This window comes from Salmo trutta, unplaced genomic scaffold, assembly GCF_901001165.1.
Source record: "Salmo trutta unplaced genomic scaffold, fSalTru1.1, whole genome shotgun sequence".
NCBI lineage: Eukaryota > Metazoa > Chordata > Actinopteri > Salmoniformes > Salmonidae > Salmo > Salmo trutta.
The window spans coordinates 1-53,639 of record NW_021823174.1 but is presented as its reverse complement, the minus strand read 5'-3'; the positions used below and the strand labels follow the sequence as shown (position 1 = coordinate 53,639).

General features: G+C 46.1%; 2 protein-coding genes across 2 annotated transcripts; both read right to left on the bottom strand.

Moving 5' to 3' along the window:
• Positions 1-1,574: 1,574 nt before the first annotated feature.
• On the bottom strand, positions 1,575-32,104 carry LOC115189516 (huntingtin-like; the record flags this gene model as incomplete). The annotated part of the gene is made up of 14 exons (XM_029748128.1): positions 31,694-32,104; positions 29,927-30,010; positions 26,335-26,455; positions 25,642-25,701; positions 25,329-25,408; positions 22,293-22,431; positions 21,577-21,718; positions 18,375-18,553; positions 17,902-18,106; positions 14,901-14,951; positions 12,825-12,902; positions 9,616-10,034; positions 1,807-1,924; positions 1,575-1,693 (listed from the first exon to the last, which is right to left on the bottom strand). Coding segments are annotated over exons 1-14 (1,893 nt in total), but the record flags the coding sequence as incomplete, so codon positions are not given.
• A 6,944-nt stretch (positions 32,105-39,048) lies between these two features.
• LOC115189515 (G protein-coupled receptor kinase 5-like) lies at positions 39,049-52,511 on the bottom strand. The gene is made up of 7 exons (XM_029748127.1): positions 52,398-52,511; positions 50,129-50,218; positions 49,364-49,572; positions 45,234-45,371; positions 43,430-43,567; positions 42,634-42,765; positions 39,049-39,354 (listed from the first exon to the last, which is right to left on the bottom strand). Exons 2-7 carry the CDS (start codon positions 50,130-50,132, stop codon positions 39,298-39,300), a joined length of 678 nt encoding a protein of 225 aa, XP_029603987.1. The 5' UTR covers positions 50,133-50,218; positions 52,398-52,511; the 3' UTR covers positions 39,049-39,297.
• Between the last annotated feature and the right edge of the window lie 1,128 nt (positions 52,512-53,639).

Sequence of the window (53,639 nt, the reverse complement as noted above, 5' to 3'; positions counted from 1 at the left end):
GTTTAATCTGACGTCGTTGGCAGACTATATAAGATATTATAAATTAGTGGGGGTTTAATCTAACGTCATTGGCAGACTATATAAGATATTATAAATTAGTGGCGGTTTAATCTAACGTCATTGGCAGATTATATAAAATATTATAAATTAGTGGGGGTTTAATCTAACGTCATTGGCAGACTATATAAAATATTATAAATTAGTGGGGCTTTAATCTAACGTCATTGGCAGACTATATAAGATATTATAAATTAGTGGGGGTTTAATCTAACGTCATTGGCAGACTATATAAGATATTATAAATTAGTGGGGGTTTAATCTAACGTCATTGGCAGACTATATAAAATATTATAAATTAGTGGGGGTTTAACCTGACGTCATTGGCAGACTATATAAAATATTATAAATTAGTGGGGGTTTAACCTGACGTCATTGGCAGACTATTTAAGATATTATAAACTTTAAACTTGAATTCTCTTAAGTTTATAAATAACATACTGTCACCCAAAGACTGATCCATGTGTGTCTGTAAAGGTGTCAAGGTGTAACGGTTGTAATGGTGTCAACCATGGTAACGGTGGTAACGGTGTATCGTGGTAGCGGTGTAAAGGTGGTAACGGTGTATCGTAGTAGCGGTGTAAAGGTGGTAACGGTGGTAACGGTGTATCGTGGTAACGGTGTAAAGGTGGTAACGGTGTATCGTGGTAGCGGTGTATAGGTGGTAGTGGTGGTAACGGTGTATCGTGGTAACGGTGTAAAGGTGGTAACGGTGGTAACGGTGTATCGTGGTAGCGGTGTATAGGTGGTAGTTGTGGTAACGGTGTAAAGGTGTGCATGTGCAGTACGGTGTGCGTCCGTGTCTCTCTCTGTGTGTGTACCTTGTTCTCCAGCTCGGTGTCTCTCCCTCTCTCCGTGTGTGTCTCTCTGTGTGTGTGTGTGTGTGTGTGTGTGTGTGTGTGTGTGTGTGTGTGTGTGTGTGTGTGTGTCTCTCTGTGTGTGTGTGTGTGTGTGTGTGTGTGTGTGTGTGTGTGTCTCTCTGTGTGTGTGTGTGTGTGTGTGTGTTTGTGTGTGTGTCTCTGTGTGTGTGTGTGTCTCTCTCCGTGTGTGTCTCGTGTGTGTGTGTCTCTGTGTGTCTCTGTGTGTGTGTGTGTCTCTCTGTGTGTGTGTGTGTGTGTCTCGTGTGTGTGTGTCTCTCTCTGTGTGTGTGTGTGTGTGTGTGTGTGTGTGTGTCTCTCTCCGTGTGTTTGTGTGTGTGTGTGTGTGTGCGTGTGTGCGTCTCTCTCCGTGTGTGTGTGTGTGTGTGTGTGTGTGTGTTTGTGTGTCTCTGTGTGTGTGTGTGTGTGTGTGTGTGTATGTGTGTGTGTGTGTGTGTCTCTCTCTCCGTGTGTTTGTGTGTGTGTGTGTGTGCGTCTCTCTCCGTGTGTGTGTGTGTGTGTTTGTGTGTCTCTGTGTGTGTGTGTGTGTGTGTGTGTCTCTCTGTGTGTGTGTGTGTGTGTGTGTGTATGTGTGTGTATGTGTGTGTATGTGTGTGTATGTGTGTGTGTGTGTGTGTGTGTGTGTGTGTGTGTGTGTACCTTGTTCTCCAGCTCTGTGATCTCTGCTGGTTCCTCCTTTGGTATGAAGTGATCCACACTGCTGTCTGAGGCCTGTCTGTTGTGACCTCTGCCCTCTAGGAGGTGGGGTCTACTCAGAGCTACAACAATAACAACCACCATGTCAGGGTGTGTGTACTGTGTGACTGTATGTAACATGTGTGTGTGTGTTTAGCACGTGTGTACTGTGTGTGTGTAGTGTAGTGTGTAGTACCCAGTGCGGACTGGGAGAAGGGTTCAGGGTGTGATGAAGGTACAGCTCCCTCTTCTTCCTCATCCTGTAAAGTTCCAATCTGCATCCCTGAATACAGGCTCTCACTGGTGTCCAACACCTACACTCACACAGAGACAGAAACAGAGACACAGAGACAGACACACACAGAGACAGAGAGACACACACAGAGACAGACACACACAGAGACAGACACAGAGAGACAGAGACAGACACACAGAGAGACAGAGACAGACACACAGAGAGACAGACACACAGAGAGACAGACACACAGAGAGACAGAGACACACAGAGAGACAGACACACAGAGAGACAGACACACAGAGAGACAGAGACAGACACACAGAGAGACAGAGACAGACACACAGAGAGACAGAGACACACAGAGAGACAGACACACAGAGAGACAGACACACAGAGAGACAGAGACAGACACACAGAGAGACAGAGACAGACACACAGAGAGACAGACACACAGAGAGACAGACACACACAGAGAGAGACAGACATCAGTGACTGAGGTTCATTAATCAACACTTAACCAGTCCAGTATGTTGGTTCAGCAGACAAGAACACTTCTACTGTCTTCATCGTTACTGGCAACAATCAGCTGGTTGGGTAACAACCGTCTACCGGGTATAAACAACCGTCTACCGGGTATAACCACACTCTACCGGGTATAACAACCGTCTACCGGGTATAAACAACCGTCTACCGGGTATAAACAACCGTCTACCGGGTATAACCACAGTCTACCGGGTATAACCACACTCTACCGGGTATAACCACAGTCTACCGGGTATAACCACAGTCTACCGGGTATAACCACACTCTACCGGGTATAACCACAGTCTACCGGGTATAACCACAGTCTACCGGGTATAACCACAGTCTACCGGGTATAACCACACTCTACCGGGTATAACCACAGTCTACCGGGTATAACCACACTCTACCGGGTATAACCACAGTCTACCGGGTATAAACCACAGTCTACCGGGTATAAACAACCGTCTACCGGGTATAACCGCAGTCTACCGGGTATAACCACACTCTACCGGGTATAACCACAGTCTACCGGGTATAACCGCACTCTACCGGGTATAACCACAGTCTACCGGGTATAACCACACTCTACCGGGTATAACCACAGTCTACCGGGTATAAACCACAGTCTACCGGGTATAAACAACCGTCTACCGGGTATAACCGCAGTCTACCGGGTATAACCACACTCTACCGGGTATAACCACAGTCTACCGGGTATAACCACACTCTACCGGGTATAACCACAGTCTACCGGGTATAAACAACCGTCTACCGGGTATAACCACAGTCTACCGGGTATAAACCACAGTCTACCGGGTATAACCACACTCTACCGGGTATAACAACCGTCTACCGGGTATAACCAGTCTACCGGGTATAAACCACACTCTACCGGGTATAAACAACCGTCTACCGGGTATAACCACACTCTACCGGGTATAACCACAGTCTACCGGGTATAACCACAGTCTACCGGGTATAACCACACTCTACCGGGTATAACCGCAGTCTACCGGGTATAACCACAGTCTACCGGGTATAACCACAGTCTACCGGGTATAACCACAGTCTACCGGGTATAACCACACTCTACCGGGTATAACCGCAGTCTACCGGGTATAACCACAGTCTACCGGGTATAACCACACTCTACCGGGTATAACCGCAGTCTACCGGGTATAACCACACTCTACCGGGTATAACCACACTCTACCGGGTATAACCACAGTCTACCGGGTATAAACCACAGTCTACCGGGTATAACCACACTCTACCGGGTATAACAACCGTCTACCGGGTATAACCAGTCTACCGGGTATAAACCACACTCTACCGGGTATAACCACACTCTACCGGGTATAACCACACTCTACCGGGTATAACCACACTCTACCGGGTATAACCACACTCTACCGGGTATAACCACACTCTACCGGGTATAAACCACACTCTACCGGGTATAACCACAGTCTACCGGGTATAACCGCAGTCTACCGGGTATAACCGCAGTCTACCGGGTATAACCACAGTCTACCGGGTATAACCACAGTCTACCGGGTATAACCACACTCTACCGGGTATAACCACACTCTACCGGGTATAAACCACACTCTACCGGGTATAACCGCAGTCTACCGGGTATAACCACAGTCTACCGGGTATAAACCACACTCTACCGGGTATAACCACAGTCTACCGGGTATAACCACACTCTACCGGGTATAAACCACACTCTACCGGGTATAACCACACTCTACCGGGTATAACCACAGTCTACCGGGTATAACCGCAGTCTACCGGTTATTAACCGCAGTCTACCGGGTATAACCACAGTCTACCGGGTATAACCACACTCTACCGGGTATAACCACACTCTACCGGGTATAACCACAGTCTACCGGGTATAACCACACTCTACCGGGTATAACCACACTCTACCGGGTATAACCGCAGTCTACCGGTTATTAACCGCAGTCTACCGGGTATAACCACACTCTACCGGGTATAACCACACTCTACCGGGTATAACCACACTCTACCGGGTATAACCACGACAGTCGACCAGGTATAACCGCAGCCTACCGGGTATAACCGGGTATAACCAGTCTACCGGGTATAACCAGTCTACCGGGTATAACCAGTCTACCGGGTATAACCGCAGTCTACCGGGTATAACCGGGTATAACCAGTCTACCGGGTATAACCACGACAGTCGACCAGGTATAACCACAGTCTACCGGGTATAACCAGTCTACCGGGTATAACCAGTCTACCGGGTATAACCGCAGTCTACCGGGTATAACCGGGTATAACCAGTCTACCGGGTATAACCACGACAGTCGACCAGGTATAACCAGTCTACCGGGTATAACCACACTCTACCGGGTATAACCGGGTATAACCAGTCTACCGGGTATAGCCACAGTCTACCGGGTATAACCAGTCTACCGGGTATAACCAGTCTACCGGGTATAACCGGGTATAACCAGTCTACCGGGTATAGCCACAGTCTACCGGGTATAACCACACTCTACCGGGTATAACCGCAGTCTACCGGTTATTAACCGCAGCCTACCGGGTATAACCGCGACAGTCGACCGGGTATAACCGCGACAGTCGACCGGGTATAACCACGACAGTCTACCGGGTATAACCGCAGTCTACCGGGTATAACCGGGTATAACCAGTCTACCGGGTATAACCACACTCTACCGGGTATAACCACAGTCTACCGGGTATAACCACACTCTACCGGTTATTAACCGCAGTCTACCGGGTATAACCACAGTCTACCGGGTATAACCACACTCTACCGGGTATAACCACACTCTACCGGGTATAACCACACTCTACCGGGTATAACCACACTCTACCGGGTATAACCACACTCTACCGGGTATAACCACACTCTACCGGGTATAACCACAGTCTACCGGGTATAACCACACTCTACCGGGTATAACCACAGTCTACCGGGTATAACCACACTCTACCGGGTATAACCACAGTCTACCGGGTATAACCACAGTCTACCGGGTATAACCACACTCTACCGGGTATAACCACACTCTACCGGGTATAACCACACTCTACCGGGTATAACCACAGTCTACCGGTTATTAACCGCAGTCTACCGGGTATAAACCACACTCTACCGGGTATAACCACACTCTACTGGGTATAACCACAGTCTACCGGGTATAACCACAGTCTACCGGGTATAACCACAGTCTACCGGGTATAACCGCAGCCTACCGGTTATTAACCGCAGTCTACCGGGTATAAACCACAGTCTACCGGGTATAACCGCAGTCTACCGGGTATAACCACAGTCTACCGGGTATAACCGCAGTCTACCGGGTATAAACCACACTCTACCGGGTATAACCACACTCTACCGGGTATAACCACAGTCTACCGGGTATAACCACAGTCTACCGGGTATAACCACGACAGTCGACCAGGTATAACCGCAGCCTACCGGGTATAACCGGGTATAACCAGTCTACCGGGTATAACCGGGTATAACCAGTCTACCGGGTATAACCGCAGTCTACCGGGTATAACCGGGTATAACCAGTCTACCGGGTATAACCACGACAGTCGACCAGGTATAACCACAGTCTACCGGGTATAACCAGTCTACCGGGTATAACCGCAGTCTACCGGGTATAACCGGGTATAACCAGTCTACCGGGTATAACCACGACAGTCGACCAGGTATAACCAGTCTACCGGGTATAACCACACTCTACCGGGTATAACCGGGTATAACCAGTCTACCGGGTATAGCCACAGTCTACCGGGTATAACCAGTCTACCGGGTATAACCAGTCTACCGGGTATAACCGGGTATAACCAGTCTACCGGGTATAGCCACAGTCTACCGGGTATAACCACACTCTACCGGGTATAACCGCAGTCTACCGGTTATTAACCGCAGCCTACCGGGTATAACCGCGACAGTCGACCGGGTATAACCGCGACAGTCGACCGGGTATAACCACGACAGTCTACCGGGTATAACCGCAGTCTACCGGGTATAACCGGGTATAACCAGTCTACCGGGTATAACCACACTCTACCGGGTATAACCACACTCTACCGGGTATAACCACAGTCTACCGGGTATAACCACACTCTACCGGGTATAACCGCAGTCTACCGGGTATAACCACAGTCTACCGGGTATAACCGCAGTCTACCGGGTATAACCACAGTCTACCGGGTATAACCACGACAGTCGACCAGGTATAACCACAGTCTACCGGGTATAACCACAGTCTACCGGGTATAGCCACAGTCTACCGGGTATAACCGCACTCTACCGGGTATAACCGCAGTCGACCAGGTATAACCACAGTCTACCGGGTATAACCACACTCTACCGGGTATAGCCACAGTCTACCGGGTATAACCACACTCTACCGGGTATAACCACAGTCTACCGGGTATAACCACACTCTACCGGGTATAACCACACTCTACCGGGTATAACCACACTCTACCGGGTATAACCACAGCCTACCGGGTATAACCACAGTCTACCGGGTATAACCACAGTCTACCGGGTATAACCACACTCTACCGGGTATAACCACACTCTACCGGGTATAACCACACTCTACCGGGTATAACCACACTCTACCGGGTATAACCACACTCTACCGGGTATAACCACAGTCTACCGGGTATAACCAGTCTACCGGGTATAACCACAGTCTACCGGGTATAACAGCAGCCTACCGGGTATAACCACACTCTACCGGGTATAACCACACTCTACCGGGTATAACCAGTCTACCGGGTATAACCACACTCTACCGGGTATAACCGCAGTCTACCGGGTATAACAGCAGCCTACCGGGTATAACCACAGTCTACCGGGTATAACAGCAGCCTACCGGGTATAACCAGTCTACCGGGTATAACCAGTCTACCGGGTATAACCGCAGTCTACTGCTTAACATCCTTTGGGATTGAGAAGCATTCAGGGGACATTTGTAGATCTCTAAATTGGGATGCAAAATTATGGCAACTTTTCCTAAATTCCCAGGTTTTCCCAAAATCCCAGTTGGAAGATTCCCGGAATCAGAGGGGAATAAGCAGGAAATCTTCCCATCCAGGATTTCAGGAAAAGTCTGCAGATTTTTGCAACCCTATAACTAAAACACTGAACTGGGTTTGTCAACCTGCACAAAGGAGGAACCATGATGTGGGTTAACAGATCCTACAGAACTCACTCCAGAATCCAACAAGACAAAAGCAAAGCAGAGAGATAATTAGATCAGGAGAGGGGGAGCAAGGGGGAGGGAAGAGGGGGAAGGAGGGGAGGAGAGGGGGAAGGAGGGGAGGAGAGGGGGAAGGAGGGGAGGGGGAAGGAGGGGAGAGGGGGAAGGAGGGGAGAGGGGAGGAGAGGGGGAAGGAGGGGAGAGGGGAGGAGAGGGGGAAGGAGGGGAGGAGAGGGGGAAGGAGGGGAGAGGGGGAAGGAGGGGAGGAGAGGGGGAAGGAGGGGAGAGGGGGAAGGAGGGGAGAGGAGAGGAGAGGGGGAAGGAGGGGAGGAGAGGGGGAAGGAGGGGAGAGGGGAGGAGAGGGGGAAGGAGGGGAGGAGAGGGGGAAGGAGGGGAGGAGAGGGGGAAGGAGGGGAGGAGAGGGGGGAGGAGGGGAGGAGAGGGGGAAGGAGGGGAGAGGGGAGGAGAGGGGGGAGGGGGGAGGGGAGGAAGGAGGGGAGGAGAGGGGGAAGGAGGGGAGAGGGGAGGAGAGGGGGGAGGGGAGGAGAGGGGGAAGGAGGGGAGGAGAGGGGGAAGGAGGGGAGAGGGGGAAGGAGGGGAGGAGAGGGGGAAGGAGGGGAGAGGAGAGGAGAGGGGGAGCGAGGGGAGGAGAGGGGGAAGGAGGGGAGAGGGGAGGAGAGGGGGAAGGAGGGGAGAGGGGAGGAGAGGAGAGGGGGAAGGAGGGAGGAGAGGGGGAAGGAGGGGAGAGGGGAGGAGAGGGGAAGGAGGGGAGAGGGGAGGAGAGGGGGAAGGAGAGGGGGAGGGGGGGAGGAGAGGGGGGAGGGGGAGGGGGGAGGGGAGAGGGGAGGAGAGGGGGAAGGAGGGGAGGAGAGGGGGAGGGGAGGGGGAGCGAGGGGATTCGTTTTAGATTTCTGAAGAGTTTCATCTTTCTAACAAAACTAATAATCACCAAGCAAGAAGGATGGGGAAAGCAACCAATCAGGAGGGGTTAAATCCCTGACTCCAGATTGCCATGGAAACGAGAGAGGGGGGAGTAGAGTGCACGTACCGGTGTTAAGGAAAGGGGGGCGGGTTCGGACGGACGAGAGTGACAAGAACAAAACTACAGCCAGGTATTCCCTTCCCCCTCCCCTCTGACATCATCAACCAATCAGCCAATCACCTTGCTACTACCGCTAGAGGAAGCGTCGGCGCCAGAAGAGAGGGAGGAAGAAGAAGCAGCAGCAGCAGCGGAGGAGGAGGAGGAGGTAGAGGAGGAAGAGGAGGAGTAGACGGAAGAGTCGCTGTCGGAAGCGTCTGGACCCTCGGTGGAGGTCGGAGAGGGAGGGGCCTCAAACGGCGGCTCCACCATCACCCGTGGCGACCGCGTGCGCGACTGCGTGTCACGGGGTGGGGGGTGGGGGAGGGCAGACCATAGAATTAGAATTAGAAGAACGGACATTCCCATTCAAAGCAATGTTACGCCAACAATTGTGAGCCTCAGTGTTTAACACATGCAACAACGGCATTTAGTGGGTTCCAACCAGAAACCTGAACACTGATGGGTTCGCTTCATTCTACTGAGTCTAATTCTATGTTTAGCTCCATGGTCTGGGAAACCTTGTCCATTCTACTGAGTCTAATTCTATGTTCAGCTCCATGGTCTGGGAGACCTTGTCCATTCTACTGGGTCTAATTCTATGGTCTGGGAGACCTTATCCAATCTACTGGGTCTAATTCTATGGTTAGCTCCATGGACTGGGAAACCTTGTCCATTCTACTGGGTCTAATTCTATGTTCAGCTCCATGGTCTGGGAAACCTCGTCCATTCTACTGAGTCTAATTCTATGTTTAGCTCCATGGTAGAGGAAACCTCGTCCATTCTACTGAGTCTAATTCTATGGTTAGCTCCAATCTCTAATCCCCCAGATCAGCAACATCGGAGGACAATCGAGTGTTCGCTTCTAGTAAATCAATCAAAATACTTCTCTATTAATAATAAATCTAACTCCTACATGGCAGACAGACTTACGAGTTCGGCGACGTCTGAAGGCGTGACGGCCGAGTCCGGCCCCTCTGTGGTGGTCTGTGATGAGTCGGCGCTCGGGGGCAGCGAGGGGTCTCCTAGGGGACCCAGCAAGGGCCCGTCGGGCATCTCCGCGTTCTCCGGTGTGGCGTAGTCGGCCGTTTCCGGGGTAACGTTAGCCCCGCTGGAGCTGTGGCTGAGCATGTCCTCATCCACTGCGTTGTCATTGGGCGACTCAGGAGTCCCCGCCCCTCCGTCGCCGCCGGAGATGGTTCCGGAGGTCCCGAGGGCAGTCGTTCCTTGTTCCGAGGCGGCACCACTGAGGTCCACGGACTCGCCGGGCTGCAGAGCATGCTGTGAGGAACGGGGCTGCTGGGTAATGATGTCGACCACCTGGGCGGCGGCGTCGGCGCCCACGACAGAGGCTGAGTCAAGGTGGGAGACACATTAAACCATCATCCTCTCTCAACCTCATCTTTCAATAAAACAAAACAGGGGTTAGTATCCCATACCCTGCTTAAGCCTATTGTATGATCAAATAGTACTCCAGGGTCAGATGAAAAGAGGTGCCCTAATGAATACAACCCTGGTTTGAGTATTTCTAGTTTTCAGTTAGTAAGGGTTAGATCCAGTATTATATTTGGGGGATTAAATGTTTTTTCCCTTGTCATTTATATTGACAGAGGAGTACAAAGAAAACACTAATGAGTCACATTAACCCTCTGACCCCCCCCCAACCCGCGTCACTCCACTGATGGAAGGATATAGGACGTCACCCCCCCCCCAACCCTCGTCACTCCACTGATGGAAGGATATAGGACGTCACCCCCCCCCCAACCCTCGTCACTCCACTGATGGAAGGATATAGGACGTCCCCCCCCCCCAACCCTCGTCACTCCACTGATGGAAGGATATAGGACGTCACCCCCCCCCCAACCCTCGTCACTCCACTGATGGAAGGATATAGGACGTCACCCCCCCCAACCCTCGTCACTCCACTGATGGAAGGATATAGGACGTCCCCCCCCCAACCCTCGTCACTCCACTGATGGAAGGATATAGGACGTCACCCCCCCAAACCTCGTCACTCCACTGATGGAAGGATATAGGACGTCACCCCCCCCCCAAAACATAGATCCTAATCGTGGAACAAAGGAGTAGGATTGTGAGCGAATTGATTTCGGTTTTAGATAACTTTTTGGAAGGTGCGCCAGACAGAGATGGCCTATGTGTTATTAAGACACCAAATGTTGTTGATGGAGTATCTCTAGGAAATGTCAGAGTGGTCCAGATCCTGCAACCTCTGTAGGTTCTCCTCTATGGAACGCCAAGGCACCTGGACATCTAGATCCTGCAACCTGTGTACGTTCTCCTCTATGGAACACCAAGGCACCTGGACATCTAGATCCTGCAATCTGTGTAGGTTCTCCTCTATGGAACGCCAAGGCACCTGGACATCTAGATCCTGCAACCTGTGTAGGTTCTCCTCTATGGATGCCATGGCACCTGGACATCTAGATCCTGCAACCTGTGTAGGTTCTCCACTATGGAACACCAAGGCACCTGGACATCTAGATCCTGCAACCTGTGTAGGTTCTCCTCTATGGATGCCATGGCACCTGGACATCTAGATCCTGCAACCTGTGTAGGTTCTCCACTATGGAACACCAAGGCACCTGGACATCTAGATCCTGCAACCTGTGTAGGTTCTCCTCTATGGATGCCATGGCACCTGGACATCTAGATCCTGCAACCTGTGTAGGTTCTCCACTATGGAACACCAAGGCACCTGGACATCTAGATCCTGCAACCTGTGTAGGTTCTCCTCTATGGATGCCATGGCACCTGGACATCTAGATCCTGCAACCTGTGTAGGTTCTCCACTATGGAATGCCAAGGCACCTGGACATCTGGATCAAATCACGTGGAGAGAGGGCAAAGAACAAATGACTAGAAATACTTCCAAATTTTGGAAGGCCTTGGCCACCTACGCTCTTTTGCCTTATTCAGGGTCAGTTGTTTAAACGCAAAGAGGTTTACTTTGCCAGACACATTTAGAGACTGAAGTGTAATTTCTTCCAATATCCAGTCGGTGGTGACAGAGGGAGCACAGAGCTCAAAAAGTTGAAAAGGCGTTGAAGGATGTTCATCTTCATAATAGAGATTCGTGACTGGAATTAATTTGGAAATTTTGTCCATCTTCAGAGATCTGACACCACGTGAGAATATTGTTGTAATTATGGGTTTGATTGTGGGGTAGATATCAACTCTCAGGTATGTAAACTGTTTTACTACAGGGGTACCGAGTGTTGGATAATCTCCCATGTTAATTAGAGGTAAAAGAGCAGACTTGACCCAGTTGATTTTATAGCCTGAAAATTGAGCTAAATTCACTAAAGATGTCAAGACTATGAGGTAGAGATTGTTCTGTATTTTGGAGGACTGGCTAAATCTAAAATGCATATAGGGAGATGTAATGCTTAGCGTCATGTGTAATGACCGGTGCGTGAATAGTGGATCGGTGGACAGTCTGGACAACAGCTTCTAAAGATGAGGCAAATAACAGAGGAGAGAGCGGACAGCCCTGCCATGTGCCACGGGATAGAGCCAAAATGGAAGGAGCAAATTGTTGCCAGTCACAAGCATAGCAGTAAGAATTTGGCATATAGAAGTTAAATCACATCTATGACCCATATGGTGTAATACTGTCCACAAGTATTACTACTCAACACGATCAAAAGCATTTTCTACGTCCAGAGAAAGTATGGTAGTGTCAAACATTGGCACAGACACATGCATACACACACACACACACACACACACACACACACACACACACACACACAACATATGCACTATACATACACATGGATTTAGTACTGTAGATGTGTGGTAGTGGTGGAGTAGGGGCCTGAGGGCACACAGTGTGTTGTGAAATCTGTGAATGTATTGTAATGTTTTTAAAATTGTATAAACTGCCTTAATTTTACTGGCCCCCTGGAAATAACAATACATAATTAATAACAATACATAATTAAATAACAATACATAATTCAAAATAATAATAATAATAATAATAATAATAATTAATAATAATACAGAATGAATAATAATAAATAATAATACATACTTAATAATAATAATAATAACAACAATAATAATAAGGAGCTTGAGTGATATGAATGGTGATGTTCCTGTATTCTGTTGTGTCTCACCTGTAAAGGCCCCGGTGGTGACCTCTGCCCTCTCAGGGTCGTCCTCCAACCCCTCCTCCTCCCCCGACAGCATTTTGCCTGGGACACACAGACAGGATAAAGACAGCTACTGTAACGTGACCAGTCAGCAGCGTTAGAGAAAGCTGTTTTAAAGAGGACTACTGTAACATGACCAGTCAGCAGCGTTAGAGAAAGCTGTGTTAAAGAGGACTACTGTAACAGTCTCAACATGACCAGTCAGCAGCGTTAGAGAAAGCAGTGTTAAAGAGGACTACTGTAACAGTCTCAACATGACCAGTCAGCAGCGTTAGAGAAAGCTGTGGTAGACCAATAGTTCTCCAACCTCTCCTCTGGGACCCCAAGTCCTTCCATGTATTTCAACTATTCTAAGGCTAAAACAACCTGATTCAACTGATGCCCAAATTCTTCTTTAGTGTCATCAGACGTGCTAGTCCAGGAATACATCAAACTAGTCCAGGAATACATCAAACTAGTCCAGGAATACATCAAAACTAGTCCAGGTATACATGAAAACTAGTCCAGGAATACATGAAAACTAGTCCAGGAATACATGAAAACTAGTCCAGGAATACATGAAAACTAGTCCAGGAATACATGAAACTAGTCCAGGAATACATGAAAACTAGTCCAGGAATACATGAAAACTAGTCCAAGAATACATCAAAACTAGTCTAAGAATACATCAAAACTAGTCCAAGAATACATCAAAACTAGTCCAAGAATACATCAAAACTAGTCCAGGAATACATCAAAACTAGTCCAGGAATACATCAAAACTAGTCCAGGAATACCTGAAAACTAGTCCAGGAATACATGAAAACTAGTCCAAGAATACATGAAACTAGTCCAGGAATACATGAAAACTAGTCCAGGAATACATGAAAACTAGTCCAGGAATACATGAAAACTAGTCCAGGAATACATGAAAACTAGTCCAGGAATACACCAAAACTAGTCCAGGAATACACCAAAACTAGTCCAGGAATACACCAAAACTAGTCCAGGAATACACGAAAACTAGTCCAGCAATACACCAAAACTAGTCCAGGAATACACCAAAGCTAGTCCAAGAATACATGAAACTAGTCCAGGTATACATGAAAACTAGTCCAGGAATACATGAAAACTAGTCCAGGAATACATGAAAACTAGTCCAGGAATACATGAAACTAGTCCAGGAATACATGAAAACTAGTCCAGGAATACATGAAAACTAGTCCAAGAATACATCAAAACTAGTCTAAGAATACATCAAAACTAGTCCAAGAATACATCAAAACTAGTCCAAGAATACATCAAAACTAGTCCAGGAATACATCAAAACTAGTCCAGGAATACATCAAAACTAGTCCAGGAATACCTGAAAACTAGTCCAGGAATACATGAAAACTAGTCCAAGAATACATGAAACTAGTCCAGGAATACATGAAAACTAGTCCAGGAATACATGAAAACTAGTCCAGGAATACATGAAAACTAGTCCAGGAATACATGAAAACTAGTCCAGGAATACACCAAAACTAGTCCAGGAATACACCAAAACTAGTCCAGGAATACACCAAAACTAGTCCAGGAATACACGAAAACTAGTCCAGCAATACACCAAAACTAGTCCAGGAATACACCAAAGCTAGTCCAAGAATACATGAAACTAGTCCAGGAATACATGAAAACTAGTCCAGGAATACATGAAAACTAGTCCAGGAATACATGAAAACTAGTCCAGGAATACATGAAAACTAGTCCAGGAATACACCAAAACTAGTCCAGGAATACACCAAAACTAGTCCAGGAATACACCAAAACTAGTCCAGGAATACACGAAAACTAGTCCAGCAATACACCAAAACTAGTCCAGGAATACACCAAAGCTAGTCCAGGAATACACCAAAACTAGTCCAGGAATACACCAAAACTAGTCCAGGAATACATCAAAACTAGTCCAGGAATACATGAAAACATGTTGAATGGCTGGGGATGCTGGAGGAGAGGTTTGGGAAACACTGTGTTAGATAGAGGGAGCAGTACACAGGAGAGAGAGAGTTATTAAATCACCTTTCTGTTTTCTGAGGAGGAGTGGACTATTACAGGAAGACCCGCCCCCGGCTGCAGGCAGGAAACAGGAAGAACACACACAGGAACAGGAAGTGAAGGAGAGAAGAGAAGAAAAGCCCCATGGGAAATAGCCATTATACCCCAGACAGACAGAGGAAGAGACGTGAGTTAGTTAGTGAGGCTATGCATCCAAAATGGCACCCTATTCCCTATATAGTGAACTACTAGTGACCAGAGCCCTATTCCCTATATAGTGAACTACTAGTGACCAGGGCCCTATTCCCTATATAGTGAACTACTTTAGACCAGAGCCCTATTCCCTATATAGTGAACTACTTTAGACCAGAGCCCTATTCCCTATATAGTGCACTTACCCTACAGGGCTCTGGTTACTAGTAGTTCACTATATAGGGAATAGGGCTCTGGTCACTAGTAGTTCACTATATAGGGAATAGGGCTCTGGTCTAAAGTAGTTCACTATATAGGGAATAGGGCTCTGGTCTAAAGTAGTTCACTATATAGGGAATAGGGCTCTGGTCTATAGTAGTGCACTATATAGGGAATAGGACTCTGGTCACTAGTAGTTCACTATATAGGGAATAGGGCTCTGGTCTCTAGTAGTTCACTATATAGGGAATAGGGCCCTGGTCTCTAGTAGTTCACTATATAGGGAATAGGGCCCTGGTCTAAAGTAGTTCACTATATAGGGAATAGGGCCCTGGTCACTAGTTGTTCACTATATAGGGAATAGGGCTCTGGTCTAAAGTAGTTCACTATATAGGGAATAGGGCCCTGGTTACTAGTACTTCACTATATAGGGAATAGGGCTCTGGTCTAAAGTAGTTCACTATATAGGGAATAGGGCTCTGATCTCTAGTAGTTCACTATATAGGGAATAGGGCTCTGATCTCTAGTAGTTCACTATATAGGGAATAGGGCTCTGGTCACTAGTAGTTCACTATATAGGGAATAGGGCTCTGGTCACTAGTAGTGCACTATATAGGGAATAGGGCTCTGGTCACTAGTAGTTCACTATATAGGGAATAGGGCCCTGGTCTAAAGTAGTTCACTATATAGGGAATAGGGCTCTGGTCTAAAGTAGTTCACTATATAGGGAATAGGGCCCTGGTCACTAGTAGTTCACTATATAGGGAATAGGGCCCTGGTCACTAGTAGTTCACTATATAGGGAATAGGGCTCTGGTCTCTAGTAGTTCACTATATAGGGAATAGGGCTCTGGTCTCTAGTAGTTCACTATATAGGGAATAGGGCCCTGGTCTAAAGTAGTTCACTATATAGGGAATAGGGCCCTGGTCACTAGTTGTTCACTATATAGGGAATAGGGCTCTGGTCTAAAGTAGTTCACTATATAGGGAATAGGGCTCTGGTCACTAGTTGTTCACTATATAGGGAATAGGGCTCTGGTCTAAAGTAGTTCACTATATAGGGAATAGGGCCCTGGTTACTAGTACTTCACTATATAGGGAATAGGGCTCTGATCTCTAGTAGTTCACTATATAGGGAATAGGGCTCTGGTCACTAGTAGTTCACTATATAGGGAATAGGGCTCTGGTCACTAGTAGTTCACTATATAGGGAATAGGGTTCTGGTCTAAAGTAGTTCACTATATAGGGAATAGGGTCCTGGTCACTAGTAGTTCACTATATAGGGAATAGGGCTCTGGTCTAAAGTAGTTCACTATATAGGGAATAGGGCTCTGGTCTAAAGTAGTTCACTATATAGGGAATAGGGCTCTGGTCACTAGTAGTTCACTATATAGGGAATAGGGCTCTGGTCTAAAGTAGTTCACTATATAGGGAATAGGGCTCTGGTCTCTAGTAGTTCACTATATAGGGAATAGGGCTCTGGTCACTAGTAGCTCACTATATAGGGAATAGGGCTCTGGTCACTAGTAGTTCACTATATAGGGAATAGGGCTCTGGTCTAAAGTAGTGCACTATATAGGGAATAAGGCTCTGGTCACTAGTAGTTCACTATATAGGGAATAGGGCCCTGGTCACTAGTAGTTCACTATATAGGGAATAGGGCCCTGGTCACTAGTAGTTCACTATATAGGGAATAGGGCTCTGGTCACTAGTAGTTCACTATATAGGGAATAGGGCCCTGGTCACTAGTAGTTCACTATATAGGGAATAGGGCTCTGGTCACTAGTAGTTCACTATATAGGGAATAGGGCCCTGGTCACTAGTAGTTCACTATATAGGGAATAGGGCTCTGGTCTAAAGTAGTTCACTATATAGGGAATAGGGCCCTGGTCACTAGTAGTTCACTATACACTGAGTGTACAAAACATTAAGAACACCTGCTCTTTCCATGACATAGACTGACCAGGTGAATCCAGGTGAAAGATATGATCCCTTATTGATGTCACTTGTTAAATCCACTTCAATCAGTGTAGATGAAGGGGAGGAGACGGGTTAAAGGACTTTAAGCCTTGAGACATGGATTGTGTTTGTGTGCCATTCAGAGGGTGAATGGACAAGACAACACTTTTAAGTGCCTTTGAACAGGATATGGTAGGAGGTGCGTCAAGAATTGCAACGCTGCTGGGTTTTTCACGCTCAACAGTTTCCTGTGTGTATCAAGAATGGTCCACCACCCAAAGGACATCCAGACAACTTGACACAACTGTGGGAAGCATTGGAGTCAACATGGGCCAGCATCCCTGTGGAAACGCTTTCAACACCTTGTAGAGTCCATGTCCTGATGAGTTGAGGCTGTTCTGAGGACAAAAGTGGGTGCAACTCAATATTAGGAAGGTGTTCCTAATGATTTGTATACTCAGTGTAGAGTGAGCCTTGTGGGACCAATCAGCAGACAGCAAAACAGAACAGAGAGACAAGAGGCGGAGCTCTGTACAGTGACTGGCAGAGCATTCACCCAATGACTGGGCTTTGTAATTTGAAACTAAAGATTTAACCGACAGAGCAAATCCACCAACGACCAAAGCAGTATTCTTTTGATTGACGGGTGGACTAACCAATGAACTCCAGGATGCTGCCGGAGTGGGCGCGTCTCTCGACGTCCTGTCGGAACACGCTGGCGTGCAGAATGCTGCCGGGCGTAATGAGCATGTGCAGTAGCTCCGGGGGAGGAGTCCTGAACATCTGCTGCATCAGTTCCAGAGAGGCCGTCACCACGTTGTGATCACCATGCTGGGTGTAGTGTAGAGTGAACTCATAGACCTACACACACACACACACACACACACACACACACACACACACACCAGGGAAGTGACCCTGGATTTACTAACAGTATTACGGTGTTATTGACAAATGGATCGTTGTGGTTAGAGCTGGAAGAAAGACATTTCACTGTACTCGTGCATGTGACATTAAAACTTGAAAACACACGACACACACACACACACACACACACACACACACACACACACACACACACACACACACACACACACACACACACACACACACACACACACAGACTGACTTGCAGCAGCTGTTCAGGCGTGGGCTGTAAGTCTGCCTCCTTCCTCATGACTCCGAAGCTTCCTTTCAGGCTGGTGGTCCTGTCCTGTTGCTGTAGTTGAGGCATCAGGTAGCGAAGGGTTAACAACACCCCCAGGACCAGGTGGTTAGGATGTTCCTCGTCTACAGGAACCAACAGACCTGGAGAGAGAGAGAGATGTTCTCATCATCTACAGAGACTAGCAGACCTGGAGAGAGAGAGAGATGTTCTCCTCATCTACAGAGACTAACAGACCTGGAGAGAGAGAGATGTTCTCCTCATCTACAGAGACTAACAGACCTGGAGAGAGAGAGAGAGATGTTCTCCTCATCTACAGAGACTAACAGACCTGGAGAGAGAGAGAGATGTTCTCCTCATCTACAGAGACTAACAGACCTGGAGAGAGAGATGTTCTCCTCATCTACAGAGACTAACAGACCTGGAGAGAGAGAGAGATGTTCTCCTCATCTACAGAGACTAACAGACCTGGAGAGAGAGAGAGATGTTCTCCTCATCTACAGAGACTAACAGACCTGGAGAGAGAGAGAGATGTTCTCCTCATCTACAGAGACTAACAGACCTAGAGAGAGATGTTCTCCTCATCTACAGAGACTAACAGACCTGGAGAGAGAGAGAGATGTTCTCCTCATCTACAGAGACTAACAGACCTGGAGAGAGAGATGTTCTCCTCATCTACAGAGACTAACAGACCTGGAGAGAGATGTTCTCCTCATCTACAGAGACTAACAGACCTGGAGAGAGAGAGAGATGTTCTCCTCATCTACAGAGACTAACAGACCTGGAGAGAGAGAGAGAGATGTTCTCCTCATCTACAGAGACTAACAGACCTGGAAAGAGAGAGAGAGATGTTCTCCTCATCTACAGAGACTAACAGACCTGGAGAGAGAGAGAGAGAGATGTTCTCCTCATCTACAGAGACTAACAGACCTGGAGAGAGAGATGTTCTCCTCGTCTACAGAGACTAACAGACCTGGAGAGAGAGAGAGATGTTCTCCTCATCTACAGAGACTAACAGACCTGGAGAGAGAGAGAGAGATGTTCTCCTCATCTACAGAGACTAACAGACCTGGAGAGAGAGATGTTCTCCTCATCTACAGAGACTAACAGACCTGGAGAGAGAGAGAGATGTTCTCCTCATCTACAGAGACTAACAGACCTGGAGAGAGAGAGAGAGATGTTCTCCTCATCTACAGAAACTAACAGACCTGGAGAGAGAGAGAGATGTTCTCCTCATCTACAGAGACTAACAGACCTAGAGAGAGATGTTCTCCTCATCTACAGAGACTAACAGACCTAGAGAGAGATGTTCTCCTCATCTACAGAGACTAACAGACCTGGAGAGAGAGAGAGATGTTCTCCTCATCTACAGAGACTAACAGACCTGGAGAGAGAGAGAGATGTTCTCCTCATCTACAGAGACTAACAGACCTAGAGAGAGAGATGTTCTCCTCATCTACAGAGACTAACAGACCTGGAGAGAGATGTTCTCCTCATCTACAGAGACTAACAGACCTGGAGAGAGAGAGAGAGTTCTCCTCATCTACAGAGACTAACAGACCTGGGGAGAGAGATGTTCTCCTCATCTACAGAGACTAACAGACCTGGAGAGAGAGAGATGTTCTCCTCATCTACAGAGACTAACAGACCTGGAGAGAGAGAGATGTTCTCCTCATCTACAGAGACTAACAGACCTGGGGAGAGAGATGTTCTCCTCATCTACAGAGACTAACAGACCTGGAGAGAGAGAGATGTTCTCCTCATCTACAGAGACTAACAGACCTGGAGAGAGAGAGATGTTCTCCTCATCTACAGAGACTAACAGACCTGGAGAGAGAGAGAGATGTTCTCCTCATCTACAGAGACTAACAGACCTGGAGAGAGAGAGAGATGTTCTCCTCATCTACAGAGACTAACAGACCTGGAGAGAGAGAGAGATGTTCTCCTCATCTACAGAGACTAACAGACCTGGAGAGAGAGAGAGATGTTCTCCTCATCTACAGAGACTAACAGACCTAGAGAGAGAGATGTTCTCCTCATCTACAGAGACTAACAGACCTGGAGAGAGATGTTCTCCTCATCTACAGAGACTAACAGACCTGGAGAGAGAGAGAGATGTTCTCCTCATCTACAGAGACTAACAGACCTGGGGAGAGAGATGTTCTCCTCATCTACAGAGACTAACAGACCTGGAGAGAGAGAGATGTTCTCCTCATCTACAGAGACTAACAGACCTGGAGAGAGAGAGATGTTCTCCTCATCTACAGAGACTAACAGACCTGGAGAGAGAGAGAGATGTTCTCCTCATCTACAGAGACTAACAGACCTGGAGAGAGAGAGAGAGAGAGAGAGAGAGACACCTCTTTTGAATTCCAAATTAAGCCCCTGCACCATAGACACTACAACACATCTGAAGGGATTGGATGGACAGAAACATGATGGTTAATCTCTTCCTGTTGCCTTCTGATTGGCTGGGTGGAAAGGTCTTCATATCCCTTCCACCTCCAGCTACAGGGTTCCTCAACAGGCGGCCCGCGGGTGACTATTTGGCCCCCAGCTGCAGGGTTCCTCAACAGGCGGCCCGCGGGTGACTATTTGGCCCCCAGCTGCAGGGTTCCTCAACAGGCGGCCCGCGGGTGACTATTTGGCCCCCAGCTGCAGGGTTCCTCAACAGGCGGCCCGCGGGTGACTATTTGGCCCCCAGCTGCAGGGTTCCTCAACAGGCGGCCCGCGGGTGACTATTTGGCCCCCAGCTGCAGGGTTCCTCAACAGGCGGCCCGCGGGTGACTATTTGGCCCCCAGCTACAGGGTTCCTCAACAGGCGGCCCGCGGGTGACTATTTGGCCCCAAGGTACAGGGTTCCTCAACAGGCGGCCCGCGGGTGACTATTTGGCCCCCAGCTTTTCTGAGCAAGTCTTTATATTTTATTATTGGACATAAAAAACGGTAAAAACCCACCAGGAAATCTGTTCCAAAGTATTCCCACGCACAAATAGAGAGACATATGTGGTCGTAGCACAAATACTACATCTGTTTGGGGATTCCTGCAGTGTACAAATGATTTAGAAGTATGTTTTACCCCCCACACAACTATCCGCTGAAGGAAAACTGGTCCCACGGCTAAATGTAATTGATGATCCCTGTAGTAGGGGTGGTTGGTACTGACCCAGCAGGACGTTCAGCAGCCAGGTGTAGAAGTAGGAGGCCCGTCTAGAGTGTTGACACATACTAGCCGCTGAGCTGGCGGCCGTCCGGCGGATCGTAGGAGAAGTGGACTTCAGGTTGGCCACCAACGACTTCAACAACACCTGAACATTTCAGATCAGACACCATCAGACACCATCAGATACCATCAGATACCATCAGACACCATCAGACACAATCAGACACAATCAGACAATGGTTATAAAGACGATTATAAACTGGGTGGTTCGAGCCCTGAATGCTGATTGGCTGACAGCCGTGGTATATCAGACCGTATACCACGGCTATGACAAAACATTTATTTTCTACTGTTCTAATTACGTTGGTAACCAGTTTATAACAGCAATAAGGCACCTCAGGGGGTTTGTGGTATATTGCCAGTATACCTCGGTTAAGGGCTGTATCCAGGCACTCCCTGTTGCGTCGTGCTTTAGAACAACCCTTAGCCGGGGTATATTACCCCTGGTGCCTTACAGCTTAACTCTACAACACATACAGAAAGAGGATATCAATCCTTCCATTATTCTCTGGAACTCAAGGCTTTTAATAGAACATTTTAATGGAGGTTGTTAAGGGGGTCTTTGAGTTCTAAACACAGGAGTGTGTGTGTGTGTATGTGTGTGTGTGTGTGTGTGTGTGTGTGTGTGTGTGTGTGTGTGTGTGTGTGTGTGTGTGTACCTTGACCTCTCCGTCGTTAGCGAAGTGTCCCAGAGCAGACATGATCTTAGGAACAGCAGCAGCCAGGGTCTCCTGAACAGTCTCCTCCTGTCTCTTAGTGATCCTGGTCAGACAGGGGAGGAGGTTCACCAGGTAGGGTCTGGAGGGAGGAGGGAGAGAACAAGTGAGAGACCAATCCAGTCCACAGAAGACTGGATATACAACACAGTTCCTGAGCCAGTTCACCTCATAGTATTACCCCACAGGACCCAGTACCTCATAGTATTACCCCACAGGACCAGTACCTCATAGTGTTACCCCACAGGACCAGTACCTCATAGTATTACCCCACAGGACCAGTACCTCATAGTATTACCCCACAGGACCAGTACCTTATAGTATTACCCCACAGGACCCAGTACCTCATAGTATTACCCCACAGGACCAGTACCTCATAGTATTACCCCACAGGACCAGTACCTCATAGTATTACCCCACAGGACCCAGTACCTCATAGTATTACCCCACAGGACCCAGTACCTCATAGTGTTACCCCACAGGACCCAGTACCTCATAGTATTACCCCACAGGACCAGTACCTCATAGTGTTACCCCACAGGACCCAGTACCTCATAGTATTACCCCACAGGACCAGCACCTCATAGTATTACCCCACAGGACCAGTACCTCATAGTATTACCCCACAGGACCCAGTACCTCATAGTATTACCCCACAGGACCAGCACCTCATAGTATTACCCCACAGGACCAGTACCTCATAGTATTACCCCACAGGACCAGTACCTCATAGTATTACCCCACAGGACCCAGTACCTCATAGTGTTACCCCACAGGACCAGCACCTCATAGTATTACCCCACAGGACCCAGTACCTCATAGTATTACCCCACAGGACCAGTACCTCATAGTGTTACCCCACAGGACCAGCACCTCATAGTATTACCCCACAGGACCCAGTACCTCATAGTATTACCCCACAGGACCCAGTACCTCATAGTGTTACCCCACAGGACCAGTACCTCATAGTATTACCCCACAGGACCAGTACCTCATAGTATTACCCCACAGGACCCAGTACCTCATAGTGTTACCCCACAGGACCCAGTACCTCATAGTGTTACTCCACAGGACCAGCACCTCATAGTATTACCCCACAGGACCAGCACCTCATAGTATAACCCCACAGGACCAGTACCTCATAGTATTACCCCACAGGACCCAGTACCTCATAGTATTACCCCACAGGACCCAGTACCTCATAGTATTACCCCACAGGACCAGTACCTCATAGTATTACCCCACAGGACCAGTACCTCATAGTATTACCCCACAGGACCCAGTACCTCATAGTATTACCCCACAGGACCAGCACCTCATAGTATTACCCCACAGGACCCAGTACCTCATAGTATTACCCCACAGGACCGACACCTCATAGTATTACCCCACAGGACCAGTACCTCATAGTGTAACCCCACAGGACCCAGTACCTCATAGTATTACCCCACAGGACCCAGTACCTCATAGTATTACCCCACAGGACCCAGTACCTCATAGTGTTACCCCACAGGACCAGCACCTCATAGTATTACCCCACAGGACCCAGTACCTCATAGTGTTACCCCACAGGACCAGCACCTCATAGTGTTACCCCACAGGACCAGTACCTCATAGTATTACCCCACAGGACCAGTACCTCATAGTGTTACCCCACAGGACCCAGTACCTCATAGTATTACCCCACAGGACCAGTACCTCATAGTATTACCCCACAGGACCAGTACCTCATAGTATTACCCCACAGGACCCAGTACCTCATAGTATTACCCCACAGGACCCAGTACCTCATAGTATTACCCCACAGGACCAGTACCTCATAGTATTACCCCACAGGACCAGCACCTCATAGTGTTACCCCACAGGACCAGCACCTCATAGTATTACCCCACAGGACCAGTACCTCATAGTGTTACCCCACAGGACCAGTACCTCATAGTATAACCCCACAGGACCCAGTACCTCATAGTGTTACCCCACAGGACCCAGTACCTCATAGTATTACCCCACAGGACCCAGTACCTCATAGTGTTACCCCACAGGACCCAGTACCTCATAGTATTACCCCACAGGACCAGTACCTCATAGTATTACCCCACAGGACCAGTACCTCATAGTGTTACCCCACAGGACCCAGTACCTCATAGTATTACCCCACAGGACCAGTACCTCATAGTATTACCCCACAGGACCCAGTACCTCATAGTATTACCCCACAGGACCAGTACCTCATAGTATTACCCCACAGGACCCAGTACCTCATAGTATTACCCCACAGGACCAGTACCTCATAGTGTTACCCCACAGGACCCAGTACCTCATAGTATTACCCCACAGGACCAGTACCTCATAGTATTACCCCACAGGACCAGTACCTCATAGTATTACCCCACAGGACCAGTACCTCATAGTATTACCCCACAGGACCCAGTACCTCATAGTATTACCCCACAGGACCAGTACCTCATAGTATTACCCCACAGGACCCAGTACCTCATAGTGTTACCCCACAGGACCAGTACCTCATAGTGTTACCCCACAGGACCAGTACCTCATAGTGTTACCCCACAGGACCCAGTACCTCATAGTATTACCCCACAGGACCAGTACCTCATAGTATTACCCCACAGGACCCAGTACCTCATAGTATTACCCCACAGGACCAGTACCTCATAGTGTTACCCCACAGGACCAGTACCTCATAGTGTATAAATCCAGTCTAAATGCCGTTTAGACCATAGCGTATAAATCCAGTCTAAATGCCGTTGAGACCATAGTGTATAAATCCAGTCTAAATGCCGTTGAGATCATAGTGTATAAATCCAGTCTAAATGCCGTTGAGATCATAGTGTATAAATCCATACTTCACATAATATAAATACATTTAAAGTATGAAGTGCAGCATACTGCGCCTACTCAGGTGTGTGTGTGTGTGTGTGTGTGTGTGTGTGTGTGTGTGTGCGTGCGTGTGTGTCCTACCTGCATTTCTGTGGTCTGATGAGGTGTGCTAGCTCAGCGAACCTCCAGAGAGCAGCCCTCAGGCTCCGAGAGGCACCGTTCTACCAGAGATACACACACACCTTCATCATCATCATCATCATCAACATAAACATCCTGATATTTCCCATCATCATCATAACCAAAACCATTACAGTCAATCACAATTAACATTTGTTACAATATTCATCTTTCTCTTCATCATCATCATCATCATCATCAGTTACCACATCAATCCATTGAGGATCAGTGAGCAGGACTCCATAACAACAACTATCTCCAAACCAACGGGCACCTTTTTAATCTCTTTGTAGAGCTCCAGCTGTAGTCTTGGCAGGTTGGAGTCCATCAGCGCCTGATAGAGGGAGGCAGAGAGACAAAACACTGATTACAACTAAAACTACAACTAAAATCTCATACGTTTACAACACAATACACAGCCTTTGGGTTTCGGTGGGAACCTCTGGAAGAGTCTTCAGAAAGAGCTGAGAAATACCATGAGATACAGCAAGAGAGAGAGATAGGGAGAGGAGGAGAGAGAGAGAAAATGAGATAGAGAGAAAGACAGAACGAGAGAGAACTAGATAGAGAGAACGAGAGAGAACTAGATAGAGAGAACTAGAGAGAACGAGATAGAGAGAACTAGATAGAGAGAACTAGATAGAGAGAACGAGAGAGAACTAGATAGAGAGAACGAGAGAGAACTAGAGAGAGAACGAGAGAGAACGAGATAGAGAGAACGAGAGAGAACTAGATAGAGAGAACGAGAGAGAACGAGATAGAGAGAACGAGAGAGAACGAGATAGAGAGAACGAGAGAGAACTAGATAGAGAGAACGAGAGAGAACTAGATAGAGAGAACAAGAGAGAACTAGATAGAGAGAACTAGAGAGAACTAGATAGAGAGAACGAGAGAGAACTAGACAGAGAGAACGAGAGAGCCATAACATAAAGGTCTGAGGAGAGCAGAAGATGGGGTCCTCACTCACTTTGATGATTTTGTTCAGGCACTCGTCTGCCACCATCCTGACGTCTGACTCTCTGTCGTCGCTGCACAGCAAGAACATCTCCATGGCGATGCCCAGAAGCTTCTGGAACTCCGGAGACGTTCTAATCCCACAGCCATAGAGACAAGAGAGGAACTGTCATTACCCACCCACCTCATTCTGATACCCCCCACCCACCTCATTCTGACCCCCCCACACACCCACCTCATTCTGACCCCCTCACACACACCTCATTCTGACCCCCCCACCCACACCTCATTCTGACCCCCCCCCACCCCCCACACACCTCATTCTGACCCCCCACACACCTCATTCTGACCCCCCCCACACACCCACCTCATTCTGACCCCCTCACACACACCTCATTCTGACCCCCCCACCCACACCTCATTCTGACCCCCCCCCCACCCCCCACACACCTCATTCTGACCCCCCCACACACCCACCTCATTCTGACCCCCCCCCCCACACCCACCTAATTCTGACCCCCCCACCCACACCTCATTCTGACCCCCCCCACACACCTCATTCTGACCCCCCCCCACACCCACCTCATTCTGACCCCCCCACACACCCACCTCATTCTGACCCCCCACACACCCACCTCATTCTGACTCCCCCACACACCCACCTCATTCTGACCCCCCCCCCACACCCACCTCATTCTGACCCCCCCACACACCCACCTCATTCTGACCCCCCCACACACCCACCTCATTCTGACCCCCCCCACACACACACCTCATTCTGACCCCCTCACACACACACACCTCATTCTGACCCCCCCACCCACACCTCATTCTGACCCCCCCCACCCACACCTCATTCTGACCCCCCCCACACACCTCATTCTGACCCCCCCACCCACCTCATTCCCCCCCACACCCACCTCATTCTGACCCCCCCAACACACACACCTCATTCTGATACCCCCTCCACACACACACACACCTCATTCTGATACACCCTCCACACACATCGTTCTGACCCACCCCCCCACACACCTCATTCTGATACCCCACCCACACACACACACACACACACACACACACACACACACACACACACACACACACACACACACACACACACACACACACACACACACACACATCGTTCTGACCCACCCCCCCACACACCTCATTCTGATACCCCCTCCACACACACACACACACACACCTTGTCCTGCCCCCACACACCTCGTTTCCTACCCCTCCCCCCCACACAACTCATTCTGACCCCCCCTCACACACCCTTTGATGTGTAATGTCTCTAGTTCATGACCTCTGGACTAATCTAACGCAGCAGTTGTAAGAGAAATGCCTAAGCCGAGATCCCACATCCGGTTGTCAAGCGGAACAGGAAGCTAGGTTGAAAATAACCGTATCCCTGACAACCAGAAGACGCGGTTGTTGACGACTCTGCTAAAAAGGTGCCTCTGGACTGAGACAGAAACCACTGACTATACTGGTCTATAGGTCTACAGCCAATATGATAGATGTGGTTTCAGGAACGGAGCCAGCAGAAAGCTGTGATCTGGAACTGAACCAGTAACCAGTCAGACATATAGTACTGTACAGGGATGAGCATCTCTTTAAAAGGTCCTTCTATATGTATATAGACCTGAACCATCTATCACCATTCTATATGTATATAGAACTGAACCATCTACCACCATTCTATATGTATATAGAACTGAACCATCTATCACCATTCTATATGTATATAGAACTGAACCATCTATCACCATTCTATATGTATATAGAACTGAACCATCTATCACTATTCTATATGTATATAGACCTGAACCATCTACCACCATTCTATATGTATATAGACCTGAACCATCTACCACCATTCTATATGTATATAGACCTGAACCATCTACCACCATTCTATATGTATATAGAACTGAACCATCTATCACCATTCTATATATATATAGAACTGAACCATCTATCACCATTCTATATGTATATAGAACTGAACCATCTACCACCATTCTATATGTATATAGACCTGAACCATCTACCACCATTCTATATGTATATAGACCTGAACCATCTACCACCATTCTATATGTATATAGACCTGAACCATCTACCACCATTCTATATGTATATAGAACTGAACCATCTATCACCATTCTATATGTATATAGAACTGAACCATGAGAGAAACTGGCCCTCTATCACCCCACTATCAGTTAGGGGCGGGACAATGTTTGCCCATGAATATCTAGCACAACTTTTCACACCCCGTCTCAAAATGGAATGGTTTAGTTTTGATGACTCTGTTGTTGTTGTTCTCCCGCATCGACCATGCAGTGAGGTAGCAACATCCTGTAGATCTAAAAATGACCATATATACTGACTGTTTCAAGCAAAACTGATGGTGAATCTGAACAATCCAAATACAATATAATGTATCCTAAACCCTGATCAGCATATAACCATAAATATAATGTATCTCCGATCATCATATAACATAAATATAATGTATCCTAAACCCTGATCAGCATATAACCATAAATATAATGTATCCTAAACCCTGATCAGCATATAACCATAAATATAATATATCCCTGATCAGCATATAACCATAAATATAATGTATCCCTGATCAGCATATAAACATAAATATAATATATCCTAAACCCTGATCAGCATATAACCATAAATATAATGTATCCTAAACCCTGATCAGCATATAACCATAAATATAATATATCCTAAACCCTGATCAGCATATAACAGAAATATAATGTATCCTAAACCCTGATCAACATACAACCATAAATATAATGTATCCTAAACCCTGATCAACATACAACCATAAATATAATGTATCCTAAACTCTGATCAGCATATAACCATAAATATAATGTATCCTAAACCCTGATCAGCATACAACCATAAATATAATGTATCCCTGATCAGCATTTAACATAAATATAATGTATCCTAAACCCTGATCAACATACAACCATAAATATAATGTATCCCTGATCAGCAGATAGCCAGATGACAGTTGTGTATGCAGTGGTTGATTTGGCTACTTTCACTCTGGTAAAACACCCTTTTCAACAACAGCACATTTGATTAAAAAAAATAACCTAGCAAATTACATTGGTTGTCACTCAACTAATAGCCTAATATGGCACCCTATTTCCTAAATAGTGCACTAGTTTAGATCAGAGCCCTATGGCTCCCTATTCCCTATATAGTGCACTACTTTAGACCAGAGCCCTATGGAAGTAGTGGGAATAGGGTCCCATTTGAGATGCATATACAGTATAATCATCTGTAAACCTCATCTAACCAGGAATACCAAATCTGATTACCAATAACAGTGGAGCTAATCTGGAACATCCAACTGTGTGTGTGTGTGTGTACACACATGTACATGCCCCATGCCAGAGTATGTAAGTGTGCCTGTATGTACATGTAATGTATTCAAATTACTTATAAACAGTAATCTAGGGTCAGTTTTATGAATGACGTTCCTAGGGGTTCATAACGGGACTGGCAGTGGGTAAAGCTGATCCCAGATCAGTGGTGGCAGGCAGGCTTACCTCAGAGACTGAGCTACGATGTTCTCACATATGGTCAGGCAGTGGGCCACTCTGTCCTTTTTGGTGGTGGCCAGCTCTTTCTTCCTACAGAGAGAGAGGGAGAGAGAAGGAGAGAGATCAATAGTGTGTGTGAGAGAGAGAGAGAAATTCCCTTTTGTACTTTAACCATTTGTACATCGTTACAACACTGCATATATACATAATATGACATTTGTAATGTCTTTATTCTTTTGAAACTTCTGTGAGTGTAATGTTTACTGTTGATTTTTATTGTTTATTTCACTTCTGAATATTATCTACCTCACTTGCATTGGCAATGTTAACATATGTTTTTTTTAGGATAAAAATAAATGGAATAGAGCTAAGCACAGGCAAATATCCTAGAGGAAAACCTGGTTCTGTTTGCATTCAGCAGGACAATAACCTACAACACAAGGCCAAATATACACTGGAGTTGCTTACCAAGAAGACATTGAATGTTCCTGAGTGGCCGAGTTACAGTTGACTTAAAAAAATCGTCTTGAAAATCTATGGCAAGACTTGAAAATGGCTGTCTAGCAATGATCAACAACCAACTTGACAAAGCGTGAATGCATTTCTTAACAATAATGTGCACATATTGTACAATCCAGGTGTGCAAATCTCTAAGAGACTCACATCTGCAATGGCTGCCAAAGGTGATTCTAACATCTCAGGAAGTCTTTCATTTATTTATCACAGAAAATGTTCAAATTCTCTTCCACTTTGACATTAGAATAGTTTGTGTAGATTGTTGTCAAAAATATCATTGAATACATTTTCATCCCACTTGGTAACACAACAAACGTGGAAAAAGTCAAGGGGTGTGAATACTTTCTCAAGGCACAATATTCCTTGTGTTATTATTTCTCCTCTCTGCATTGTTGGGAAGGGCCTGTCAGTAAGCATTTCACTGTTAGTTTACACCTGTTGTTTACCAACCATGCGACAAATAGAAATGTAATTATATTGATTTGATAAAAGAAATGTATTGAAATTAATTATACATATAAAGGCTAATTCTATGTATATTAGACAACCAGCAACGAATGATTGTGGGGAAACAAAATCTGGCAATCTGCACTGTATGAGAAGACAAATTAAACGGATTTATATTATTCAAGACTTTAGTTTAGTGAAAGGATATCGTAGTATTTAGTCCACCGTAGCATTTGTTTACAAGCGCCAACTGACGTTAGCTATCAAATAGACGTGGGGTGCAAACTGTGTGTGTTGCTGTCTGTGTGTTGCTGTTTGTGTGTTGCTGTCTGTGTGTTGCTGTCTGTGTGTTGCTGTCTGTGTGTGTTGCTGTCTGTGTGTGTTGCTGTCTGTGTGTGTTGCTGTCTGTGTGTGTTGCTGTCTGTGTGTTGCTGTTTGTGTGTTGCTGTCTGTGTGTGTTGCTGTCTGTGTGTTGCTGTCTGTGTGTTGCTGTCTGTGTGTTGCTGTCTGTGTGTTGCTGTCTGTGTGTTGCTGTCTGTGGGTTGCTGTCTGTGTGTTGCTGTTTGTGTGTTGCTGTCTGTGTGTTGCTGTCTGTGTGTTGCTGTCTGTGTGTGTTGTGACAGGTAGCCTATACTGGAGGCGCGACGCTGACAGCTAACTAGCTAGCTAGAAGGTTAGCATCGCTAACTCGCGATAACCTGCGAACAGCTTCGCTAGCCAGCTAGCTAGCCAGCCAACTGCCATTTATTTGCGCTTAACTCATCGCTAGCAATTTCTCAACACAATGACCATATACAAACATGGACTTACTGTTTTTGAGCCATCTCCTCGGCCGTTGGCGGTCCCTGTTGTTGTTGGAATGACTTGAGAGATTCAAAGGCCTTCATTAATTTATCCATGGTGGCCATTTTACCAGCAGTGGTTAGCTTAGCTGGCTAATATTTACACAATTGTCGTTAAGTGTCAGTTAGCTAGCTAGCTATCGGAATCAACCGGGGGGGCAAAACAACCCACGCACGGGGAAGCGAGCGGTCCGTAGTACGACGAGCGTGTGAACACTACTCGCGACTACTACTGCCGCCTCTCCGCCTTCACTTTCCGACGCAAGAAAATCCTTTATTTCTTTACAATAGCCTGGGTAAATGAAAGGGACGTTGGTTACTGTAGCTACCATCCATACTCAGCGCCATCTCTGATGCAGCCCGACAGAATCACAAGGAAGTGGGAGCTCTGTGACAGTTGGCTAGGGGGTGGGTCAACGCTACATCCGTAGCCAATCAGAGGAAGAGCGGGCACCAATAAGGACGAGGCTAGGGCCGTTGTCGGCCGTGATTGGGTGAATGGGGAACGGCTTTAGCCGTGATTGGGTGGATGGGGAACGGCTTTAGCCGTGTTTGGGTGGATGGGGAACGGCTTTAGCCGTGATTGGGTGAATGGGGAACGGCTTTAGCCGTGATTGGGTGGATGGGGAAGGGCTTTTTGTTGTTGAGCGTCACCGAGTGCTGAAATCCTGCAAAACGAGGCGGTATTCCGTGATATCAGAACGATATATCATCTGCACCGTTTACATTCTATTCCTTTAACGGTAATCCCGACTGTTGAGTCGGGAAAAAAACGGCAGTTTCCTTCCAAGTGAGCGATCTAGGCAGAATCATCATGTGATTCGGGCGTGTGTCTGCTCTGGGGAGACGAGGATGAGGTAGTGCGTATTGAAAACATTAGGAAAAAACTAGATGCAGTCACATGCGGTGTATTTCAGCACGCACACTTTTTAGTGTGATATCAACATTTCAATAGAACAGGTAGAATAGAAAGTCGTACCGATCAACATTAAATAATGTGTTTTCTTCCAGATGACTGTCTCACACCAGAACTGTAGTACCCGTAGGAAACGACAACACTCAATCACTATCTGACATGTAGGCTATTCCCTGTGTAGTGCACCACTTTTGACTAGGATCCATAGCGCTCTGGTCAAAAGTAGTACACTACAGTATGGAGGGGTTAAGGCTTTATCCTTCTTTACTATTGGGTTCTATCTGGGACACCTTTATCCTGCTTTACTATTGGGTTCTATCTGGGACACCTTTATCCTGCTTTACTATTGGGTTCTATCTGGGACACCTTTATCTTGCTTTACTGTTGGGTTCCATTTGGGACACCTCCTTTATCCTGCTTTACTGTTGGGTTCTATCTGGGACACCTTTATCCTGCTTTACTGTTGGGTTCTTTTTGGGACACCTCCTTTATCCTGCTATACTGTTGGGGTCCATTTGGGACACCTCCTTTATCCTGCTTTACTGTTGGGTTCCCATTTGGGACACCTTCTTTATCCTGCTTTACTGTTGGGTTCCATTTGGGACACCTTTATCCTGCTTTACTGTTGGGTTCCATTTGGGACACCTCCTTTATCCTGCTTTACTGTTGGGTTCCATTTGGGACACCTCCTTTATCCTGCTTTACTGTTGGGGTCCATTTGGGACACCTCCTTTATCCTGCTTTACTGTTGGGTTGTATTTGGGACACCTCCTTTATCCTGCTTTACTGTTGGGGTCCATTTGGGACACCTCCTTTATCCTGCTTTACTGTTGGGTTGTATTTGGGACACCTCCTTTATCCTGCTTTACTGTTGGGTTCCTTTTGGGACACCTCCTTTATCCTGCTTTACTGTTGGGTTCCATTTGGGACACCTTTATCCTGCTTTACTGTTGGGTTGTATTTGGGACACCTCCTTCATCCTGCTTTACTGTTGGGGTCCATTTGGGACACCTCCTTTATCCTGCTTTACTGTTGGGTTGTATTTGGGACACCTCCTTTATCCTGCTTTACTGTTGGGGTCCATTTGGGACACCTCCTTTTTCCTGCTTTACTGTTGGGTTCCATTTGGGACACCTTTATCCTGCTTTACTGTTGGGTTGTATTTGGGACACCTCCTTTATCCTGCTTTACTGTTGGGGTCCATTTGGGACACCTCCTTTATCCTGCTTTACTGTTGGGTTGTATTTGGGACACCTTTATCCTGCTTTACTGTTGGGCTCTATTTGGGACACCTCCTTTATCCTGCTTTACTGTTGGGTTATATTTGGGACACCTCCTTTATCCTGCTTTACTGTTGGGTTGTATTTGGGACACCTCCTTTATCCTGCTTTACTGTTGGTGTATATTGTTGATAATGAAAAGGTGCTTCATGACTACAATGCATTACTGTGATATAATCATTTGTCTCACCTAGCTATCTTCAGATGAAAGCACTAACTAAGTCACTCTGGATAAAAGCCTCTGTCAAATGACTAAAATGTCAAATGTACCAAAAACCAGTCCGGGGACTCGGGGGTTGTGTTGTTTTTTTTATCCAAACGGCAGTGTATTCTCAGAATAATTACAAATGTCAGAAGATATGATACAGTAACACCCAGTGATACAACTTGTACAACAATTACATTAACTGCAGTGGTTGAACAACATGACTGTACAACTACAAAAAAATGTTTAAAAAAGATAATAAAAAATAAAAGTGTCTCCGTCCCAAATGGCACCCGTTTTCATTCCCTATATAGTGCATTACTCTTGACCAGGGCATTTTGAACAGAGCCTTATGGGCCCTGGTCACGAGTAGACCACTATATAGGGATTATGTTGTCAATTTGGGACGTAGCCCAAAAAAAAGAAAAGTATAATGTGTCCGGTCACCTTGTGGTAACAAATTTGTTGTCGTCCCCTGTAAATATGTCATATGTTGGCACTGGAAAGGTCATTTCAATTACAGACAAGGAACCTGCAACAACCAATAACATGCTTGAGTAATAATTATTTTTATATATATATATTAAAATGCACTTTGTGCAGACATTCAAAACTGTAAAAAAATGTTATTTTTTGATGAGCTGTATTAGGTTCCTTGTCAGCCTAACGTGGGGCCAGTCATTCAGAATTAAAAAGTGAACATATTTCAAAAAGAAAGAAAACTGACTAAGGATGACTTGTTGGCACATACTGTGGGTAAGGCCTGGAGTTCTTCCATCCTGATCACATGATGTAACCAGGGACAAAAAGGGGCCCTAGTTAAAAGATGGGACTGAATCCCATCCTATAGCGGATTTGGACGATGCACCATTTTAAAAAGTTCATTTCTGACTGAGAACATATGCAGCATTTACCGTGAACATTGACTTTAAAAACGTGCATTGTGGACAAAGCGCGATCGGATTGAATCCCGGCCATAGAGAGGCTTGCATTTGGGCTCAGGGATTTTCCCGGGCCAGGTCACATGGTCAGGAACAACTCTTGGCCATCCACATACTGTAGGTCAAGGTTTATGCCAGTTATTTCAGTCGAAAACCTTTTGTTTTATCAAAACCATTTCCAGTCTGATTTGATATAATTTGCATTATGCTCAAAGACACTTCCTATAGTTATTGGATGTTTCCCAAATGAAACACTTTGCCCTTTGTAGTACACTTCTTCTGTAGTGCACTACATACAGTAGGGAATAGGGTGCCATTTGAGAAGCAGACAGTTTCCACACCTTAGTGCCGCAAAACTAAATCTCTTACTGCTGTACAGGGATGGATGCCAAACCTTTCCCCCCAGTCCAAGTGTGTGTGTGTGTGTGTGTGTGTGTGTGTGTGTGTGCGCGCCTGCGCCTAATGAGATATCAAAGCGCTTACAAGTTTTGAAGTACATAATTTACATGGTTTTTGAGGCAGAGTGTTTCTACACTGACTGACAGGTGAGGTGAGCTTGGTGATGCGTCTGGAAGCAAAGAAATATCAATTCTAGAAAAAGACAACAAGAAGCCAACAGCCAGAGCTACCTATGTACTGCACTGTATAATGTTCCTCATTCTAGAATAGAATGTCATGGGATAACCAGATCTCTGTGAATACTCACAGTTCTCTTTCCCCATGTCAAATACCAGGCTGATTAGAGCTGAGCCACTACAAGTCTGTGTGTGTGAGAAACGTAACGTTGTTTTCTAACAGAGAAGTTCTAGAGGCTTCTTCAGAAGACTTGTGTGGTGTATTATAAATTCGTTTGATTGATGATATTGAAAATGATTAACTGCAGTCATTTGTGTGAAACAATGTAGAATGGAATTCCTTGAACCCTTTCAGGAATGTCAACAGTACATTCTGTTCTGTTCAACATTCTAATAGATTCAAATCAATGACGTCATAAAGGGCAGGGAATTCCGGAATAGAGGACTAAGTCATAAGATTCTAAGATTCACCCCTCCAATGGTTAAACAGAATGAAAGGTCATTCTGGGAGGCTGGGTGTTTCTGTAAAGGACATGAATACAGTACAGTATGTACAGCAAACAGCAAAAAGATCCATCTCAACATTTTCACAGCATTAAAAAAAGTGAAAGGGGGTTACATTGGTTGGACGGTTGGTAAATAATATGGTCGCCTGAATGACAAAGAAAAACAAACGAAACAAAATGGCCGAAAACGCTTGTCTCAATTCATTCCTATGGAAAAGACTCCATGGTGTAGTGAGACGTGATCAAATCCTCATTCAAGTCTCTCTCCTGGCACTACTTTTGACATGAGGCCTGGTCTATAGTAGTGCACTAAATAGGGAATAGGGCTCTGGTCACTAGTAGTTCACTATATAGGGAATAGGGCTCTGGTCACTAGTAGTTCACTATATAGGGAATAGGGCTCTGGTCTAAAGTAGTTCACTATATAGGGAATAGGGCTCTGGTCACTAGTAGTGCACTAAATAGGGAATAGGGCTCTGGTCACTAGTAGTTCACTATATAGGGAATAGGGCTCTGGTCTAAAGTAGTTCACTATATAGGGAATAGGGCTCTGGTCACTAGTAGTTCACTATATAGGGAATAGGGCTCTGGTCACTAGTAGTGCACTATATAGGGAATAGGGCTCTGGTCACTAGTAGTGCACTATATAGGGAATAGGGCCCTGGTCACTAGTAGTTCACTATATAGGGAATAGGGCTCTGGTCACTAGTAGTTCACTATATAGGGAATAGGGCTCTGGTCACTAGTAGTTCACTATATAGGGAATAGGGACCTGGTCACTAGTAGTTCACTATATAGGGAATAGGGCTCTGGTCTAAAGTAGTTCACTATATAGGGAATAGGGCTCTGGTCACTAGTAGTTCACTATATAGGGAATAGGGCCCTGGTCACTAGTAGTTCACTATATAGGGAATAGGGCTCTGGTCTAAAGTAGTTCACTATATAGGGAATAGGGCTCTGGTCACTAGTAGTTCACTATATAGGGAATAGGGCTCTGGTCTAAAGTAGTTCACTATATAGGGAATAGGGCCCTGGTCACTAGTAGTTCACTATATAGGGAATAGGGCCCTGGTCACTAGTAGTTCACTATATAGGGAATAGGGCTCTGGTCACTAGTAGCTCACTATATAGGGAATAGGGCCCTGGTCACTAGTAGTTCACTATATAGGGAATAGGGCCCTGGTCACTAGTAGTTCACTATATAGGGAATAGAGCTCTGGTCACTAGGCAGAGATATCATTATGATTAAACTGTAGGTCATTTGCCATGGATATCCCATCTCAATGCCAGTAATTAGTCTAATTTAACCTATTCGACATGGTTTTTGTTGATTATATGGAAGTACTTTTGTCTTCAAAATGAAGCCAGTCTGAGTTACAAACGTCCGGTTCTGTGACATTATATAACTTTTATATTTCGGTTTGTAAATCATCCTCATCACCACCGTAGCTTAAGGCAAGGACACAAGTTAAATCAAGGCATCTCTCTTCCCCTCCCCCACCCCTCTGCCAGAACACTTGACCATTCCATGTTAACTGCTTATCTGTGCTTTTCTGGAAGTGGGTGACTACATTTTCCGTAGTCTTAGGGAAGTTTTAAGTTTAAGGAAGTTATTTTGAGACATGCATACAGAGTTAACATCTGTTCTGCTGTCCAATCCTCTCAGATCTTCACATGGACCCAGTGCATAGAGGTCAAGGGTCATTCACTAGACTCAGACGGAACAAATTATTTGTAGACTGCAAAATGACCGCAAGAAGCCCAAACTGATATATTTGACTAAAACATAATTATTTAAAACCTTACATTTACATTTGCACACGATCACATACCTGTATCTCTCTATTATAGATGGGAATATCTTGGAACAGATTTCCAAAATGTTAATAACTTGGAGCTGATTTGCTGGTGTTTTTACAATCTTATGTCCAACAATTAAAAAATAATTATATATAAATATATATTATATATATATATAAATTGGGGGGCCAAATAAAATCACCCGCTGGCCAAATTCAGCCCGTTGGCCACCAGTTGGAGAACCCTGGCATAGAGTCTAGCTACGGGCTGGGGGCTTCTTAGGGTGTAAGAACTAGGGGGATGTTTTAGTCTAGGGGCTAGGGTGTATAGCGTAGAGCGTATGGGGCTAGGGGTTGATTTGGAACAGGGGATATGTGATACGGTAATACTGGACGTTGGCCAAAAGAACAGAAAAGACCAACATAAGATGTATCCTAAATGACACCTTATTTCCTATATAGTTCACTACATTAGACCAGAGCCCTATTCCCTATATAGTGCACTACATTAGACCAGAGCCCTATTCCCTATATAGTGAACTACTAGTGACCAGAGCCCTATTCCCTATATAGTGCACTACATTAGACCAGGGCCCTATTCCCTATATAGTGAACTACTTTAGACCAGGGCCCTATTCCCTATATAGTGCACTACATTAGACCAGGGCCCTATTCCCTATATAGTGCACTACATTAGACCAGGGCCCTATTCCCTATATAGTGAACTACTAGTGACCAGAGCCCTATTCCCTATATAGTGCACTATATTATGCAGGGAATAGGGCGCCATTTTGAAACGCAGACATACTGTACATACAAACAAAGGCTCCATCGAGAAAATGAATAAAAAGACTACTGATACAATGGTTCAGTCCCAAATAGTACCCTTTTCCCTACACAGTGCACTACTTCTGACCAGGACCCATAGGCCATAGGTAACAGTAGTGGACTATATAGGGGAATAGGCTGCCATTTGGGATGTAGCCTGTGCTTCTTTAAAAAAAAATTAAAAAGAACAAGATCCTTATTAATATACATTTTACACTCGTTCCAAAAAAACTAATAAACAAAACACGTAAAAACCAACAAACAAACAAAACGTTGAAAAAAAATGATGTATGTATTCAAGTGGTAGTTAATATGGCTTTTATACAATACAACCTTTAGTGAAAATATACATCTAGACACAATTCAAGTACAAATGTACAAAATCTTTAAACTCATATGTTTTTCTTTAATTATTATAATACACTTTTAATACATGTGATAAATACAGGTTTAACATTCATGGAGTTCCTAACATTCGCCGCTCCGGAGGCTGAAGAAGGAAGGAGGAGGAGAGGGAGTGGTTTAAAGTCGGGAAGGCTCCTCGTGCTCTTCGTCTTCGTAGCCACTCTTTAAACAGACCTGGGAACAGTTGTTAAATAAGCCGTTACATAGGATCAATGGGCTCTTCATCTTTTAAAAAACAGAAATACCTTATCTACATAAGTATTCAGACCCTTTGCTATGTAAATGTGATATCAGTTTTTTATTTTTACATATATACATTTGCAACAATTTCTAAAAACCTGTTTTCGCTTTGTCATTATGGGGTATTGTGATGTCATTATGGGGTATTGTGATGTCATTATGGGGTATTGTGATGTCATTATGGGGTATTGTGATGTCATTATGGGGTATTGTGATGTCATTATGGGGTATTGTGATGTCATTATGGGGTATTGTGATGTCATTATGGGGTATTGTGATGTCATTATGGGGTATTGTGTGTAGATTGATGAAGATCATTTAAAAAAAAAAAATGTTAGCACAAGGCTGTAACGTAACTTTTTACTACATTTAAAAACAGGTTCTATGAGACCATTAATAACTGACCCTAGATCAGCCGTAGGTGTGATGTATAATCTTTCAGCCATTATTTACATTCAAGTCATTTAGCGGACGCTCTTATCAGAGAGACTTACAGGAGCATTTAGGGTTAAGTGTCTTGCTCATGGGCACGTAGACTGATTTTTCACCTAGTCGGCTCAGGGATTCGAACCAACAAACATTCGGTTACTTGCCCAACGCTCTAAAGCACTATGGTACCTGCTGCTGCCATTAAGAACTGATTCTGGGTCAGTTAGGCTACACATGTAGTTAAACGGCCCAATACAGAGACGTAGTCACACAGACTCAACACTTAGTTAGCCCTTACCAACTGGACTTCCTGCTGTACCAACTGACTGGGGTAAAACAACACTCTTTAACCTGGGAAGATGACACCAAAAACCAAAACAGAGAGATCCTTCACCCAGAGAAGAAACACAAGCAGAGAGAACCTTCACCCAGAGAAGAAACACAAGCAGAGAGATCCTTCGCCCAGAGAAGAAACACAGCAGAGAGAACCTTCGCCCAGAGAAGAAACACAGCAGGAGAGATCCTTCGCCCAGAGAAGAAACACAAGCAGAGAGATCCTTCCCCCAGAGAAGAAACACAAGACCAGAGAGATCCTTCACCCAGGAGGAGCAAACACAAGCAGAGAGATCCTTCACCCAGAGAAGAAACACAAGCAGAGAGATCCTTCACCCGAGAAGGAAACACAAGGGCAGAAGAGATCCTTTCACCCGAGAAGAAACACAAGCAGAGAGATCCTTCACCCAGAGGAAGAAACACAAGCAGAGAGATCCTTCACCCAGAGAAGAAACACAAGCAGAGAGATCCTTCACCCCAGAGAAGAAACACAAGCAGAGAGATCCTTCACCCAGAGAAGAAACACAAGCAGAGAGATCCTTCACCCAGAGAAGAAACACAAGCAGAGAGATCCTTCACCCAGAGAAGAAACACAAGCAGAGAGATCCTTACTCCAGAGAGAAACACAAGCAGAGATCCTTCACCCAGAGAAGAAACACAAGCAGAGAGATACCTTCACCCAGAGAAGAAACACAGCAGAGAGATCCTTCACCCAGAGAAGAAAACACAAGCAGAGAGATCCTTCACACCCAGAGAAGAAACACAAGCAGAGAGATCCTTCACCCAGAGAAGAAACACAAGCAGAGAGATCCTTCACCCAGAGAAGAAACACAAGCAGAGAGATCCTTCACCCAGAGAAGAAACACAAGCAGAGAGATCCTTCACCCAGAGAAGAAACACAAGCAGAGAGATCCTTCACCCAGAGAAGAAACACAAGCAGAGAGATCCTTCACCCAGAGAAGAAACACAAGCAGAGAGATCCTTCACCCAGAGAAGAAACACAAGCAGAGAGATCCTTCACCCAGAGAAGAAACACAAGCAGAGAGACCCTTCACCCAGAGAAGAAACACAAGCAGAGAGATCCTTCACCCAGAGAAGAAACACAAGCAGAGAGAACCTTCACCCAGAGAGATCCTTCGCTCAGAGAAGAAACACAAGCAGAGAGATCCTTCACCCAGAGAGATCCTTCACCCAGAGAGAACCTTCACCCAGAGAAGAAACACAAGCAGAGAGATCCTTCACCCAGAGAGAACCTTCACCCAGAGAGATCCTTCACCCAGAGAGATCCTTCACCCAGAGAGAACCTTCACCCAGAGAGATCCTTCACCCAGAGAGATCCTTCACCCAGAGAGAACCTTCACCCAGAGAGAACCTTCACCCAGAGAGAACCTTCACCCAGAGAAGAAACACAAGCAGAGAGAACCTTCACCCAGAGAGAACCTTCACCCAGAGAGAACCTTCACCCAGAGAGAACCTTCACCCAGAGAAGAAACACAAGCAGAGAGAACCTTCACCCAGAGAGAACCTTCACCCAGAGAGAACCTTCACCCAGAGAGAACCTTCACCCAGAGAGAACCTTCACCCAGAGAGAACCTTCACCCAGAGAAGAAACACAAGCAGAGAGAACCTTCACCCAGAGAGAACCTTCACCCAGAGAGAACCTTCACCCAGAGAAGAAACACAAGCAGAGAGATCCTTCACCCAGAGAGAACCTTCACCCAGAGAGATCCTTCACCCAGAGAGATCCTTCACCCAGAGAAGAAACACAAGCAGAGAGATCCTTCACCCAGAGAGATCCTTCACCCAGAGAGATCCTTCACCCAGAGAGATCCTTCACCCAGAGAGATCCTTCACCCAGAGAGATCCTTCACCCAGAGAGAACCTTCACCCAGAGAAGAAACACAAGCAGAGAGAACCTTCACCCAGAGAGAACCTTCACCCAGAGAGAACCTTCACCCAGAGAGAACCTTCACCCAGAGAGATCCTTCACCCAGAGAGATCCTTCACCCAGAGAGATCCTTCACCCAGAGAGAACCTTCACCCAGAGAGATCCTTCACCCAGAGAGATCCTTCACCCAGAGAGATCCTTCACCCAGAGAGATCCTTCACCCAGAGAGAACCTTCACCCAGAGAGAACCTTCACCCAGAGAGAACCTTCACCCAGAGAGAACCTTCACCCAGAGAGAACCTTCACCCAGAGAGATCCTTCACCCAGAGAGAACCTTCACCCAGAGAGAACCTTCACCCAGAGAGAACCTTCACCCAGAGAGATCCTTCACCCAGAGAGAACCTTCACCCAGAGAGAACCTTCACCCAGAGAGAACCTTCACCCAGAGAAGAAAGTCAGAGGTAAAGAAGAAGAAAAGAAAGATGGAGAGAGAGGGAAGTACCTTAACCCCCCCCACCTCTCACGGGGGGGGCGGGGGGAGGAGGAGAGCTAGCAGCACTTGCCTCTCGTCTGAACAGCCTGTAGAAGAATCCTCTCTTTGGTGGTGGGTTGGGTCTGTTCACATCCAGATCTGAACACAGCAGGCCGTCGGTCTCATAAACATTGATCTCCTTAAAACACTCCATCTCAATCATCTAAAGAGAATATTAACACCGTATAAAACACTGATCTCCTTAAAACACTAGAGAGACACAGAGAGAGAGACAGAAAGAGACACACAGAGAGAGAGAGAAAGAGACACAGAGAGAGAGACAGAAAGAGTCACAGAGAGAGACAGAGTCACAGAGAGAGACAGAAAGAGTCACAGAGAGAGACAGAAAGAGTCACAGAGAGAGACAGAAAGAGTCACAGAGAGAGAGACAGAAAGAGTCACAGAGAGAGAGAGACACAGAGAGAGAGAGAGAGAGAGAGAGAGAGAGAGAGAGAGAGAGAGAGAGAGAGAGACAGAGAAAGACAGAGAAAGAGAGAGGGGTAATAGTTTTCATTACATGGATCAATATCTATCCCTTGAAAACAGACATGTGTTGAAGCATGCCTGTCATCTGAAAGGCAAAGGGTCACATGTACATGAACTACCAGCTGTATAGTGTTAGATTGAATGAGGTGTGTCACTGAATGGACTGGAGCAAAAACCTGCACCGGCCCCTTTACAGACAAGACTGTCTCCCCCCTGTTCTAAACGATGACATCATTTTCACCAGACAGGTAGTGTGCAGTACATTCTGCTGCCAGGGGATGGCGACCTACACACACACACACACACACACACACACACACACACACAGTAGGGTGCAGTACCTCGTTCTGCCAGGGGATGGAGACACTTCCTGTAACAAACTTGTGGTAGAAGTCATCGTCTGTGGGGTCCAGGTTGACTCCCTTCACTGTAGAGAACTGTTCTATATCCAGGACATCTTTACAGTATACCGCCCGCGGCTGGAGGGAGGGAGGGAGGGAGGGGAGGGAGAGAGAGAGGGAGAGAGGGCGAGCGAGAGGGCGAGCGAGAGGGCGAGAGAGAGAGAGGGCGAGAGAGAGAGAGAGAGAGAGGGGCGAGAGAGAGAGAGAGGGCGAGAGAGGGCGAGAGAGAGAGGGCGAGAGAGAGAGAGAGAGGGCGAGAGAGAGAGAGAGAGAGGGCGAGAGAGAGAGAGAGAGGGCGAGAGAGAGAGGGCGAGAGAGAGAGAGGGAGAGAGGGAGAAAGATAGTTTGTTCATGTGCGTGTGTCCAGTGATGGAAAAAGTACTCAATTGTCATACTTGAATAAAAGTAACAGATACCTTAATATAAAATGACTCCAGTAAAAGTGAAAGTTACCCAGTAACATACTACTTGATTAAAAGTCTAAAAGTATCAGATTTTAAAAGTACTTAAGTACAGTCGTGGAAAAAGTAAAAGCTACACATCAAATTCCTGATATTTAGCAACACAATTTACAATTTACTTTGTAGTACATTTTTTTAGACAGCCAAGAGCACATTCCAACACTCCAAGACATCATTTACAAACGAAGCATGTGTGTTTAGTGAGTCCTCCAGATCAGAGGCAGTAGAGATGTTCTCTGTTCAGTGAGTCCTCCAGATCAGAGGCAGTAGAGATGTTCTCTGTTCAGTGAGTCCTCCAGATCAGAGGCAGTAGAGATGATAAGTGTGTGAATTGGACCATGTTCCTGTCCTGCTAAGCATTCCAAATATAACAAGTACCTTTGGGTGTCACGGAAAAATGTAAGGAGTGAAAAGTACAGTATTTTCTTTAGGAATGTAGTGAAGTAAAAGTTGTCGACAATATAAATAGTAAAGTAAAGTACAGATACCCCCAAAAACTACTTATGTAGTACTTTAAAGTATTTTTACACCACCGTGTGTGTCCTTACATCCAGGCTGAAGGGGAGGCCCAGTGTGTGTGTGTGTGTGTGTGTGTGTGTTATACAGTGTGTGTGTGTGTGTGTGTGTGTGTGTGTTATACAGTGTGTGTGTGTGTGTGTGTGTGTTCTTACATCAGGACTGAAGGGGAGGTCTAGTGTGTGTGTGTTATACAGTGTGTGTTATACAGTGTGTGTGTGTGTGTGTGTATTATACAGTGTGTGTGTGTGTGTGTGTGTGTGTGTGTGTGTGTGTGTGTGTGTGTGTTATACAGTGTGTGTGTGTGTTATACAGTGTGTGTGTGTGTGTGTGTGTGTGTGTGTGTGTGATACAGTGTGTGTTCTTACATCAGGACTGAAGGGGAGGTCTAGTGTGTGTGTGTGTGTTATACAGTGTGTGTTATACAGTGTGTGTGTGTTCTTACATCAGGACTGAAGGGGAGGTCTAGTGTGTGTGTGTGTGTTATACAGTGTGTGTTATACAGTGTGTGTGTGTGTGTGTGTGTGTGTTATACAGTGTGTGTGTGTGTGTTATACAGTGTGTGTGTGTGTGTGTGTGTGTGTGTGTGTTATACAGTGTGTGTGTGTGTGTGTGTGTGTGTGTGTGTTATACAGTGTGTGTGTGTGTGTGTGTGTGTGTGTGTGTGTGTGTGGTGTGTGGTTATACAGTGTGTGTGTGTGTGTGTGTGTGGTGTGTGTGTGTGTGTGTGTGTGTGTGTGTGTGTGTGTGTGTGTGTGTGTTCTTACATCAGGACTGAAGGGGGGTTCCAGAATTCCTGCCTCGAGGCGTTTGAAGTTGATGTTCTTGAAGATGATGTGAGCTTTCACCTCCACACCGCCCCGCCCCTGGCAGCCCAGACGGGCTTTGGGGTCTTTAGCCAGCAGCTGAGGAACAGGAAGTGACACAGGGTTCTAGAAGAGTTGTGTGAGGCACAGTCAGGTACTTAAAAGAGTTCCGACAACTTTTAGAATGTGTAATATTGTTCTGATTGTACACATTCAGTTCTAGAGCATTGTTTAAATATCCCCCATGTGTAATATAGTTCTGATTCTACATTCAGTTCTAGAGCATTGTTTAAACATCCCCCATGTGTAATATTGTTCTGATTCTACACATTCAGTTCTAGAGCATTGTTTAAATATCCCCCATGTGTAATATAGTTCTGATTCTACATTCAGTTCTAGAGCATTGTTTAAATATCCCCCATGTGTAATATTGTTCTGATTCTACACAATCAGTTCTAGAGCATTGTTTAAATATCCCCCATGTGTAATATTGTTCTGATTCTACACATTCAGTTCTAGAGCATTGTTTAAACATCCCCCATGTGTAATATAGTTCTGATTCTACATTCAGTTCTAGAGCATTGTTTAAATATCCCCCATGTGTAATATTGTTCTGATTCTACACAATCAGTTCTAGAGCATTGTTTAAATATCCCCCATGTGTAATATTGTTCTGATTCTACACATTCAGTTCTAGAGCATTGTTTAAACATCCCCCATGTGTAATATTGTTCTGATTCTACATTCAGTTCTAGAGCATTGTTTAAATATCCCCCATGTGTAATATAGTTCTGATTCTACACATTCAGTTCTAGAGCATTGTTTAAATATCCCCCATGTGTAATATAGTTCTGATTCTACACATTCAGTTCTAGAGCATTGTTTAAATATCCCCCATGTGTAATATAGTTCTGATTCTACACATTCAGTTCTAGAGCATTGTTTAAATATCCCCCATGTGTAATATAGTTCTGATTCTACACATTCAGTTCTAGAGCATTGTTTAAACATCCCCCATGTAATGTGAATGGTGAGCTAGTGTCTATTGGATAAATTCAGTTATGTTAATCCCCGTTTGCTTCCATTTAATAAACATTTTTCAAGCGAATCGACTGAATGAATACACCCCTGATCACACGCAAACACAGTTCACTTTTTCATAGCAGCCACATACAAACAGCATGATCACTTCCATAGCAGCCACATACAAACAGCATGATCACTTCCATAGCAGCCACATACAAACAGCATGATCACTTCCATAGCAGCCACATTCAAACAGCATGATCACTTCCATAGCAGCCACATACAAACAGCATGATCACTTCCATAGCAGCCACATACAAACAGCATGATCACTTCCATAGCAGCCACATACAAACAGCATGATCCCTTCCATAGCAGCCACATACAAATAGCATCATCCCTTCCATAGCAGCCACATACAAACAGCATCATCCCTTCCATAGCAACCACATACAAACAGCATCATCCCTTCCATAGCAGCCACATACAAACAGCATCATCCCTTCCATAGCAGCCACATACAAACAGCATCATCCCTTCCATAGCAACCACATACAAACAGCATCATCCTTCCATAGCAGCCACATACAAACAGCATCATCCCTTCCATAGCAGCCACATACAAACAGCATCATCCCTTCCATAGCAGCCACATACAAACAGCATCATCCCTTCCATAGCAGCCACATACAAACAGCATCATCCCTTCCATAGCAGCCACATACAAACAGCATCATCCCTTCCATAGCAGCCACATACAAACAGCATCATCCCTTCCATAGCAACCACATACAAACAGCATCATCCCTTCCATAGCAGCCACATAAACAGCATCATCCCTTCCATAGCAGCCACATACAAACAGCATCATCCCTTCCATAGCAGCCACATACAAACAGCATCATCCCTTCCATAGCAGCCACATACAAACAGCATCATCCCTTCCATATCAGCCACATACAAACAGCATCATCCCTTCCATAGCAGCCACATACAAACAGCATCATCCCTTCCATATGGATGGAACAGAGGACTCCCCCCCAGAGGCCTGTGTCTCTCACCGGAACAGAGGAATCCCCCCCAGAGGCCTGTGTCTCTCACCGGAACAGAGGAATCCCCCCCAGAGGCCTGTGTCTCTCACTGGAACAGAGGACTCCCCCCCAGAGGCCTGTGTCTCTCACCGGAACAGAGGAATCCCCCCCAGAGGCCTGTGTCTCTCACCGGAACAGAGGAATCCCCCCCAGAGGCCTGTGTCTCTCACCGGAACAGAGGACTCCCCCCCAGAGGCCTGTGTCTCTCACCGGAACAGAGGAATCCCCCCCAGAGGCCTGTGTCGCTCACTGGAACAGTCCTTCACCCTCTCTCCTTTACCTCCCTCATCCCCTCCTCTCTCCGAGTAGAGTCCAATGCAGAGAAGAAGAAAGAAGGAGAGAAAGAATCTCCGGCGCGGCCCACGCTTGGATTGCGTCCTACCTGACAGGTCGCTCCTACCAGGTGGCGTGGCGAGAATCTGTCTCCGCACCACGTGCTCTCACCACTGGTGTCCCCCAGGGGCTCTGTTCTAGGCCCTCTCCTATTCTCGCTATACACCAAGTCACTTGGCTCTGTCATATCCTCACACGGTCTCTCCTATCATTGCTACGCAGACGACACACAATTAATCTTCTCCTTTCCCCCTTCTGATAACCAGGTGGCGAATCGCATCTCTGCATGTCTGGCAGACATATCAGTGTGGATGACGGATCACCACCTCAAGCTGAACCTCGGCAAGACGGAGCTGCTCTTCCTCCCGGGGAAGGACTGCCCCGTTCCATGATCTCGCCATCACGGTTGACAACTCCCTTGTGTCCTCCTCCCAGAGTGCTAAGAACCTTGGCGTGACCCTGGACAACACCCCTGTCGTTCTCCACTAACATCAAGGCGGTGACCCGATCCTGTAGGTTCATGCTCTACAACATTCGCAGAGTACGACCCTGCCTCACACAGGAAGCGGCGCAGGTCCTAATCCAGGCACTTGTCATCTCCCGTCTGGATTACTGCAACTCGCTGTTGGCTGGGCTTCCTGCCTGTGCCATTAAACCCCTACAACTCATCCAGAACGCCGCAGCCCGTCTGGTGTTCAACCTTCCCAAGTTCCTCACGTCACCCCGCTCCTCCGCTCTCTCCACTGGCTTCCAGTTGAAGCTCGCATCCGCTACAAGTCCATGGTCCTTGCCTACGGAGCTGTGAGGGGAACGGCACCTCCATACCTTCAGGCTCTGATCAGGCCCTACACCCAAACAAGGGCACTGCGTTCATCCACCTCTGGCCTGCTCGCCTCCCTACCTCTGAGGAAGCACGGTTCCCGCTCAGCCCAGTCAAAACTGTTCGCCGCTCTGGCACCCCAATGGTGGAACAAGCTCCCTCACGACGCCAGGACAGCGGAGTCAATCACCACCTTCCAGGGAGACACCTGAAACCCCACCTCTTTAAGGAATACCTGCGATAGGATAAAGTGATCCTCCTAACCCCCCCCCCCCCTAAAAGATATAGATGTACTATTGTAAAGTGGTTGTCCACTGGATATCTTAAGGTGAATGCATCAATTTGTAAGTCGCTCTGGATAAGAGCGTCTGCTAAATGACTTAAATGTAATGTAAATGTAAGAAAGAAGAGGAAGAAGAAAGAGGAAGAAAGAAGATATTGTATTTGTGGAGAACCACACAGACAGGGTTCACACTAGTGCTCCAAATGCTCATTCATGGATGAAGCAAATATTAACTCTGGTGGACCGGTCTGAAACATGACCGCTGCTCAACCACCATGGATAACACAGTAGAGAAGAGATGTTGACCACACACACACACACACACACACACCTGCTCACAGAACACACACACACACACACACACACACACAGAGCCACACACACACACACACACACACACACAGAGCCACACACACACCCCGTGTGACCTCACTTTATCCCTAACCCCGGCAGAGGAATAGCTAACTGTGTGTGTGTGTGTGTGTGTGTGTGTGTGTGTGTTCTTTAAACACGCCATCCATCACTCCCTCTCTCCCACCTGTCTGCAGATATCCTTGGCCTCCTCAGAGAACTTGTCAGAGTATTCCTCTGGGTCTTCTCGCACTCGTCTGTCCACCTCTTCTCTCTTCACTCGTTCTTTACGCCGCCGGAAGGGTGACTGACCCTGGATCATCTCAAACACCAGACAGCCCAGACCCCACCAGTCAGGACTGAAGGAGTAGGCCTCATTCTGGATCACCTCTGGGGCTGACGGAGTGAGAGGGAGAGACAGATGAGAGAGATGAAAGATAGAAATATTGTTTAAAACAATAGTCAGGACTGAAGGAGTAGGCCTCATTCTGTATAACCTCAGGAGCTGATGGAGAGGGATGAGAGGGATAGAGAGAGAGAGCTAAGAGAGAGCTAGAGAGAGCTAGAGAGGGATAGAGAGGGATAGAGAGGGATAGAGAGGGATAGAGAGGGATAGAGAGGGATAGAGAGGGATAGAGAGAGAGCTGAGAGAGGGATAGAGAGGGATAGAGAGGGATAGAGAGGGATAGAGAGAGAGCTAGAGAGAGCTAGAGAGCTAGAGAGCTAGAGAGAGCTAGAGAGAGCGAGAGAGAGAGAGAGTAAGGGGAGACAGGGCATAGAGAGGGGATAGATTATGTCTAGGCACCTCCAGGTCTAGGAGAGAGAGGGACAGGGTTAAAAAGAGATGGAGAGGGGGATGAGAAGAGGGAGGTAGGATGTACCCATGTATGTAGAGAGAGAGAGAGATGAAGAGGAGGAATCAAGGAGATAGGAAGAGAGAGGTAGGATGTACCCATGTATCCTACGGTGCCCACTCTCCCTCGTATCGTCTCTGAGTCGGGAATCTGGACGGCTAGTCCCAGGTCAGAGATACGGATGTGTCCTGGAGAGAACATGAATAACATGTTTATGAACATGAAGAAAAGTGTAATAATAATGTTTATGAATATCACTACGGGTATGGAGAATAACAGTGTAGCTAGCTAGTTTATGTTGCTAGTACCAAGGCTTGTAGCTAGCTAGTTTATGTTGCTAGTACCAAGGCTTATAGCTAGTTTAAGTTGCTAGTGCCAAGGCTTCTAGCTAGCTAGTTTAAGTTGCTAGTGCCAAGGCTTGTAGCTAGCTAGTTTATGTTGCTAGTACCAAGGCTTGTAGCTAGCTAGTTTATGTTGCTAGTACCAAGGCTTGTAGCTAGCTAGTTTATGTTGCTAGTACCAAGGCTTATAGCTAGCTAGTTTAAGTTGCTAGTACCAAGGCTTATAGCTAGCTAGTTTAAGTTGCTAGTACCAAGGCTTATAGCTAGCTAGTTTAAGTTGCTAGTACCAAGGCTTGTAGCTAGCTAGTTTAAGTTGCTCGTACCAAGGCTTGTAGCTAGCTAGTTTAAGTTGCTAGTACCAAGGCTTGTAGCTAGCTAGTTTATGTTGCTAGTACCAAGGCTTGTAGCTAGCTAGTTTATGTTGCTAGTACCAAGGCTTGTAGCTTGCTAGTTTATGTTGCTAGTACCAAGGCTTGTAGCTAGCTAGTTTATGTCGCTAGTACCAAGGCTTGTAGCTAGCTAGTTTATGTCGCTAGTACCAAGGCTTGTAGCTAGCTAGTTTATGTCGCTAGTACCAAGGCTTGTAGCTAGCTAGTTTATGTTGCTAGTACCAAGGCTTGTAGCTAGCTAAAGTTGCTACCACCAAGGCTTGTAGCTAGCTAAAGTTGCTAGTACCAAGGCTTGTAGCTAGCTAAAGTTGCTAGTGCCAAGGCTTGTAGCTAGCTAGTTTAAGTTGCTAGTACCAAGGCTTATAGCTAGCTAGTTTAAGTTGCTAGTACCAAGGCTTGTAGCTAGCTAGTTTATGTTGCTAGTACCAAGGCTTGTAGCTAGCTAGTTTAAGTTGCTAGTACCAAGGCTTGTAGCTAGCTACTTTAAGTTGCTAGTACCAAGGCTTATAGCTAGCTAAAGTTGCTAGTGCCAAGGCTTGTAGCTAGCTAGTTTAAGTTGCTAGTACCAAGGCTTATAGCTAGCTAGTTTATGTTGCTAGTACCAAGGCTTGTAGTTAGCTAGTTTAAGTTGCTAGTACCAAGGCTTGTAGCTAGCTAGTTTAAGTTGCTAGTACCAAGGCTTGTAGCTAGCTAGTTTAAGTTGCTAGTACCAAGGCTTGTAGCTAGCTAGTTTATGTTGCTAGTACCAAGGCTTGTAGCTAGCTAAAGTTGCTAGTACCAAGGCTTGTAGCTAGCTAGTTTAAGTTGCTAGTACCAAGGCTTATAGCTAGCTAAAGTTGCTAGTGCCAAGGCTTGTAGCTAGCTAGTTTAAGTTGCTAGTACCAAGGCTTATAGCTAGCTAGTTTATGTTGCTAGTACCAAGGCTTGTAGTTAGCTAGTTTAAGTTGCTAGTACCAAGGCTTGTAGCTAGCTAGTTTAAGTTGCTAGTACCAAGGCTTGTAGCTAGCTAGTTTAAGTTGCTAGTACCAAGGCATGTAGCTAGCTAGTTTATGTTGCTAGTACCAAGGCTTATAGCTAGCTAGTTTAAGTTGCTAGTACCAAGGCTTATAGCTAGCTAGTTTATGTTGCTAGTACCAAGGCTTGTAGCTAGCTAGTTTAAGTCGCTAGTACCAAGGCTTGTAGCTAGCTAGTTTAAGTCGCTAGTACCAAGGCTTATAGCTAGCTAGTTTATGTTGCTAATACCAAGGCTTGTAGCTAGCTAGTTTATGTTGCTAGTACCAAGGCTTATAGCTAGCTAAAGTTGCTAGTGCCAAGGCTTGTAGCTAGCTAGTTTAAGTTGCTAGTGTAACCGATGTGAAATGGCTAGTTAGTTAGCGGTGGTGCGCGCTAATAGCATTTCAATCAGTAACGTCACTCGCTCTGAGACTTGAAGTAGGGTTTCCCCTTGCGTTGCAAGGGCCGCGGCTTTTGTGGCGCGATGGGTAACGATGCTTCGTGGGTGTCAGTTGTTGATGTGTGCAGAGGGTCCCTGGTTCGAGCCCAGGTTGGGGCGAAGAGAGGGACGGAACCTGCACTGTTACACTAGTACCAAGGCTTGTAATTAGCTAAGTCAGTGACAAGACGTGGTTCAAGCTTACCACGGTCGTCTAGAAGAATGTTTTCAGGTTTTAAGTCCCTGAGAAGAAAAAAAAATACACAAAGTTAGAGTTATTTATCCAACACCAGTTCTGGGCACGCATGCTTTTGTTCCTGCACAGCACTAACACAGCTAACCACCTAAATCAGCTAACATCTAACCAGCTAACCATCTAATCAGCTAACCATCTAATCAGCTAACCATCTAATCAGCTAACCATCTAATCAGCTAACCATCTAATCAGCTAACATCTAATCAGCTAACATCTAATCAGCTAACATCTAATCAGCTAACATCTAATCAGCTAACATCTAATCAGCTAACCAGCTAACCATCTAATCAGCTAACCATCTAAATCAGCTAACATCTAATCAGCTAACATCTAATCAGCTAACCAGCTAACCATCTCTAACCATCTAACCATCTCTAACCATCTAACCATCTAAATCAGCTAACCATCTAATCAGCTAACCAGCTAACCATCTAATCAGCTAACCATCTAATCAGCTAACCATCTAATCAGCTAACCATCTAATCAGCTAACCAGCTAACCAGCTAATCAGCTAACCAGCTAATCAGCTAACCATCTAAATCAGCTAACCATCTAAATCCGCTAACCATCTAACCAGCTAACCATCTAACCATCAGCTAAACATCAGATCAGCTAACACTACCATCAGCTAACCCTATCAGCTAACCATCTAAATCAGCTAACCATCTAAATCAGCTAACCATCTAATCAGCTAACCATCTAATCAGCTAACCATCTAATCAGCTAACCAGCTAACCATCTAAATCAGCTAACCATCTAAATCAGCTAACAATCTAAATCAGCTAACCAGCTAACCATCTAATCAGCTAACCAGCTCACCAGCTAACCAGCTCACCAGCTAATCAGCTCACCATCTAATCAGCTCACCATCTAATCAGCTCACCATCTAATCAGCTCACCATCTAATCAGCTCACCATCTAATCAGCTCACCAGATAACCATCTAACCAGATAACCATCTGCTAACCATCTAATCAGCTAACCATCTATCTAATAAGCTAATCATATAAAGACTATGATTGAGTTGATACTACTAATTTAGAAGAAAGGAATCTTCCAGAACAGTCCATGACCCTTGACCTGTCTGCACTGGTGGCCTCCTATTGGTGTGTTGTTTGCATAAAGGGCTGTGTGTGTCTTAAGTCTGCAACACACCACACACACACACACACACACACACCACACACACACC

Coding starts and splice junctions, on each gene's coding strand:
- LOC115189515 (XM_029748127.1), bottom strand. Junction 45,372..49,363: donor CCAAGGATATCTGCAGACAG/GTGGGAGAGAGG, acceptor CCTGTTCCTCAG/CTGCTGGCTAAAGACCCCAA. Junction 43,568..45,233: donor AACCCCCCTTCAGTCCTGAT/GTAAGAACACAC, acceptor CCCTCCCTCCAG/CCGCGGGCGGTATACTGTAA.